General features: G+C 44.4%; 1 protein-coding gene across 1 annotated transcript; it reads right to left on the bottom strand.

The window, feature by feature from the left end:
- Positions 1-31,646: 31,646 nt before the first annotated feature.
- On the bottom strand, positions 31,647-55,304 carry LOC126076710 (odorant-binding protein 2b-like). The gene is made up of 7 exons (XM_049885282.1): positions 55,229-55,304; positions 54,633-54,763; positions 33,730-33,863; positions 33,388-33,458; positions 32,679-32,789; positions 31,879-31,980; positions 31,647-31,672 (listed from the first exon to the last, which is right to left on the bottom strand). The coding sequence occupies exons 1-7, from the start codon at positions 55,302-55,304 to the stop codon at positions 31,647-31,649; spliced, it is 651 nt and encodes a 216-aa protein (XP_049741239.1).
- Between the last annotated feature and the right edge of the window lie 16,785 nt (positions 55,305-72,089).

Genomic DNA, 72,089 nt, shown 5'->3' with positions numbered 1-72,089 from the left:
CACCTCTGACACTAAACGATGACTCCTGGCTGGTGAATTTGAACTGCTGACATTTTGGTTAACAGCCCAACTCTTAACCACTTCACCACCAGGACTGTACTTTAATAGTTATAGGGCTATTCAAATTATTTATTTCATATTGGGTGACTTTTGGTAGCTTTTGTTTTTCAAGGATTTCGTCCCTTTCCTCAAACTTGTCAAACTTCTGTGTTGTTTTTTGGCAGTATTCCTTAATTATCCTTTTGATGTCTACAGGTCTATACTGAGAGATCAAATTTCATTTCTGATATTAATAATTTATATCTTCTCTCTTTTTACTTTGTCAGCCTTGTTAAGGTTTTCTCAATTTTATTGATATTTTCAAATAACCAACACTTTGCTTATTAATTTTCTGTTCACTTTTCTGTTTTCAATTTTGCTGATTTCTGTTCTTTATGTTTTCCTTCCTTCTTGCTTCGAGTTTATTTTGCTCTTTTTTCATAGGTTTTCAGGGCGTTAGGGTGTTAATTTGTGACCTATTGTCTTTTCTAATTTATGCATTTATTGCTATAAAATTCTGTCTCAGCACTGCTTTGGTTGTGTCTCCCAAGTTTTGAAATGATCTGTTTTCATTTTCATTCAGTTCATTGTTTTCTCAGTGAGCTGTACGTATTGTTCTTCCATCTTTTTCGAGAATTGAATTAAATGCACCAGTGTCTTAAGGTCCTTAGGTTAGTGACTCATATAATAACTGAAATATAAGCTCTCTGGGGTATAGTCAAGAATAAGGAACAAGAACAATTTTGCCCTGTGTACTTATCTGGCCCTAAAAGGGCAGTGGCCCTTTCTTCCCCAAGCCAGGGAGGGCAGAGCTCTCTGTTCAGGAGCACCTTCCAAGCAGAGGGTTAGTTACTGGATCAAGCTGGCACCTTCAGTATGATCTGCCAGGAATTATTCAAGACTGCAGATTATTATAATTCATAGAGGGCTTGGGGGTGTCCAGTCTTGGGCCAGAGAGGAACAAAGATGCATTGTGAAGCCTCCAGCATCAGCTTTCAGACTGCTTCAGCCATGCGTCTTGGGGCAGATGATTGAAGCTCAGAAACTACAGGAATCAGGGAGGGAGACCTTGCTCAGGAGGCAGATGGGGTTGGGGCCATCATGTGGCCTCTTGATGCCTCACTTTGCCCATTTGTCAAAAGGGAATTGGATGCAAGGCCTGCTTTGCAGGGGGGGCTATGGAATTTATTAAGGCGTGAGAAAGGAGAGAGCACTTGACTCTTCTCTCTAGAGTCACAAGAAGTTAAGGGAGTTACATATGTGTTGGTGACAGGGCTGTGAATATTGGTCCCTAAATCCCATTGCAGGCAGGAAGTTGGGGAGGAAATCTATGATTATTGAGCCTCCTACATGCCAGGGAATCCTGCAGTCTTCAAAAGTTATCTCAACATATCCTCACAATTATTCTTCTCATGTAGTCTCAGTGTATCCTCACAATAGTCCTTCTCATATTATCTCAACATGTCCTCACAAAAATCCTTCACATGTTACCTCAACATATCCTCACAATAATCCAGGTGTAGACTTTATTAGCAAACCCTGGTGGTGTAGTGGTTAAGTGCTACGGCTGCTAACCAAGAGGTCGGCCGTTCAAACCCATCAGGCACTCCTTGGAAACTCTATGGGGCAGTTCTACTCTGTCCTACAGGGTTGCTATGAGTCGGAATTGACTCAACTGCAGTGGGTTTGGTTTGGTTTGGGGTTAGACATTATTAATCCCCTTGTTGAAGAGGAATCCTATGAAGTTTAAAGGGATTAAATAACTTCATTTACTCCTTTAGTCCACAAATACTTAATGATCACCTAACATATGGCTGGAATTCTTCCTAAGAGTGGTAATAAACTTGTGAACCCCAGGAATCAACTCACCCTTATGGGAAGCTTAGATTCTGACAGAGGGAGAAGGTCAATGAACACATGTAGAAAGACATGAACAAGATAAGCAAGATAATCATACAGATTGAAGTGGGGCGAAGGAGATGATATCGTTTGCAGCTGACGACTATGGAAGCCACTCTGAGGGGGAGATACTCAAACTGAGCCTGAGATATAAAATAGTGTCCAGGCTCCACAGGAAAATCTAATGTGGAGTCTCCCCGGCACAGGTAGAGCAGGTGCAAGGGGTCATCTGGGGCAGGTAAGAGTCTGAACTCTTTGGAGCCCTAACACTAATCTTAACAGGTTAAGTAAACAGGTGTTGGGTTCAGGATTCAGCTGGTTGCAACTCCCACCCTCTCTTCAGTTCTGAAGCCCAGTTCTTGGTAAGTAGAAATGTGAGACCTCTGGTTCAAGAACTTGCAGATATCCCAGGCCAAGGGCTCCAGTGGAGGCGCTGGGTTGGAAAAGAATGTGACGGAGTGGTTCACTCTCCCTCTGTGGCTCTGAGTGCAAGTGCCCACCCTCTCATGCTGATGACACACTTCCTCCAGACAGGCTTATTGGTGAGTACGCACCCTTGGTTGGTGCAAACACTGCCAGCATTCTGCATCTTTTGTTCTTGGGGTGGTATTTAGTTGCTATTCATCAGATTCCAACAATAACCATATTTCACCTTCCGCAATGGAAAATTGGACAGGACCGTGGGGGAAGGGGTGTGGTCTACCTTCTGTGCCAAGTGCTCAAAACTCAGGATCTGAGAGGAATATAAAGGGCAGTGATGTGGGGAGCTGCACAACCTCATCAAAGCACCTGGTGAGCTGCGACACTGTGAGCACAGATCCCAGAAGATGCAGACCCTGTTCTTGACCATCATGTTCAGCCTGATCACCACTCTGCAGGCCCAGGACCCCCTGTCCTTTGCCCAGGAGGAACAGAACGTGAGGCGCAGATGGGGTGGGGGACATGTGCATGGGAAAATCTGCTGCCCAAGTTCAGGGGTCTTGCTGTAGAAGAGCCTTTTTTTTTTTTTTTAACTTTCCATTCCCCTCTCTCCCCAGCCACTGGTAACCACTGATCAGCTTTCTGCCTCAGTGCATTTGCCTATTCTAGATATTTTCTGTAAGTGGGACCCTCCAATATGTGTCCTTTTGTATTTGGCTTCTTTCCCTCAGCATCATGTTTCAAGTTTTATCCATGCTGTAGCATATATCAGGACTTCATTTCTCTTTGTGGCTGAGTATTATTTCATTGTATGGACGGACCACATTTTGTTTATTCATTTACCCATAGATAGACATTTGGGTTGTTTCCACCTTTTGGCTGTTGAGAATAGTACTGCTATGAACGTTGGTGCACAAGTTTCTATTTGAGTCCCTGCTCTCAAGTCTTTTGTGTTCATAACAAGGAGTAGAATTGATGAGCCATAGTGGTAACTCTGTTTAACTTTTTGAGAAACCACCATAGTGTAGGAACTGTCATTTTAAGGTCAATGTGAGATCTAGTCTAGGGCCCTGGGCTCCCGGCAGGAGGTGGTGGAGAGAGCAGGATGATTCAGCTCTTTGGCCTTCAGACCTTCTCCTCCTTGTGCTGTGGACAGGGGTTGCAGGCTTGGCTCAGCGACCATGTTGAACTGACCCCCTTGCATCCCTCCCTAAGGTATTTCAGGGTCCTCTGGCATGAAGATTCATGGAACCTGGGCCTCATCCTGGGACAGAATAGATTTATAGGGCACAGACTCCTTCAGCCTCTGTCTAGGGCTAGGACTGTGAGCCTGGTTTGTGCTCTCTGAGCCCTGGGTGTGCCCATGCAAGCCCAGCCAGCCTTCAGGGACCGCAGCTGGCACTGGGGGTCTGGTTATGGCAGCTGGGCCATGTGCAGCAAGGGTGCTTGTTGGGTGGTATGATGGCACCTGCTCACATCCTTCCCCTCCCGCCTTCCCCATCACCAGATCACAGGGACCTGGTACGTGAAGGCCATGGTGGCAAGTAAGAACCTGCCTTTGGAAAAGAGGCCCAAGAAGGTGTCTCCTCTGACATTTACTGCCCTCAAGGGTGGGAGCCTGGAGGTCTCATTCACCTTCCTGTGAGTCTTCCTGCCCCTCTGCTTTCCTGGGCTCACCACCCTTCCTCTCTCCCTCCCTAAGCAGCCTCACCTGCTGCTCCTCTACCTATGGAATATTTGCATTTTTGCATGTTGGTAAAATAAAAAGCCACCTAACTTTGGGGGAAAGAGTCCCAGGAGGTGCCCTAAAGCTCAGGAAGGGGTGGCAGTGAAATTCGTGGGACACCTGGGGCAGGTGAGCTGAGCATAGGCTCAGGTGTGTTACTTTCTTTTTTCTAGAAAGAAGGATCAGTGCCATGAGAACAGAATCGTGATGGAGAGTGTGGGGGAGCCTGGTAAATACAGTGCCGGTGAGTCCCATCCCCTCCCCCCCCCCCACACACACACGGAGCCCCATCTACAGGCTGGGACAGGCTTCCTGTGCTGTCCAAACCACAGGAAATGCTAAACTCCACCTCCCCAGGGTCTTGCTGCCCCAGCATGCAATGACCCAACATCAGACACCAGGCACGGCAGGTTCCTCAGCAGCAGGGAATGGCTGAGCTCACCTTCCCCTTCTGGTGGCTCTGGCAATTCACCTGGCAGAGACACAGGGTAAAGATCAGGGAGGGACAGAAGCATAGCTGGGGGAGGGGAGGGAGTGTCCGGCTGTCCTGAGCTGAGATGGCCAAGTTCCAACCCCTGAGTTCTCTATCCTGATCCCCTTCCCTTGTTTCTACAAGTAGGTAGGGACTCTTCCCCTAGCTGGCAGTTCTCTCCCGCTGCTTGGGGTCCATGGTTTTGGAAACATCAAGACCCTGCGCTCAGGCCACACTGGGGGACCTGGGGGCTGGGCAATTTGTACAGCTAGGGAGGCCTAGAACATGGAACCTTCTGGGCTATTTATTCTGTAAGTGCTCAAAAGTTTTCTCTAGGAATGAGACACTAAAGACCCATTTCCTCTTCTTGCATAGAAGGGGGCAAGAAGCACATCTACCTCCAGGAGCTGCCAGTGAAGGACCACTACGTCATTTTAGGTGAATGCCAGCATGACGGGAGAACCTTACGCGTGGGAAAGCTGTTGGGTGAGTGGCTGCAGATCCCTAGAGCCCCTGTGCCCCTGGGGCCTCCATTTCCACCCCAGGAGCCAACGGCCCAGCTTCAGCCACGTGGGGGTTCTGGGCTATGTGGCCCCACACTGGCCTCTGCTTGAGGTGCAGTGGGGCCCAGAGCTCCTCGACTGAGCTCCCTGCTGAGGGACATGCATAGGGGGACCAGTGAGTGGGGCAGGACTATCAGAGGACAGGCTCATAAAGGGGACTCCCACCCCTGCAGCAGCAAAGTGTGTTGCTGGGAGAGGGGAGAGGGAGGCTCTGGGCCTGGGGCTGGGTCAGCTGGGGGCATGGGTGACCTCTGCTGCTAGACCCTTCTGGAGGAGGGACCCTCAGGGCAGGTTAGTGGGGGCGATGGTAGGACAACTCCTCCGGGAATGGGAATGAGGTCTTCCCAGGTCTGAACTGGGATCCGGAGAGTCAGCTTTGGGGACAGCTCCATCGTTCTGGGTCTTTGCCAGTAGCCCCATTCTCGGGGCCTGCTGGGCTGGCTGTGATCTGCTGTCTTGTCCCTGATCTAGTCCCATACTCTGGGCTCCCTTTCAGGCTGAGCTCTCCCCTGAGGAGTCTAATACCCCCAACCCCACCTCCGGGTGCTGGGAGGTGGCATCCCTGTTGAAGGCTTTGCAGCGACCCTCAAATCGGTATCTCCATCTCGTCTCACCTGTAGGCAGAAGCCTGGATGTGAACGCAGAAGCCCTGGAAGAATTTAGGAAATTCACTCAGCAAAAAGGGTTCCAGCAAGAAAACATCACCACCCCAGCCCAGATGGGTAAAGGGGGCCTCTGCCAATTGTGTCCCTTTGTCCCCGGGGAGGTAGTGCTATGGATCTGTTTGCTGTATCAGTTCCCACCTGCTACAGGGACATGGGTCCCAGGTGGATCTTGTCATGGGCATCTCTGACCTGGGGGCAGGGTTAAGGTCTGGCCCTGACTTGTTCAGGCATCTTCTTAAGTGCACTTTCTTTGTCCCCACAGAGAACTGCACTCCTGAAACTGAATAGGGTGAGTAGGCACTTCTGGAGGATGTTGGGAATAAACAGAGTCTTGGGATCCACAGGGTTGAGAAGCCCTGTGCTCTGGTGTCCTGCCCAACCCACAGGTGGGAGAGGCACCCCCCCACACACACACCTCTCCTGGATGCTTTCTCCTACCCTGCCTGCTCAGGCCCCTGGTCATTACCCTTGGAAGTCTGTCCTCTAGTGTAAGTCCCAGGATACACAGGATCCTTTCTTTTACCTAGTTAAATCAGCCACAACCCTGTGTCCTTGCCAGCAATATAAGGCTCTTTCTCAGAGCTCCTGCTCCTCCAGGCCTATGACCATACTGTGTCCCTTGCTGTTGGAGTTGGCAGCATCTCCACTCGGTATAACCCCTCTCACACCCCTCCCCCAATACAAACACAAGGAAAACATTTATGAAAGGTATTTAGTGACCTGCTGTCTTAGTGTCCTGGGTTGTCCTAAAAAAGCACCTTAAAGTGGGTAGCCTTAAAGAACAGTCATCTATTGTCTCACAGTTCTAGAGGCAGCAAGTCCAAATCGGGGTATCAGGCACTAATCTCTGCTCATGATGCAGTGGGGCCCAGGGCTCCCCAGCTGAGGTCCCTGTGTGGAGATGTGGGTCTGGGGACTGGCAGGTGAGACTGAGGGAGGCAGGCTCTGAGAGAGGAACTGCCCATGCCTCTCCCCTAGCTTCTGGTTTCTGCTGGCCATCCTTGGCCTTCCTTGACTCGTAGATGCATCTTCACATGGCATCTTCCCCCTGTGTGTGACTCTGTCTCTGTGTCTCTTCTCCTCTTCATAAGACACCAGTCAGAAGGGATTAAGATTAGGACCCACCTCATTAATTAACTGTCACATCTGCAAAGGAAGCCTTATTTCCCCAAAGGAGGTATAGGTGTTAGGACTTCAGCATATCTTATTGGGGGACACAATTCAGTCCATGACAGCTCCCCAGTCATTGGAGGGGTAGAATCAGAACAATGCAGATCAACTCTCCCTCTAGATACCCATATGCTCCCAGAGTCAGCCAGAGAGGGGACCTCTCTGAGTCTGGCATCTGTCCTGTTTGCTCTGTACCCCAAGTGGCCCCGCTGATGTCTCCCCTTCTCTCCTGACCCACACAGCAGCTCCAGCGGGCACCTCCAGAGATCCCTGCCTTGCTGACAGCCTCAGAACTGGAACCTATGCCTGGACTATCCCCCCTCCTGCCACAGCCCTGTAACCCCTCCCCATCTGGCTACTTTCTCCTGACTCCAAATAAAGAGCTTCAGCAGTCACTCTTGGCCTGGCCTGTCTGTAAAGGGGCCTCGTTGCTGGCTCCCTTGGTGATCTGCTGGGGGCAAACCAGGGAGAAGAAGGTGGCGGGACTCTGGGAAGACATTGGGCCTAGCAGGGAGCCAGATCCCAAGAGGCTGTCCTGATGGAAGAACTGAATCCTGAGTATTCCTGAGCCTGAATTGTAACTATTACTTCCCTAATAAACCCCATAATCATGAGTGTGGTCTTTGAGTTCTGTGTAGACATTGCAATGAATTATTGAAGCCAGCAGAGAAGTAAAGTGCTGTGCGGGGGGGGATGGTTGGCATCAAAATTGGTAAAAATGGAGAAAGGAGGCATGTCTGACTTCCACCTCACAGGAATCAGCCTTGGGCTGTTGATCTTGATTCTCCTTTCCCCTTGTCAAGTCAGAGGAGGTCAGACACCACCCTCACACCATTTTTACACCCAGAAAACATTGGTAGGATGGAGAAGTAAAATTAGAAGGGAAGGAAACCAAAAAATGATTTGTTTGTTGAGCCAGTTACAGCTGTGGGCACCTGGGACACAATCCCCTTAAGACATCTGGGGGTACATGGGCCTCAGAGTTATTCCTTCTGAGGGTGAGGTAGCTGGGGTGTTTAGAGACCAACTCTGCTCATTGGATGAGGGCTGCTTGCAGGAGGTCTCTGACCAGCCACCTGGTCATTCTCCACTGTCCAGACCACTTCTTCCACCATACCAAGACACTGATCAAGTGTACTGCTCAAAACAGTGCCCTCTGGAAAATTCCCCATTCACTCTCTTTCAGGACAACCCTGAGTGGTGAAGTAGTGCAACACTTCTAGTTTCTGGGTGTGCCAACATCCATGAATGGACCACTGGCTTTCCCTCAGCTATCACCTGGTTATAGGCAAGTCACTGTGAGGCTATAGGTGTGAACTGAGGAAGAGTCACTGGTGCAAAAGTGGAGGATAATGTGAGATCCAGGCCACCTATTGGGTTAACTTACTTGTGCCCTCTGGACCTGCTAGACCTGATGCTGGGGGTACCATTTCCATCAGACAGTGCATTACCACTGCATTACCTGCCTTACGGCAACACCCAGGTTGATTTGGGCAGTTCCAACTGCACAGACACATAGTGTCCTTAGATCAGGTGCTCGATATTTACTGAAGCACAGAAGGAAGACAGATGATGTTTTTAGAAAACATTGTTATAAATATTATTTTAAAAATCATTCTACAGCCCTGCACAAGTCTGGGAACAGTGTGCCAGGGAGAAGGCAAAGCTGTGCAGAGTCTCAGAGGCAGGCCTAAGTTTCTGCAGAGGGAAGTTTAGACAGCAGCTAGTGTGGATGAAGAGAGCTTGAGAGGAAAGGAGGATGAAGGGCGGAAGGAGGGCAGGCCAGATCTCAGGGCCTGGTGAACAGGATGAGTTATCTACTCCTCTGAGACAACATCACACTAAAACTTACTGGTTCACAACAACAAATGTTGATGATTTCATAGTCTCTGTGGAGTCAGATTCCAGGCATGGCTTAGCTGGGTGCCTCTGCCTCAAAATGTCTCAGGAGGCTGGGGCTGAGGTCTCAATTTAGGCTCAGATGGGGAGGATCTACTTCCTGCTCATTCCTGTCTTACAGGCAGGACTCAGTCTCTTGTAAGCTGTTGAACCGAGCCTCAGTACCACTCTATCTGTTGGTCAGGGCCCTCCCTTGGTTCTTTGTCATGAGGGCCTCCATAGAGTAGGTCATACATCAAAGCTGCTTCCCAGTTGGAGAGATATGTGTAAGAAAGAGAGAGAGGCAGAGACAAACACAGAGAAAGATGGGGAAGAGAGAGCAGGAGAGAGAGCCAGACGACATTGCCTTATTCTAGTGTTTAGAAGGGAGTCCCTAAATGCAGTCCATACTGAGGGGATATAGACCAGAAGGCAGGATGGTTGGGAGCCATTGTTCCAGCTGCCTACCTCCTAGTGGAAGATAAGGCACTTCGTTCTGATTCAAAATATGATGGAAGTTATTGGAGGGTTTTATGCCAGGGGATGTCGATACTTGATTTTCATTCAATTTCAACCCCCTCATGGTGCAGACTAAGAAACCAGGCCAAGAGAAGAAGTGGCTTTGCTGAGATCATACCACCAGAACCCAGCCCTGTTTTGAGGTGTACTCCATGCTGCTTCCCATCCTTTCTTGAAATTCTTCCATCTCCCAGTTTGAAAATTAGCTATATGTGAGAACAGACCACAGATTTTATAGGGAGCACTGGTGGCACAGTTTTAAGTGCTCATCTGCTAACCGAAAGGTTGGCACAGTTCAAACTCACCAGCCGCTCTTTAGGAGAAAGATGTGGCATTCTGTTTTCCTGAAGATTACAGCCTTGGAAGCCCTACGGGGCAGTTCTACTCTCTCCTATAGGGTCTCTATTAGTCAGAATAAGCTAGAGGGCAATGGGTTTGGTTTGTTTTTATCTCACAAACACCTGATGCTGTTCCTAGGCAGTAAATTCTAGGATGATTCCCATTGTGCAGACTGGGGAGACTGGGAGGCCCTGAGAGGCAGAACGACTTTTCCAGTGTCACAAACTAGTTAAGACAGATGATTTATGTCTCAGACCAGCTCTTTCTTCTCATAGCTGTGGCCCTGTGTGCGCATGCAGTCCTTCCCAAGGTTCTGTAGGGAAGGCTGTGTTGCTGTAACTGTGTACAGGTATTGAGATGGCATGGGGAAAAGTTAGCATTCAACAGCCCCGAGGGAACGTTGCGGAGGTCTTATTCAAGGTTTGGACACAGGTCAGGGCACCCAGGATATGACATCACTTCCTTGAAAACAAAGCCCAAAAGAACATGGAATCCTGGTAACCAGGCCCCCGTGTTCTAGAGACAGTGCCCAACCCAGCACGCTTGAGTGGAAATACTCCAACTGGAACAGGTTTTCTTGTTGTCTTCCCTTCTCCCAAAGACATGGCCTTAGGAAATCCAAGAATTCTTTCAGCCATTCTTTCAGCCTCCAACCACAAAGGCTCAGGCCATTTTCCAGAAAGAACATGAAGGTAACACAGGGTGGCCCTGGGCTGCTAATCCAGGCCAGGCCACCTCTTCGATCCTACCTGGGCAGCCCCACACTCCCTCCCTCAGGTCATACCAGCCCCCAGGCCATGCTAACCATTAACCTCAAGGTGTCCTCAGTAAGGGGAAGGGAGGGGCAGGGAGGAAATGAGGGCAGAAACGATGAGGCAGAAAGTTGTTGTATTGAGGCAGTTTCCATTTGGTGAGAGAGATGGGTGTTGGCAGGGAAAGAGAGGGGGTTATGTGCTCTGGGAAGATTTGGGAGAAGAGAGGGGATGATGAAGATGATGGAAATGGTACTGCTGCTGCTTCATGACCATCACTTATGGAGGACTCACCCAGACTGCATCCCCACTACCCTCATCATCACTGGGGCCATGGGCCTGGGTCTGATTCAGCATGGGATGATGTTGGGCCTACCAGTCAGGTTAGGTACCTTGGAGACTTGTGGCTGGGTTGACACAGGTGGAGACCTGCTTCAAGTCCCTGCCTGTGATGGTTAAGGTTGTGTGTCAACATGGCTGGGCTACGATTCTCAGTAGTTTGGCAGTCTTATGATGTTGTAATCACTTCCATGATGAGATTTGATATAATGTGATCCCTCCAAGATGGAATCTGCTTGGAGTAGCCAATCAGTTGAAAGGAAGTTTCCTTGGATGTGTGGCCTACATCAAATATAAGTGGACATTCTGGCAAGGTTCGTAGGCTTTTGCTCACTCTGGATCCTCCAGCTGGCTCCTGCTCTTCTGACCTCTGGTTCTTGGGACTTGAGCTAGCAGCTTACCTGTAGTCTTCCCTGCTGATCTTGGGATTCGTGGATCTTCACAGCCTATGAACAAGAGCCCTGCTCTCTGACCTGCCACTCTTGGGCTCACTAGCACCTTTGGCTCGGCTTTATGAATCAGGAAAAGCCTCTATTCTGACCCACAGATTTGGGATGTTCCAGCCTCTACAACTGCGTGAGCCATTTCCTTGATATATATATATAAAACCAAAACCAAACCCAGTGCCATCAAGTTAATTCTGGCCCGTAGTGACCCTATGGGACAGAGAAGAACTGCCCCATAGAGTTTCCAGGAGAGCCTGGCGGATTCGAACTTCCGACACTTTTGTTAGCAGTTATAGCACTTAACCACTACGCCACCAGGGTTTCCTACATATATATATGTATATATACATGTATACATATGTATGTGTGTATATATATATGTATGTGTACATCTATATATCTGTGTACATATATATATCTATAGGAAACCCTGGTGGTGTAGTGGTTAAGAGCTACAGCAGCAAACCAAAAGGTCGGTTGTTCGTTGGAAAACCTATGGGGCAGTTCTACTCTGTCCTATAGGGTCACTATGAGTCCGAATCGACTCGACAGCAAAGGGTTTGTATATACATATATTTATTTATTTACAGGCTTTACTGGTTTTGCTTCTCTATAGAACCCAGCCTAAGACACCTTCCCTAGCCACATAATACCCTCTCCCTCCCCTTTCTCCAAATAGCCACATTCAAAGAACGGGCCTTCCCAGAGCAGGAAAAGCCAGAACCCCAGATGAAGGGCTGTGTGTTAAGGATCTTGTTCCTGTCATCTACACTGTCATGTCATGGTTAGGTTGCCTGGTTCCAAGACAGTCAATTGACAATCTCTTGAGGTGCCCACTAAGGTCCACTTAGTTTCTCAGGCCCCACAGTGACTTGGAATAGCTTTGTCCCTTTAATATGGGAGAGAAGAATGGACTTTGAGGAAGGAGACCAAGTAAATTAAACTTGGACCTCATTTAGGCACATATGCCTGGTAGCAACACTCTTCTATTTCTACCTATGAACCCTATAAGCACAACTTCCAGAACCAGCTCCTCACCCCATCAGTTGGATGACAGCGGCATCTCAGCCTCAGGTCTCCTCATCCTTGAAATAGGGATGATTACACAGGCCCTTTCAGAAGTACCTTGTAAAAGGCCCCTTGTAAAACTGAAGAGGGTCCTACCTATTTATTCACAGGCCTGTTAAGGTCAAATGAGAGAATAGACTTAAAGTAATGGAAAATTAAAAGAGCAAAGTATCCTTGAGCAGCTTGAGGCTTCCCTAAAGTGAGACGTGCCAACTCAACCCTAGGTCTGCACCCACTCATTCTGGACGAGGCTGTATGCAAACTTCAATGTACCTGGTGATAATCCCAGTGTCTGACTCTGACTAGTCAGCACAGACAGGACCCTAGAGTTAAAGCCAGGTCCAGAGGCCCCTGCCCTGTGGCATTAACCCCTTAGGTGCCTGGTCATCAGTGTTCCAGGATGGGAGATGGTCCACCTGGCACTCAGGTCACTCAAGGCGGGTGCCATTACCAACCTGTTGTACAGGGGTGCACAACATTCTCACAACACTGCTGCTTAGAAGTTCCTGCAAAGCCATTTTTCTTGCCTATAAAAGCTTTATCAAACAGCTTTTTCCAGGGTAATGAGGAGAATCTGTATGAGCCCCAAGAAAATACACCAGCTGCCAATTCTGTGAGCCCAGGCTGCCATGGACATGGTCAAGTGGGAAAGATGCACTCCAGGACAGGGACAGAATGACTAACCTGGTCCCCCCTAATCAGCTGTGCTCTGAAATCACCTGAGACTCTTTCTAGGCTGTTAGCACATGCACCTGGGTTTCTCTCATTCACAAGCTCTCCAAACCCCATTTAAAAGCAAACCATTCCTATAGGCTTCCAGGATCAAATTTTTCTTCTTGAGATGTAGTTAACGTATCATATAACTCAGCCATTTAAAGTGCACAACTCAGTGGATTTTAGTATATTCATGAGTTTGCTCAACCACTTATTGTTAGGTGCCCTCCAATCGGTTCTGACTCATAGTGACACTATGTACAACAGAACAAAACATTGCCCAGTCCTGCGCCATTCTCACAACCATTGCTATGCTTGAGCCAATCATTGCAGCCACTGTGTCAATCCATCTCACTGAAGGTCTACCTCTTTTTTGCCTACCATTTTTTTTCTTTTTACTTTACCAAGCATGATGTCCTTCTCCAGGGACTGGTCCCTCCTGATATGTCCAAAGTATGTGAGACAAAGTCTCGCCATCCTCACTTCCAAGGAGCATTCCAGCTGTACTTCTTCCAAGACAGATTTGTTTGTTCTTCTGGCAGTCCATGGTATATTCAATATTTTTCATCAACACCATAATTCAAAGCCATCAATTCTTCTTCGGTCTTTCTTATTCACTGTCCAGCTTTCACATGCATGTGAAGCAATTGATAATACCATGGCTTAGGTCAGGCACACCTTAGTCCTCAGACCTTCCCCGAAGCCCCAAGCTGCCACAAATCTTCTGTCTCTGGGTTTGCTTATTCTGCACATTTCGTATAAATAGAATCATAGAGCATGTGCTCATTCGTATCCGACTTCTTTCACTGAGTATGTTTTCAAGGTTCGTCTATGGCATGGCTTGTATCAGGATTTTATTCCTTTTTATGGCTGATAATATTCCATTGTATGGATAGATCACATTTTGTTTATCTGTTCATCAGTTGATGATGTTTGGGATGTTTGAACTTTTTGGCTATCATGAATAATACTACTATAAGCATTCAAGCACAAGTTTTGGCATGAAAGACTTATTTGATCATATTACTCAAATGGCAAAATACTAAAATTCAGTATAAACTCTTCTTTTATGAATGTTACACACCCTTAAAAATAAAATAAGTTTAAAATTAAATTTATTATTACACTCAACACTTACTTGTTGATATGTACACTGTATTCTGTGTCCTGCACAATGGGGGTCCTTCTAGGATCTAGTGCCTGGGGACATCAGCTGTTTTTCAGATAAAGCCAGACCAAACTCATTGCCCTCTAGCCTATTCCAACTTATCCTCTTGGCCTGGTTTCTTAGTCTGCACCATGAGAGGCTTGGAATTAAATGAAAATCAAATATCAACATCCTCTGGCATAAAACCCTCCAATACCTTAGGTTTTACATCCTGCGTAACCCCCTCCTCTGAGTATGTACTGCATTTAAGGGACGTCCTTCTAAACATTAGGATAGGGCAATGTCGTCTTGGCTCTCTCTTCAGCTATTTCTCTCTCTCTCTCTGTCTTTGTCTCTGTCTCTCTCTCTCTTACACATATCCCTCTAGCTGGGAAGCAGCTATGATGTAAGACCTGCTCTATGGAGGCCCTCATGACAAAGAACCAAGGGAGGGTCCTGACCAACAGACAGAGTGGCATTGAGTCTCCCAGTCTTAATAGTTGACAAGACACTGAGTCCTGCCTATAAAGCAAGAATGAGAAGCAGATCCTCCCCAGTTCAGCCTAAATTGAGATCACAGTCCCAGCCTCCTGAGACACTTTGAGGCAGAGGCACCCAGCTAAGCCATGCCTGGAATCTGACTCCACAGAGACTATGAAATCATCAACATATGTTGTTGTGAGCCAGTAAGTTTTAGTGTGATGTTGTCTCAGAGGAGTAGATAACTCATCCTGTTCACCAGGCCCTGAGATCTGGCCTGCCCTCCCTCCTCTCTTCATCTTCCTTTCCTCTCAAGCTCTCTCCAGCCACACTAGCTGCTATCTAAACTTCCCTCTGCCTGAGTCTGCCTGAGTCTTTGCGCAGCTGGCCTTCTCCCTGGCATACTATCCCCAGACTCAGGCTACAGAATAACTTTTTTTTTAATAATTTTTATTGTTCTTTAAGTGAAAGTTTACAAATTAAGTCAGTCTTTCACATAAAAACTTATGTACACCTTGCTACATACTCCCAATTACTCTCCCCCTAATAAGACACCCCCTCTCTCCCTCCACTCTCTCTTTTCATGTCCATTTCGCCAGCTTCTAACTCCCTCTACCCTCTCATCTCCTCTCCAGGCAGGAGATGCCAACATAGTCTCAAGTGTCCACCTGATCCATGAAGCTCACTCCTCACCAGCATCCTTCTTCAACCTGTTGTCCAGTCCAAAGCATGTCTGAAGAGTTGGCTTCGGGAATGGTTCCTGTCCTGGGGCAAAAGAAGGTCTGGGGGCAATGACCACCAGGGTCCTTCCAATTTCAGTCAGACCATTAAGCACAGTCTGTTTATGAGAATTTGAGATCTGCATCCTGCTGCTCTCCTGCTACATCAGAGATTCTCTGTTGTGGTCCCTGTCAGGGCAATCGTTGGTTGTAGCCGGGCACCATCTAGTTCTTCTGGTCTCAGGATGATGTAGTCTCTGGTTTATGTGGCCCTTTCTGTCTCTTGGGCTCATAATTACTTTGTGTCCTTGGTGTTCTTCATTCTCCTTTGATCCAGGTGGGTTAAGATCAATTGATGCATCTTAGATGGCTGCTTGCTAGCGTTTGAGACCCCATATGCCACTCTTCAAAGTGGGATGCAGAATGTTTTCTTAATAGATTTTATGATGCCAATTGACTTAGATGTCCCCTGAAATCATGGTCCCCAAACCCCTGCCCTGCTACACTGGCCTTCAAAGCATTCAGTTTATTCAGGAAACTTGTTTACTTTTGGTTTAGTCCAGTTGTGCTGGCCTCCCCTGTATTGTGTGCTGTCTTTCCCTTCACCTAAAGTAGTTCTTATCTACCAAATAATTAGTGAGTACCCCTCTCCCACCCTCCCACCGTCTCCCCTCTTGTAACCACAAAAGAATGTTTTCTTCTCAGTTTAAACTATTTCTCAAGCTCTTATAATAGTGGTCTTATACAATATTTGTCCTTTTGCAACTGACTAATTTCACTCAGCATGATGCCTTCCAGGTTCCTCCATGTTATGAAATGTTTCACAGATTCTTCACTGTTCTTTATCGATGCGTAGTATTCCATTGTGTGAATATACCACAATTTATTTGTCCATTCACCCATTATGGGCACTTTGGTTGCTTCCATCTTTTTGCTATTGTAAACAGTGCTGCACTAAACATGGGTGTGCATATATCTGTTCATGTAAAGGCTCTTATTTCTCTAGCATATATTCCAAGGAGTGGTATTGCTGGATCATATGATTGTTCTATTTCTAGCTTTTTAAGGGAGCTCCAAATCAATTTCCAAAGTGGTTGTACCATTTGACATTCCCACCAGCAATGTATAAGTGTCCCAATCTCTCCACAGCCTCTCCAACATTTATTATTTTGTGTTTTTTGGATTAATGTCAGCCTCATTGTACTAAGATGAAATCTCATTGTAGTTTTGACCTGCATTTCTCTAATGGCTAATGATCATGAACATTTCCTCATGTATCTGTTAGCTACCTGAATGCCTTCTTTAGTGAAGTGTCTATTCATACCTTTGGCCCATTTTTCAGTAGGGTTATTTGTCTTTTTGTACTTGAGTTTTTGCAGTATCATGTAGATTTTAGAGATCAGGCGCTGATTGGAAATGTCATAGCTGAAAACTTTTTCCCAGTCTGTAGGTAGTCTTTTTACTCTTTTGGTGAAGTCTTTGGATGAGCATAAGTGTTTGATTTTTAGGAGCTCCCAGTTATCTAGTTTTTCTTCTGCATTCTTAGTAATGTTTTGTATACTGTTTATGCCATGTATTAGGGCTCCTAACATCCCTATTTTTTCTTCCATGATCTTTATCATTTCAGATTTTATATTTAGGTCTTCAATCCATTTTGAGTTAGTTTTTGTGCATGGAGTGAGGTATGGGTCTTGTTTCATTTTTTTGCAGGTGGATATCCAGTTATTAAAAAGACTGTCTTTTTCCCATTTAACGGTTTTGGGGCCTTTGTCAAATATCATCTGCTCATATATGGATGGATTTATGTCTGGATTCCCAATTCTGTTCCATTGGTCTATGTATCTGTTGTTATACCAGAACCAGATTGTTTTGACTACTGTGGCTGTATAATAGCTTCTAAAATCAGGTAAAGTGAGGCCTCCCACTTTGTTCTTTTTCAGTAAAGCCTTAATTATCCGGGGCCTCTTTCCCTTCCATATGAAGTTGGTGATTTGTTTCTCCATCTCATTAAAGATCGTCGTTGGGATTTGGATCGGAATTGCATTAAATGTATAGATCACTTTTGGTAGAATAGGCATTTTTATAATGTCAAGTCTTCCTATCCATGAGCAAGGTTCGTTTTTCCACTTATGTAAGTCTCTTTTGGTTTCTTGCAGAAGTGTACTGTACTTATCTTTGTATAAGTCTTTTACATCTCTGTTAAGATTTATTCCTAAGTATTTTATCGTCTTGGGGGCTACTGTAAGTGGCATTGATTTGGTGATTTCCTCTTCGATGTTCTTTTTGTTGGTGTAGAGGAATCCAACTGATTTTTGTATGTTTATCTTGTATCCTGATACTCTGCTGAACTCTTCTATTAGTTGCAGTAGTTTTCTGGAGGATTCCTTAGGGTTTTCTGTGTATAAGATCATGTCATCTGCAAATAGAGATACTTTTACCTCTTCCTTGCCAATCTGGATGCCCTTTATTTCTTTATCTAGCCTAATTGCTCTGGCTAGGACTTCCAGCACAAAGTTGAATAAGAGTGGTGATAAAGGACATCCTTGTCTGGTTCCCAATCTCAATGGGAAGGTTTTCAGGCTCTCTCCATTTAGGGTGATGTTGGCTGTTGGCTTTGTATAAATGCCCTTTATTATGTTGAAGAATTTTCCCTCTATTCCTATTTGCTGAGGGTTTTTATCATGAATGGGTGTTGAACTTCGTCAAATGCCTTTTCTGCATCAATTGATAAAATCATGTGGTTCTTATCTTTTGTTTTATGTATGTGGTGGATTACGTTAATTGTTTTTCTAATGTTGAACCATCCCTGCATACCTGGTATGAATCCCACTTGGTCATGGTGAATTATTTTTTTGATATGTTGTTGAATTCTATTGGCTAGAATTTTGTTGAGGATTTTTGCATCTACGTTCATGAGGGATATAGGTCTATAATTTTCTTTTCTTGTTGTGTCTTTACCTAGTTTTGGTATCAGGGATATGGTGGCTTCATAGAATGAGTTTGGGACTATTCCATCCTCTTCTATGCTCTGAAATACCTTTAGTAGTAGTGGTGTTAACTCTTCTCTGAAAGTTTGGTAGAACTCCGCAGTGAAGCCGTCCAGACCAGGGCTTTGTTCTGTTGGAAATTTTTGATTACCTTTTCAATCTCTTCTTTTGTTATGGGTCTATTTAGTTGTTCTACCTCTGTTTATGTTAGTTTAGGTAGGTTCACTGTGAGTCGGGATCGACTCGACGGCACTGGGAGGTAGGTAGTGTGTTTCTAGGAATTCATCCATTTCTTCAGGTTTTCAAATTTGTTAGAGTGCAATTTTTCATAGTAATCTCATATGATTCTTTTAATTTCAGTTGGGTCTGTTTAATATTGCCCATCTCATTTCTTATTTACGTTATTTGCTTCCTCTCCTGTTTTTCTTTTGTCAGTTTGGCCAGTGGTTTATCAATTTTGTTGAGTTTTTCAAAAAACCAGCTTTTGGTCTTGTTAATTCTTTCAATTGTTTTTCTGTTTTCTATTTCATTTAGTTCAGCTCTAATTTTTATTATTTGTTTTCTTTTGGTGCCCATGGGTTTCTTTTGTTGCTCTCTTTCTATTTGTTCAAGTTGTAGGGACAGTTCTCTGATTTTGGCTCTTTCTTCTCTTTGTATGCGTGCATTTATTGATATAAATTGACTTCTGAGCACTGCTTTTGCTGTGTCCCAGAGGTTCTGATAGGAAGTGTTTTCATTCTCATTGGATTATATGAATTTCTTTATTCCATCCTTAATGTCTTCTATAATCCAGTCTTTTTTGAGCAGGGTATTGGTCAGTTTCCAAGTGTTTCATTTCTTTTGCCTGCTTTTCCTGTTATTCATTTCCATTTTTATGGCCTTATGATCAGAGAAGATGCTTTGTAATATTTCAGTGTTTTGGATTCTGCTAAGGCTTGCTTTATGACATAATGTGTGGTCTATTCTAGAGAATGATCCATGTGCACTAGAAAAGAAAGTATACTTGGTTGCTGTTGGGTGGAGTGTTCTGTATATGTCTGTGAGGTCAAGTTGGTCGATAGTGGCATTTAGATCTTCCGTGTCTTTATTGAGCTTCTTTCTGGAAGTCCTGTCCTTCAAATAAAGTGGTGTGTTGAAGTCTCCTACTATTATTGTGGAGCTGTCTATCTCACTTTTCAATGCTGACAGAGTTTGTTTTATGTATCTTGCAGCCCTGTCATTGGGTGCATAAATATTTAATACAGTTATATCTTCTTGGTGTATTGTCTCTTTAATCATTATATAATGTCCTTCCTTATCCTTTCTGATGGATTTAACATTAAAGTCTAGTTCGTCAGAAATTAATATCGCCACTCCTGCTCTTTTCTGATTGTTGTTTGCTTGATATATTTATTTCCATCCTTTGAGTTTTAGTTTGTTTGTGTCTTTAAGTCTAAGGTGTGTCTCTTGTAGGCAGCATATAGACAGATCTTGTTTTTTAATCCATTCTACCACTTTCTCCCTTTTTATTGGTCCATTTAATCCATTTACATTCAGGGTAAATTATGGATAGGTATGAATTTAGTGCTATCATTTTGATGTTTTTTTTGTGTGTTGTTGATAGTTTCCTTTTCCCACTTAACATTATGTGCTGAGTAGATTATCTTTATATATTGTCCTTTCCTCATATTTGTTGTTGTTGGTTTTGTTTCTGCTGAGTCTCTATTTTTTTCTTATATTTTATTTTGATGAGTAGGATAGTTTGTCTCCTTTGTGGTTACCTTATTATTTACCCCTATTTTTCTAAATTTAAAACTAACATTTATTTCTTTGTATCACCATATCTTTTTCTCCATATGGAAGATGTATGATTACATTTCTTAGTCCGTCTTTATTATTCTAATGTTATCTTCTTTTATATAATAACATCGTTGTTACCCTGTTTTGAGCTTTTTTTTATATATATACGTATAATCTTGCTTTGTTTTTTTGGGTTTCCATGTCTGGGTTGATTTCTGGTTGCTCTGCCCAGTGTTCTAGTCTTGGGTTGATACCTGATATTATTGATTTTCTAACCAAAGAACTCCCTTTATTATTTCTTGTAGTTTTGTTTTGGTTTTTATGAATTCCCTCAACTTGTGTTTATCTGGAAATGTCTTAATTTCACCTTCATATTTAAGAGACAGTTTTGCTGGATACATGATTCTTGGCAGGCAACTTTTTTCCTTCAATTTTTTAAATATGTCATCCCATTGCCTTCTTGCCTTCATGGTTTCTGCCGAGTGATCTGAGCTTATTCTTATCAGCTCTTCTTTGTAGGTGACTTTTCGTTTATCTCTTATAATTCTCTCTTTATGTTTGGTTTTGGCAAGTTTGGTTATAATATGTCTTGGTGACTTTCTTTTAAAATCTACCTTCTGTGGAGTTCGATGAGCATCTTGGATAAATATCTTCTCATCTTTCACGATATCAGGGAAGTTTTCTGCCAACAAACCTTCAACAATTCTCTCTGTATTTTCTGTTATCCCTCACTGTTCTGGTACTCCAATCACTTGTAGGTTACTTCTCTTGATAGAGTCCCACATGATTCTTAAGATTTCTTCATTTTTTTAATTCTTTTATCTGATTTTTCTTCAAATATATTGATGCCAAGTGATTTATCTTCGAGTTCCAAAATTCTAGCTTCTACTTGCTCAATTCTGCTCCTCTGACTTTCTATTGAGTTATCTAATTCTGTAATTTTATTGTTAATCTTCTGATTTTCTGATTGCTGTCTGTCTATGGATTTTTCCAGTTTATTAAACTTTTCATTATGTTCCTGAATAGTCTTTCTAATTTCTTCAGTTGCTTTATCTGTGTGCTCCTTGGCTTGTTCTGCGTATTGTCTCATTTCCTTCCTGATATCTCGAAGGGCTCTGTATATTAACCTTTTGTATTCTGCTTCTGGTAATTCCAGGAATGCACTTTCATCTAGAAGATCCCTGGATTCTTTGTTTTGAGAGCCTGTTGAGGTGATCATGGTCTGTTTCTTTATGTGACTTGATATTAACTGTCATCTCCGAGCCATCTTTAAGTTATTGTATTAGTTTATGCTTGCTTACTGTGTCATAGCTTCTTGCTTTGTTTTGTTTTGGTATACCCCTATGGGTTGCTTGAGTGAGCTAGCTTGATTATTTTCACCTTTGGAGCTCTGACGTCCTGTCCCCAGATGGTTAGAGCTGTTATCAAGTATATCAGTCTAGGAGTCCATTCGGTTTTCTTGTATGAATTCAGCTCAGGTTTCCAGGTAGCTGATCATCAAGTGTGTGGTACAGGCTCTGCCCTACAGTCTTATAGGGAAAGAGGTGATTGTCGTATATACCAGTATCTGATTGCAGCAGGGGGTCATACCCTGAACAAGGCAGGGGGCTGAGAACCAACTCCCCAATTCTCTGAGTAAAAAGCGTCCCTGTTCTCTGCAGGTTTCTGCAGATGGAACATGGGCACCCAAAGTTTTTGGTTGTAAGGACTGGGAGGTACCAGTTATCTATGAATCCCTGGTTCGGGTGTCTTGGCTGACGTGAGTGGAGCTACCGGTCCTTAGGTCCCTGATGTGGGTAGATGGGGACCTTGTTTAATAGGCAAAGCGATGTCAAACATCAAACACCTACATCTCCACCACACAGCTGAAATGGTTGGAGTCTGCCAACAAGCGCCTATTCTCCTGAAATAGGCCCACACAGCTCCATGCAGAAGGGAAACATCCTCAAAGTCCATGGATGGTTTATGCCTGGACAGGAGCTGCTTCTGTCCTGAGCTCCCCCGGTTAGTGGAGCTAGCAAATTATCTTATCCCCCAGATGCAAATTTTTTCCTTCCCCAGGGCCAGGAGGATGGGTGTAGGTGCTCAACAGGGGCTATCTCAGGCCCAGGGAATTCAGCCGCTGAAGCCGGTATGCGGGTGGGGGGGGGGGCGCATTAAAATATATGCGAGTACTTAGCTTTTGCTGAGAGCGCTGTTCTCCTCAGGTTCCAGAGGTGTGAGTGGGCTGTGTGGCTGGCTGCTTCTCCCTGAGGAAACTGTGGCCAAATACTAGTAACAGCCCGCCACCACCTCTGCCGCTCCGGGAATGGTGCCTGAGGGCTCCCTGCAATTCAGGTCCAGTAATTCCTCTCCACTTCTGAACGGTCTCTTCCTCCCCCTGCCCCTCAGTTTGTTTTCTAAGCTTGCCTTTGAAACTCAGGGCTCCCAGCTTGTCACAAATGTACTCATTTCACTTGTTTTTTGGGGTCTTTGTTGTAAAGAGGGCTCGCCAGAAAAGCCTGTCTATTCTGCCATCTTGGCTTCACCTCCCAGAATGACTTTTAAAATAATATTTTATAACAATTTTTTTAAAAGCATCATCTGTCTTCCTCCTGTGCTCCAGTAAATACTGAGCACCTGATCTAAGGACACTATGTGTCTATGAGGTTGGCGCTGCCTAGATCAACTGGGTGTTGCCATAAGGTAGGTAACACAGTAGTAACCCACTGTCTGATGGAAATTGTACACCCAGCATCAGGCCTAGCAGGTCCAGAGGGTACAAGTAAATTAATCCAATAGGTAGTCTGGATCTCACATTATCCTCCTCTTTTGCACCAGTAACTCTTCCTCAGTTCACACCTATGGCCTCACAAAGACTTGTTTATAACCAGATGAGAGCAGAGGAAAAGCCATTGGCCTATTCATGCATGTTGGCACACCCAGAAACTGGAAATGTTGCACTACTTCACCACTCAGCGTTGTCCTGAAGGACAGTGGATGGGGAATTTTCCAGAGGGCAGTGTTTTGAGCAGTACACGTGACCAGCATTTTGGTGTGGTGCAAGAAGTGGTCTGGACAGTGGAGAATGACCAGCTGGCTGGTCAGAGACCTTCTGCAAACAGCCCGCATCAAATGAGTGGAGTTGATCTATAAACACACCAGCTACCTCACCCTTGGAAGGAGTAACTCTGAGGCCCATGTGCCCCCAGATGTCTCAGAGGTATTGGGTCCCAGGTGCTCATAATGGTAACTGTTTCAATGTTGTTGTGTGCTGTTGAGTCAGTTCCGACTCATAGCCACCCTATGTACAACGGAATGAAACACTGCCCCGTCCTTTGCTATCCTCACAATTGTTGCTATGTTTGAGCCCATTATTGCAGCCATTGTGTCAATCCATCTCCTCAATTGAGAGTCTTTCTCTTTTTTCCTGACCCTTTACTTTACCAAATATGATGCCTTTCTCTAGGGACTGGTTCCTCCTGAGAACATGTCCAAAGTACATGAGATGAAGTCTCGCCATACATGCTTCCAAGGAGCACTCTGGCTGTTTTTCCTCCAAGACAGACCTTTTCATTCTTCTTGCAGTCCATGGTATAGTCAATATTATTTGCCAACACAACAATTCAAAGGCACCGATTCTTCTTTGGTCTTTGTCTTAGTCATCTAATGCTGCGATAACAGGAATACCACAAACAGATGGATTTAACAAAGAGAAATTTATTTTCTCATGGTCTAGTAGGCTAGAAGTCCAAATTTAGGGAGCCATCTCCAGGGGAAGGCTTTCTGTCTTGGCTCTGGAGGAAGATCCTTGTCATCAATCTTCCCCCAGACTAGGAGCTTCTCTGCATAGGAACCCTGGGTCCAAAGGATGAGCTCTGCTCCTGGCACTGCTTTCTTGGTGGTATGAGGTCCCCCAACTCTCTGCTTCCTTCCCTTCCTTTTTATCTCTTGTAAGATAAAAGGTGGTGTAGGCCACACCCTGGAGAAACTCCCCTTTACATTGGATCAGGGATGTTACATTAGTAAGGGTGTTAAGATCCCACCCTAATCCTTTTTAACATAAAATTACAATCACAAAATAGAGGACAAATGTACAACACTGGGAATCATGGCCCAACCAAGCTGACACACATTTTGGGGGGGACACAATTCAATCCATGACAGTCTTCCTTATTCATTGTTCAACTTTCACATACATGTGAAGTGACTGAAAATATCATAGCATGGGTCAAGCATACCTTAGTCGTCAAAGTGACATCTTTGCTTTTTCAGACTTTAAAGAAGTCTTTCAGAGCAGGAAATGCAATATGTCATTTGGTTTCCTGACTGCCACTTCCGTGGGTATTGATTATGGATCCAACTAAAATGAAATCCTTAACAATGTCAATCTTTTTTCCATTTATCATGATGTTGCTTATTGGTCCAGTTGTGAGAATTTCTGTTTTCTTTATGTTGAGGTGTAATCCATACTGAAAGCTGCAGTCTTTGATCTTTATCAGTAAGTCATTCAAATCCTCTTCACATTCTGAAAGCTTGGTTGTGTCATCCACATATCCATTGTTAATAAGCCTTCCTCCAATCCTGAAGTCACATTCTTCTATATATAGTCCAGCTTCTTGGATTTTTTGCTCAGCATACAGATTGAATAAGCGTGGTGAAAAGATGCAACCTGACGCACACCTTTCTTGATTTTAAACCTTACGGCATCCCCTTGCTCTGTTTGAAAGACTGTCTCTTGTTCTATGTACAGATTCAATAGCCATCACCCCGTTCCAGGTCAGACCCAGGCCCACGGACCCAGTGATGATGAGGGGTCATGGGTATGGAGTCTATACATAGACTGACTCAATAACAAATCATTTATTGGCTGCCTTCCCTTCTAATTTCACCTCCCCACCCCAACAATGTTTCCTGGGTCACCTTCCAAACAAACTACTGCACTTGAATGTGTCTCACCTGCTTCTGGGGGACCCAAACTCTATAGTTTTATTTGTGTTATTATGTAGATTGCTGTGACTTGAAATCTTTTACATGAATATTGGTTAGGATCATTGTTTCTCTAATATTGAGTCCAAAAAAGAAGTTAGAAAATCATGCTGTTGTTGTCATTGTTGTCAGCTGCTGCAGAGTTGGTCCCTGATTCATGTGCTACAAAGTAGAACTGAGCTCCATACAGTGTTCTTGGCTGTAATCTTTATAGAAGCAGATCACCAGGCCTTTACTTCCTTAGAGCAACAGGGTGTGTTCGAACCACCAACCTTTGAGTTAGCAGCCTACTACAAATTTCTTGCACCACACAGGCTCCTAGAAAATCATAGGGCATCATATCAAGGCTTATGCAAATCACACTCCACCAGTATGAAGGGTGGAGCTTCGGTGGTTCAGTGGTTAAGGGCTCAGGCTGTTAACCAAGAGGTGGCCAGCTTGAATCCACCAGCCACTCCTTGGAAAGGCTATGAGGCAGTTCTTCTCTGTGCTATAGGGTCACTATGAGTTGGAATCAACTCAATGGCAATGGGTTTAGTTGTTTTGGTTTAGTGTGAAGGGTAGTAGTTGACATTTACATAGACTCAGGCTGTACCAGACATATATAAACCAGTGGTGGGTGTGCATGTACATGTGTATTCGTCATAGAAATCCTAAAGGGTGGGTACTCTTGTTATCCACGTTTTATGAAAAAGGAAACCAAGAGAGGTTAAATAACTTCCCCCAAGGGTGGGTGATCATTAAACACAGTTGCGACTGATACCAAAGTGTCTAATGGCAGAGTCCTTGCTCTCAACCCACAGGTTGTTGGTCTCCCAGTGAACAAATGACTTCAAAGGGAACCTGTCTCAGTTCACCATCTCCAGCACTTACGTTTTCTTTCATATTAAAAAAAAAAAAAAAATTCCAGTTTCATAGAAACCAAAAAAATATACAGTGGTACCATAAAAAGAAATGAAGCCTTGACACATGATACAAACTGGATAAACTTTAAAAATGTTATGCTGAGTGAAATAAGTCAGTAGCAAAAAAACAAATGTTGTATGATCTTTTTTATATGAAATAACAAGAATAGGCAAATATATAGAGACCAAAGTTTGTTACTGGTTACCAAGGGTAGGAGGGAAAGAGGCAGTCATTATTTAGAAAGCAGTGAGTTTTTGTTAATAGCTATGGGAAATTTGGCAATAATTATGGGCGATGGTTGCAAAACACCAATAATGTAACTGATATCACTAAATTGTACACCTGAAAGTTGATAAATGTGTGATTTATACTTTTACAACAATTAAAGTAAAATGTTAATAGAAACATACATATATATACACCGCGGTTCTCATTTACATCTCTATGATTTCTTGGTTTTCCAAACATTGGGCTAATTTGCTCCTGTGGAATTTCTGTTCTTTGCCTCTGCACATATTTTGATTGGGGATTAAAAGCTTTCCTAACTTATTGTAACAGCTCTTCTCAAACATTTTGATATTTGGATGTAGATGAGGGTCCTGTGGTTAAAAGTAATGGAAATCAGCTCTGTATGACTCAAGCAAAAGGAGAATTTATGGGTCAGGGACTGGGTGGTGAAAGAAGGGAAGGAGAAGATAGACAAGGGGCACCCAGCGAGTCCCCATCTGGGCAGCTCCAGGGAGCGAGGGAGCAGGAACTACCTAAAGGATAGGCAAGAGAAAAAAGCACCTGCCTGTGCAGAGTCTTCTGTCTCTCAGCTCAAGGTTTAAATTCCAGGGGCTAGAGGACAATTAGCCTGGGTTCCATCCTCAGACCACCCATTGCCAGAAAGGGCCATGGCAGCTGGACTGACCAGCCCACCAGTATGAAATGCAGCCAGGGAGGTAGCACCATCCAAAGAGAAAATTAATGCACACCAAAAAGACAGAGGCAGGGGTGCTGGAAAATCTGCAGTTATCCATGGCTGGCTCTCCCTCATTGGGCATAAATATATCCCCCAGTTTGTCATTTGCCTTCAGTATCCACCATGTTGATTCTGTACATCTACATCTATGTCTAAAATTTTTCTGTAGTCAAATCACTCTCACTTCAACTGAGATTGATTTCTATTGCTTATTTGGTGCCCAGGTGGTGGAAATTATTTGCTCTTGGATGCTAACCCAAAGGTTGGCAGTTTCAACCCACCCAAAGATGCCACGGAAGAAAGTTCTTAGAGATCTGCTTTCATAAAGACTGTTGTTGTTATTGTTGTTGTTGTTGTTGTTGTTGTTGTTGTTAGGGGCCGTCAAGTGGGTTCCGACTCATAGCGGCCCTATGCACAACAGAACGAAACACTGCCCGGTCCTGCGCCATCCTTACAATCATTGTTCTGCTTGAGCTCATTGTTGCAGCCACTGTGTCAATCCACCTCGTTGAGGGTCTTCCTCTTTTCCGCTGACCCTGTACTCTGCCAAGCATGATGTCCTTCTCCAGGGACTGATCCCTCCTGACAACATCTCCAAAGTATGTAAGACATAGTCTCGCCATCCTTGCTTCTAAGGAGAATTCTGGTTGTACTTCTTCTGAGACAGATTTGCTCACTCTTTTGGCAGTCCATGGTATATTCAATATTCTTCACAAACACTAAAATTCAAAGGCATCAACTCGTCTTCGGTCTTCCTTATTCATTGTCCAGCTTTCACATGCATATGATGCGATTGAAAATACCATGGCTTGGGTAAGGCACATCTTAGTCTTCAGGGTGACATCTTTGCTCTTCGACACTTTGAAGAGGTCCTTTGCAGCAGATTTACCCAATGCAATGCGTCTTTTGATTTCTTGACTTCTGCTCCATGGCTGTTGATTGCAGATACAAGTGAAATGAAATCCTTGACAACTTCAATCTTTTCTCCATTTATCATAATGTTGCTCATTGGTCCAGTGGTGAGGATTTTTGTTTTCTTTATGTTGAGGTGCAATCTATACTGAAGGCTGTGGTCTTTGATCTTCATTAGTAAGTGCTTCAAGTCCTCTTCACTTCCAGCAAGCAAGGTTGTGTCATCTGCATAATGCAGGTTGTTAATGAGTCTTCCTCCAATCCTGATGCCCCGTTCTTCTTCATGTAGTCCAGCTTCTTGCATTATCTGTTCAGCATACAGATTAAATAGGTATGGTGAAAGAATACAACCCTGACGCACACCTTTCCTGACTTTAAACCAATCGATATCCCCTTGTTCTGTCAGAACAACTGTCTATTGATCTATGTAAAGGTTCCTCATGAGCACAATTAAGTGTTCCGGAATTCCCATTCTTCGCAGTGTTATCCATAGTTTGTTATGATCCACACAGTCGAATGCCTTTGCATAGTCAATAAAACACAGGTAAACATCCTTCTGGTATTCTCTGCTTTCAGCTAGGATCCATCTGACATCAGCAATGATATCCCTGGTTCCACGTCCTCTTCTGAAGCCAGCCTGAATTTCTGGCAGTTCCCTGTTGATATACTGCTGTAGCCACTTTTGAATGATCTTCAGCAAAATTTTGCTTGCGTGTGATATTAATGATATTGTTCTATAATGTCCACATTTGGTTGGATCACCTTTCTTGGGAATAGGCATAAATATGGATCTCTTCCAGTCAGTTGGCCAGGAAGCTGTCTTCCATATTTCTTGGCATAGACGAGTGAGCACCTCCAGCGCTGCATCTGTTTGTTTAAAACATCTCAATTGATACTCCATCAATTCCTGGAGCCTTGTTTTTTGCCAATGCCTTCAGAGCAGCTTGGACTTCTTCCTTCAGTACCATCAGTTCCTGATCATATGCCACCTCCTGAAATGTTTGAGCAATTGATGGTCTGTTCCACAGTTGGCCCCTGGCCTTGTTCTGACTGATGATATTGAGCTTTTCCATCATCTTTTTCCACAGATGTAGTCAATTTGATGTCTGTGTGCTCCATCTGGAGAGGTCCATGTGTATAGTCACCGTTTATGTTGGTGAAAGAAGGTATTTGCAATGAAGAAGCCATTGGTCTTGCAAAATTCTATCCTTTGAACTTCCGGCATTGCTTCTATCACGAAGGCCATATTTTCCAACCAAAAAGGCTATAGTAAAAAAAAATACTATGAAGCTCAGTTCTACTCTGTAACACAAGGGGTCATCATGGGTCTGAACTGACTTGACAGCAATGGGTTAAATGCTTCAAACATTCTTTTCTACTCCAAAATCATTTAAATATTTGAACCCATTTTTTGTGTTTTTACATGGAAGTCTCCAAACTTTCTGGAATGTTCTTGGTGTGCAGAGTGGGTGGGACACATCAGTCCTTGTTCCACCTTTCTATAGGATCAGGGCCTGCTCCTTACTTCTCTCATGGACTCCAAGACTTATGCCTGCGTAGACTGTACCTGCTACCTGTCTGATTGGCTTTACCTCATAACCACACCTTGGCCTCTGCCCAAAGACTAGGTCCAGGTGGAGAGAGGCGTATGAGTTGGGGCAGAGAGTCATTTAGCTGGACAATAAATGGCCACTCTTAGAAAAACTAATTATCTTGCTCAGAGAGCATCCTCCGAGAAACCCAGGGCTGTTTGGACTTGGGGTTCCTGGGACTCCACTCATTGGCCCACGGTGACCTCTCCCATCTCTACCGCGGCTGCCTTTCATGACACTGGGCCCCTCCAGGGTTGGACTGAGTCAGCTCTGCCCATGTAGCCCCAGGTCCAGCATGAATCTGGTACTTGGGCAGGTCTGGAGGAGGCTGTGGTTGGTGATAAGGACAGCAGGTGCTACAGCTGACTCTCTCTCTTGCTGTGGGTGGTGATGAAGGGGGAAGCTGACAACCCTCCTTCTACCCCTGCCACAAAGCCTGCTGAAAATGCAGCTATTTGGGGGTGCCAGGGGATTTCACCAGATCCTCAGCTGGGGCAGGAGCCTTGAACCTAACACCTGTCTGCAGCCCTGATGCCATCTCCTCCTTCTTGTCTCTCATCTGTGGCCTCCCAAACTCTCATGTCTTATCCTCAGCCCAGGCCTTGCTCTGTCCCAAGGTGAGCTGAGCTACCTGAGGCATTAGCTCTGCAGGTGAGTACTGAGGCTGAGCCACCTGGGTGGGGCTTCCAGGCATCTACATTGCCCTGGAGTCTCCAGGTGTCTGCACGGTCCTGCGTCGCTTTGGCTGCAGCACCTCCTGGGGATCTGGCTCACCACTAGGCCCAATGTCTTTCCAGACTCCCCCTTCAACCATTGCCTCCCTCTCCCTGGTGTGCCCCCAACAGATTGTCAGGGGAGCCGGCAATGAGGTCATCTCACAGACAGACCAGGCCAAGAGTGACTGCTGAAGCTCTTTATTTGGAGTCAAGAGAAAGTAGCCAGATGGGGAGGGTTACAGGGCTGTGGCAGGAGGGGGGATAGTCCAGGCACAGATTCCAGTTCTGAGGCTGTCAGCAAGGCAGGGATCTCTGGAGGTGCCCACTGGAGCTGCTGTGTGGGTCAGGAAAGAAGGGGAGACATCAGCAGGGCCACTCAGGGTACAGAGCAAACAGGACAGATGCCAGACTCAGAGAGGTCCCCTCTCTGGCTGACTCTGGGAGCATATGGGTATCTAGAGGGAGAGTTGATCTGCATTGTTCTGATTCTACCCCTCCAATGACTGGGGAGCTGTCATGGACTGAATTGTGTCCCCCAATAAGATATGCTGAAGTCCTAACACCTGTACCTCCTTTGGGGAAATAGGGCTTCTTTTGCAGATACGACAGGTAATTAATGAGGTGGGTCCTAATCTTAATCCCTTCTGACTGGTGTCTTATGAAGAGGAGAAGAGACACAGAGACAGAGTCACACACAGGGGGAAGATGCCATATGAAGACACATCTACAAGTCAAGGAAGACCAAGGATGGCCAGCAGAAACCAGAAGCTAGGGGAGAGGCATGGGCAGTTCCTCTCTCAGAGCCTGCCTCCCTCAGTCTCACTCGCCAGTCCCCAGATCCACATGCCCGCACAGGGACCTCAGCTGGGGAGCCCTGGGCCCCACTGCATCATGAGCAGAGATTAGTGCCTGATACCCCAATTTGGACTTGCTGCCTCTAGAACTGTGAGACAATAAATGACTGTTCTTTAAGGCTGCCCACTTTAAGGTGTTTTTTTAGGACAACCCAGGACACTAAGACAGCGGGTCAATGAATATCTTTCATAAATGTGTTCCTTGTGTTTGTGTTGAGGGGAGGCATGTGAGAGGGGTTATACCGAGTGGAGACCCTGCCAGCTCCAACAGCAAGAGGCACTCGTTGACAAGAACAGTATGGTCACAGGCCTGGAGGAGCAGAAGCCCCGAGAAGGAACCTTACATCACTGGCCAGGACACTGTGGTGTGACAGGTTTAATTAGGTAAAAGAAAGGATCCTGAGTGTCCTGGGACTTACACTAGAGGACAGATTTCCAAGGGTAATGACCAGGGGCCTGAGCTGACAGGAGGCCAGAGCAGAGCAAGGGGAGGTGGGAAGGGGACATCTCTCTCCCCCATTGAGTAGGTCTGATGCCAGAGCACACAGCTTCTCAGCCCAGTGGACCCCAAACTCAGGTTATTTCCAACGTCCTCCAGAAGTACCTACTCACCCTATTCACTTTCGGGAATGCAGTTCTCTGTGGGGACAAAAAAAGCACGCTTGAGAAGATGCCTAACAAGGCACAGCCTGAACTTAACCCCTGCCTTCAGGTCAAAGACACCCATGACCAGACCCAGCCTGAGCCCCATGTCCCTATAGCAGGTGAGAACTGATAAAGCAAACAGATCCATAGCGCTTCCTCCCCGGGGACACAGGGACACAATGGGCAGAGCCCTCCTATACCCATCTGGGCTGGGGTAATGATGTTTTCTTGCTGGAACCCTTTTCGCTGAGTGAATTTCCTAAATTCTTCCAGGGCTTCCACATTCATATCCAGGCTTCTGCCTACAGGTGAGATGAGAGGGAGACATGGATTTGGGGTTGCTAAAAGCCTCCAACAGAGAGGCCGCCTCCCAGCACTTGTGGGGCTGGGGGAGTGTTAGACTCCTCAGGGGGACAACTCAGCCCAAAAGTGAACCTGAAGTGTGAGACTGAATCAGGGACAAGACAGCCCAGCAGGCCCTGAAGATAGGGCTAAGGCAAAGACCCCAAACAACGGAGCGGTCCCCAAAGCTGACTCTCAGGATCCCAGTCCTGACCTGGGAGGACCTTGTCCCTGTTCCCAGAGGACTTGTACTACCATCACCCCCACTCCACATGACTATCAGAACTAACCTGCCCTGAGGGTCCCTCCTCTTGAAGGGTCTAGGAGCAGAGCTCATCCCTGCCCCCAGCTGACCCAGCCCCAGGCCCAGAGACTCCCTCTTCCCCCCACCCAGAAACATGCTTTGCAGCCGCAGAGGTGCTAATCCCCTTCATGAGCCCGTCCTCCAACAGTCCCACCCTGCTCACAGGTTCCCTACCTACCTCCCCCAGCAGGGAACTCAGTTGAGGAGCCCTGGGCCCCACTGCACCTCTAGCAGAGGCCAGTGCAGGGTCACGTTGCCCAGAACCCCCACAAGGCTGAAGCTGGGCGGTTGGCTCCTGGGGCAGAGATGGAGGCACCAGGGGCACGGGGGCTCTGGGGGTCTGCAGCCACTCACCCAACAGCTTTCCCATGTGGAAGGTTCTTTCGTCATGCTGGCATTCAAATAAAATGATGTAGTGGTCCTTCACTGGCAGCTCCTGGAGGTAGATGTGCTTCTTGCCCCCTTCTATGCAAGAAGAGGAAATGGGCCTTTAGTGTCTCATTCCTAGAGAAAACATTTGAGCACTTACAGAATAAATAGCCTAGAAGGCTCCAGATTCTAGGCCATCCTAGCTGTACAAATTGCCCGGCTCCCAGGCCTCCCAGCCTGGCCTGAGCCCAGGGTCCTGATGTTCCCCAAAACCATGGACCCCAAGCACTGGGAGAAAACTGCCGCCTGGGGGAAGGGTCCCCACCTACTCATGGAAACAAGAGAAGGGGATCAGGGCAGAGGACCTCAGAGGCTGGAGTTTGGCCATCTCAGCCCAGGGCAGCTGGACTCTAGCCTCCCCCCACCCCCAGCTATGCTTCTGTCCCTCCCTGATCTTTACCCCATGTCTCTACCAATTGAACCGCTAGAACCACCAGAAGGGGAAGGTGAGCTCAGCCATTCCCTGCTGCTGAGGAATCTGCCACACCGGGCGTCTGATGTCAGGTCATTGTATGTGGGGCAGCAAGACTCTGGGGAGGTGGAGTTTAGTATTTCCTGTCGTTTGGACAGGACAGGAAGTCTGTCCCAGCCTGTGAATGGGGTTCTGTGGGGGGTAGGGGGGAATGGGACTCACTTGCAATGTATTTACCAGGATCCCCCACTCTCTCCATCACAATTCTCTTCTCATGGCACTGATCCTTCTTTCTAGAAAACAGAAGGTAGCACACCTGAGCCTGTTCTCAGCTCACCCGCCCCAGATGTCCCTCTTCCCAGGTGTCCCAACACTTTCATTGCCACCCCTTCCTGAGCTTTAGGGCACCTCCTGGTATCCTTTCCCCCAAAGTTAGGTGGCTATTTATTTTACCAACATGCAAAAATGCAAATATTCGGCAGGTAGAGGAGCAATGGGTAAGGCTGCTTAGGGAGGGAGAGAGGAAGGGTGGCGAGCCCAGGAACGCAGAGGGGCAAGGCTCACAGGAAGGTGAATGAGGCCTCCAGGTCCCCACCCTCCAGGGCAGTCACTGTCAGAGGAGACACCTTCTTGGGCCTCTTTTCCAAGGGCAGGTTCTTGTTCGCCACCATGGCCTTCACGTACCAGGTCCCTGTGATCTGGAGACAGGGAAGAGGTGGGAGTTGGGGGTGCTGGGGGGAATGAATGTGAGCCAGCATCACCACATGAGCCAGCTGACACCCTGAATGCACACCGCCCAGCTGCCATAACCGGGCCCCCAATGCCATCTCCAGTGCCATTGGATGCAACCCCCAAAGCCCAGCTGGGCTTGCATGGTCACACCCAGGGCTCAGTCAGCACAAACCCAGCATACAGACTCAACCCCAAACAGAGGCTGAGGGACTCTGTGCCCTACAAATCAGTTCTCTGCCAGGACAAGGCCGAGCTTCCATGAGTCCTTGCACCAAAGGACCCTGAAATGCCTTGGGGAGGGAGCACAAGGGCATTTAACCAGGTCACTGCACTGAGCCCATTACCCCCACCCCAAGGAGGACCAGATCTGGGGCCCAAAGTGCTGAATCCTCCTGCTCCCTCCAACCATCCCCTGTCAGGAGCCCAGGGCCCATAGACCGGATCTAACATCGACCTTAAATGGCAGCCCCAACACCGTGGCAGTTCCTCAAAAAGTTAAACAGCATTACCACTATGGCCCAGCAATCCCATTCCTGGGTATGAACCCAAAAGACTTGAGAGCTAGGACTCAAATAGAAACTTGTACAATAACGCTCCTAACAGCACTATTCTCAACAGCACTATTCTCAAGAAACGGTGGAAACAACCCAAGTGCCTATTAATGGATGACTGAATAAACAAAATGTGGTCCATCCATACAATGGAATAATAAGCCGTAAAGAGAAATGAAGTCCTGATACGTGCTACAACAAGGATAAACCTTGAAAACATGATGCTGAGTGAAAGAAGCCAAATACAAAAGGACACATCACTGCCCTTTATATTCCTCTCAGATCCTGAGTTTTGAGCACTTGGCATAGAAGGCAGACCACAGCCCTTCCCCCACGGACCTGGCCAATTCTCCACTGGGGAAGGTGGAATGTGGTTATTGTTGGAATCTGATGAATAGGAACTAAATACCACCCCAAGAACAAAAGATGCAGAATGCTGGCAGTGTTTGTACCACTCAAGGGTGCCCACTCACCAATAAGCCTGTCTGGAGGAAGTGTGTCATCAGCATGAGAGGGTGGGCACTTGCACTCAGAGCCACAGAGGGAGAGTGAACCGCTCCGTCACATTCTTTTCCGACCCAGTGCCTTTGCTGGAGCCCTTGGCCTGGGATATCTGCAAGTTCTTGAACCAGAGGTCTCACATTTCTACTCACCAAGAACTGGGCTTCAGAACTGGAGAGAAGGTGGGGGTTGCAATCGGCTGCGTTCCAAATTCAACACCTATTTACCTAACCTGTTAAGATTAGTGTTAGGGCTCCAAAGAGCTCAGGCTTTTACCTGCCCTAGATGACCCCTTGCACCTGCTCTACCCATGCCTGGGAGACTCCATCTTAGATCTTCCTGTGGAGCCTGGGGCTTCCCTAGTCGTCACCTGGAAACAATATCATCTTCTTCGCCCCACTTCAATCTGTATGATTATCTTGTTTATCTTAGTTATCTCGTTCATGCCTTTGTACACATGTTCATTGACCATCTCCTCCTGTCATAACCTAAGCTCCCCATGAATGGGGGGTTGATGTCTGGGGTTCACAAGTTTATTACCACTGTAAGGAAAAATTCCAGCCACATGTTAGGTAGTCATTAAGTATTTGTGGATTAAAGGAGTAAACGAAGTTATTTAGTCCCTTTAAATCTCAGATGATTCCTCTCCAACAAGGGAACTAATAAATTCTCCTGTTTGGATTATTGTAGGGTTACATTGAGATAGCATGAGAAGGATTATTTTGAGGATATGTTCAGATACTATGCGAAGGATTATTGTGAGGATATGTGGAAATAACCTGAGAAGGATTATTGTGAGGATACGTTGAGGTAATTGGGAAGTCTGTAGGATTCCCTGGCATGTAGGAAGCTCAATAACTGTGAGTTTTCTCCCCATTTCCTGCCCAGAATGGGATTCGGGGACCAGGCTTCTTCACAGCCCTATCACCAACACATAAGAAACTCACTTAACCTCTCTTGCCTCTACAACCCCAGCTTCCCAAAGTGTTCTCACTTCCCTCACCCCTTAATAACTCCTATAGCCCCCCAAAAGCAGGCCTCACATCCCATTCACTTTTGATGAACGATCAAAGGCATCAAGAGGCCATGTGCTGGCCTGTAAGCTCTGCTGCCCCCAACCCCACCTGCCTCCTGAGCAAGGTCTCCTTCCCTGACCCCTGTAGCTTCTGAGCTTGAATCACCTGCCCCAAGACACAGGGCTGAACCAGTCTGAAGGCTGATGCTGGAGGCTTCACAATAAATCTTTGTGCCTCTCTGGCCCAAGACTGGACACCCCCAAGCCCGCTCTAAATTGTAATTATTAGCACTCTCTAATAATCCCTGGGAGACCATACTGAAGGTGCCAGCTTGATCCAGTAACTAATCCTCTGCTTGGAAGGTGCTCCTGAGTAGAGAGCTCTGCCCTCCCTGGGTTGGGGAAGGAAGGGCCAGTGCCCTTTTAGGGCCAGATAAGTACACAGGGCAAAGTTGTTCCTGTTCCCTATTCTTGTTGACTGTACCCCAGAGAGCTTATACTTCACTTCTTATATGAGTCACTAATCTAAGGACCTTAAGACATTAACAATGAACTGAATGAAAATGAAAATATATCATTTCAAAATTTGGGGGCTACAACTAAAGTAGTGCTGAGAGGGAATTTTATAGCACTAAATGCATAAATTAGAAAAGAGGATAGGTCCAAATTAATACTCTAATGCCTTGAGAACCTATGAAAGAAGACCAAAATAAACTCAAAGAAAGAAGGAAATCGTAAAGAACAGAAATCAGCAAAATTGAAAACAGAAAAGCAGACAGAAAATTAATAAGCTAAGAGCTGGTTATTTGAAAATATCAATAAAATTGAGATACGCTTAACAAGACTGACAAAGAAAAAAGAGAGAAAATATAAATTATCAACCTCAGGAATGAAATAGGATCTATCACTACAGACATCCAGACATCAAAAGAATAATCAGGGAATACTACCAAAAAACCAACACAGAAATTTGACAAGTTTGAGGAAATGGACGAAATCCAACTCTTCAGAGAGGGATTGGACTGGATTCTAAGACAGAAATTGATACTGGTGAGGAGTGAGCCTCTTGGCTTAAGTAGGCACATGAGACTATGTGGGCAGCTCCTGTCTGGAGGCAAGAGAAGAAGGCAGAGGGAGACAGAAGCTGGTTGAATGGACATAGGGAATACAAGGCGGAGGGGAGGAATGTGCTGTCTCATTAGAGGGAGAGCAACTAGGGGTGCATAGCAAGGTGTGTTAAGTTTTTGTATGAGAGACTGACTTGATTTGTAAACTTTCACCTAAAGCACAATAAATAAATATTTGAGGAAAAAAAAAAAAAAACAGTGACAATTCCAGATGCTGGCGTCGATACTTATTTTAAAAGGTGGTCAAGTGCTATGAGGAAACCCTGGTGGCGTAGTGGTTAAGTGCTACGGCTGCGAACCAAAAGTTCGACACTTCAAATCCACCAGGCACTCCTTGGAAACTCTATGGGGCAGTTCTACTCTGTCCTACGGGGTCGCTATGAGTCATAATCAACTCGATGGCAATGGATAAGTACTATGAGGAAAAAACCAGTGTGGAACAAGACAGGGAGACAGTACTGGAGCAAAGGGTGGTTTGTGTTTTAAGTGGAACGCTCTGCTCCTCATCAAGGAAATGACATTTGAACACAGAATTGAAGGTAGTGAAGGAAGTGAGCCATGCAATAATCACAATTCCAGGTGGAAGGAATACCCAAGCCTTGAGGTGGGAGAGAGCCGGCATGTTCCGGGAACGGAAGGGAGAAGAGCACGGCTAGAGCAGAGTGGCACAGGGGCAGAACAGTCACCGGTGAGACCACTGATGCATTGCTAGTAGGAAGGAAGAACAGTGCACCCACTCTGGAAAATAGTTTCGCAGTCTCTTTAAAAACAAAACAGGTAACAACCATAGGACCAGGAATTTCATTCCTGGACATTTATTCACAAAAGGGATCCTTGTAGTGATGGAAATGTTCTGCATCTTCACTGTATTGATATTCCGATTGTGGTATTATACTATAGTTTTGCAAGATGTTATCATTGAGGGAAATTGGGGAAAGGGTGTATATGATCGCTCTATTATTTCTTACAACTGCACGTGAATCTACAATTATCTCAAAATAAAAAGCTTGTTTTTTTAAAAATCGCGAAGAGCCAAATTTTTTTTAAATGCATATAGCCTATGACTCAATGCCACACACAATCATCACTCCAAAAATGTTGTTATGTTGCTGGGTGCCGTGGAGTTGATTCTTAATCATAGCAATGCCATATGACAGAGTGAAACTACCCCATAGGCTTTTCTGGGCCGTAAACGTTACAGAAGCCAATTGACAGGTCTGTATCCTGTGATAACTTTGTTTTGCTTACGAATCTTAGAAATACCTCAAATATCCTTCAGAATAACAACAGCTACACAAAAGTTCATATTTTCATGAGACAGAATAATAGTGAGGCTTTAAAGGAATAAACTGAATCTATTCATTTATTCAACATATTTTTACACAACTTCAATATTCTAAGCATTCTTCTAGGCACAAGGAATACGTCAAAGAATAAAACAGATGAAATGCCCTGCTCTCATAGATCTTACCTCTGGGGATGCCAGTACCGGTTGCCATTGAGTCAACTCTGACTCATGGTGACCCATGTGTGTCACAGTAGAACTGTGCTTCAGAAGTATCTTAGTTAACCAGTGCTTCTATAACAGAAATACCAAAGGTGGATGGCTTTAACCAACAGAAATTTATTCTCTCAAAGTTTAGGAGGCTAGAAGTCCAAATTCAGGGTGCCAGCTCCAGGGGAAGTCTTTCTCTGTCTATTGGCTGTGGATGAAGGTCCTTGTCATCAATCTTCCCCTGGTCTATGAGCTTCTCGGTGCAGGGATCCCAGGTCCAAAGGATGTGCATGTTTCTAGCTCTTCTAGCTTGGTGATAATGAGGTCTCTCTCCTCTCTGCTTGCTTCTTTTATGTCTCAAAAGAGATTGACTCAAGATACAACCCAATCCTGTAGATTTAGTCCTGCCTCATTGGTTAGGAATTACAACACAAAGGATAATCACCTCAGAACACAAAATGGAGGACAAACACACAATACTGGGAATCATGGCATAGCCAGTTAATACACATTTTGGGGGGACACAGTTCAATCCATAACAACAGAGTTTTCAATAGCTGTGATTTTTTCGAAATAGATCGCCAGGCCTTCTTTTGAGGTATCTCTGTATGGATTCAAACTGCCAACCTTTAGGTCAGTAGCCAAGCACGTAACCATTTCTACCACCCAGAGACAACATAGGAAACAGAAAATAAATGAAATGAATAAGTGCATTGATGCCAGTTACCAATGCGTTGCTCCAAATATTTTCTTCATTGCCTGCTCTGTGATAATGGGACTGGACCCAGTAGGCACTCCTCTTTGCACTTGGCATGATGTTAAGCTTTGTTCAAAGAAGGCTTAGGAGGTACAACACAGCAAGAAGGGGTTGTCTTCCTAGTTCCAGGGTGCTTCCTTTTCTCTTTTTCTTGCTCCTACCATATGGACTGGCAGTGGCACACTTAAGGGGCCCCCAAAGGCACTCACCCATGCCATGTTCGGTGGGCTCCCTGAGGCAGCTTCCAAGTGAGACTCAGTGGCACCCCCACAAGAGGATTCCCAGTATATCCAATGGCACACCAGCCATGAGCCCCAGCCCACTCACACCAGGGAGGGACTGGACTTCCTACTAGCCTGTCCCCACCTGCATTTCCCTACCTAATAGCCTCTGTCCTGACCACAGACCAGCTCTAGCCCTGGGCAACCTAACCAACTTCTCCGCCACCCCATGGGCTGAACATAGCCTCGGGGAGGAAGCCCCTTTTCAAGTTTGTTCCTTCCTCAGCTACTCTCCTGCAGCCCTGGGCTACTGTTTAGAATTCTCTTTACACCTTTAGAGGTCCCTAGGTGGTACAAATACTTTGCACTTGGTTGTTAACCAAAAAGTTGGTGGTTCAAACCCACCCAGTGGCACAATGGAAGAAAGACCTGGCAATCTGCTTCCATAAAGATTTCACCCAAGAAAACCCTATGGGGGTTAGTTCTACTCTGTAACACATTGGGTCACTATAAGTCAAAGTCTACTCAATGGCAACTGGTTTGCTTTTGTTTCGTTTTGTTGTTGTTAGGCCTTTAGAGTTAATTATTCCTTATATGAATTATCCCTGTTCCACTTACCATGTGGTTTCTGTATCCTGATCAAACACCAATTCATATAATGATATATTATTTTAAAAGGTGATAAGTGCTATGAGGAAAAAACCAATGTAGAACAAGACAGAGAGGGAGTACTGGAACAAGGAGTGGTTTGTGTTTCAAGTGGAACACTCTGCTCCTTATCAAAAAAATGACATTTGAACACAGAATTGAAGGTAGTGAGGAAGTGAGCCACGATTCCAGGTGGAAGAACACCCAAACCTTGAGGTGGGAGAGAGCCGGCATGTTCCAGGAACAGAGGGAGAAGAGCACGACTGGAGCAGAGTGACACAGGGGCAGAACAGTCACCCATGAGGCCACAGAAGGTGTGCAGCTGCTGTGCCACCCTCGAAGGCCACTATAAGGACATTAATTTTCCTTTGGGTGGAACAGAGAAGCACTAGAGAGCTCTCACAAAGTCACAAGGTGACTTGTATTTGTAAAGGGTCATTCTAGTTGCTGCGTTGAGAATTAAAAAAAAAAAAAACATCACCACTGAATTCATTCTAACTCATAGAAACCCCATAGGACAGAGTAGAACTGCTCCATAGGGTTTCTAAGTAGCTGCTGGTGAATTCTAACTGCTGACCTTTTGGTTAGCAGCCAAATGCTTAACCTCTGGGCCACAAGGACCCCATTGAGAATTGAGAGTAGATTTGTTTAAGTAGGCTTTATTTTTTTTAGAACAGTTTTGAATTTACAGAAAAATTACTCAGAAAGTACAGCGAGTCTTCTTATACCCTCTCTCCCCCCTGCACACAGTTTCCCCTCCAATTTCTGTGGTACATTTGGTACAACTGATGAATCCATATATTGATACATTATTAGTAACTAAAGTCCACAGTTTACAGTAGGGTTCACTCTTCTGTGTTGTACAGTTCTATGGGTTTTGACTAGTGCATGTCATAGAGAATTGTTTTACTGCCCTGAAAATACTCTGTGCACCACGTGTTCATCCCTCCCCCCTCCCCTCGAAACCTTGACAACCACTGATCTTTTCACTGTCTCTATACTTTTACCTTTTCCAGGATGTCATAAAGTTGGAATCATATAATATATAGCTTTTTCAGACTGGCTTCTTTCACTTACCAAAGCGCATCTAAGGTTCCTCCATGTCTTTTCATGACTTGATAGCTCATTTCTCTTTATCACTGAATAATATCCCATTATATGGATATACCAATTTTTATCCATTCACCTAATGAAGGACAGCTTCTCTGTTCCAATTTTTGGTTATTATGAATAAAACTGCTATAAACATTCATGTGCATGCTGTGTGGACATAGGTTTTCATCTCATTTGAGCAAATACCCAGGAGCACGATTGCTGGATCGTATGGTAAGCCTCTGTTTAGCTTTGTAAGAAGCTGCCAGACTCTCTTCCAAGATAGTTTCACCAAGAATAGATTTTAGGGGGCAAATAAAGAAGCAGAGAAACAGTTAATAAGATACTGAAATGATCAGGCCAGAAATGATGGGGCAGAAACTCCTACCCAGCCTTCAGGAGGGAACAGGGTGTGGGCTTACATACCCACCCTCTTCACAAAGAGAAAACTGGTCAAATATGTAAAAGGATTGTTTCAGACATTGGACAATGGGCAGTGCGAGGCTGTGGTCTCTGATAGAGACACACATGACAGCAGCTGTTGTCACTGCAGCTTTAAGTCTGGAGGGGATTTCAACACTGTCACAGAGGGGGATCATGTACAGAGCAAGGTAGCCATGCTGAGTCAAAGTGACAAAGGTTGGTCTTGGTGGAGTCTGAGATGACTAGAATGTATAGAACAAAGAACCAGAGAGGAGCTCTGCAGAGGAAGAGGTCCAGAAATCTGCAGAGGGTCCCCTTGAGAATCTAGCTAACTAGGAGTCTGCACATACTTAGTGTGAAACTTCACACAGCCAGAAAAAAAAAATAGTCCCAAGGAACTACAATTCAAACTAACCCCAGAAACACAAGTGCCAAGGCTATTTAATGGGGAAATAATAGTCTTTTCAACAAATGTTGTTGGAACAACAGAATCTCCACATGCAGAAGAGTGAAGTTGGACCCCTACCTCACACCTTATACAACAATTAATTAAAAATGGACCAAAGACCTAAATGTAAGAGCTAAAACTATAAAACTCTTAGAAGAAAACGTGTAAATCTTCATGACCTTGAATTAAGCAGTGGTTACTTAGAGAAAACATCAAAATCACAAGCAACCAAAGGAAAAATAGATAAATTGAATGTCATCAGAACAAAAACTTTTGTGCTTCAAAGGGCACTATAAGGAAAATGAAAAGACAGCCAAAAAATGGGAGAAAACATCTGAAAATCACATATCTGATAAGGGTCTAGTATCCAATACTCTTAAGGAACCTTGGTGGCAACAGTTAAGTGCTCGGCTGCTAACTGAAAGATTGTTGGTTTGGACCCACCCAGTGGCTCTGAAAGAGAACTACCCGGTGATACGCTCCTGTAGAGGTTACCTATGGGGCAGTTCTACTCTGTCACACGGGGTGGCTATGAGTCGGGACCAACCTGACAGCACCACCAACAACAACATCCAATAATCTTACAACTGAACAATAAAAAGACAAATAACTGAATAACTAAAAATGGGCAAGGAACTGTTATTTATATAACTGCTTGACTTATGAGTCAATCTCAAGCACAGGGTAAAAGTTCAAATCTTCTCCGGTCTGAATAACCTAACACCTATAGCATCTAGAGGCATCTATTTCTTTAAAGCAAAACAAAACAACTGAAAACCATCCACGTGGACCTCATTTCAGGCCCTCAGGCTGAACTGTGTGTCCTGGGAACCAGCTTCTACAAGAAGAACTCTTACCCATATAATTTTTACAACTAGTTCTCTACATGGATGGCAGTCTGGGAAACAAGGGCACTAAACCCTCAGACTGAAAATCTGTTTCGTGGCCAAGTTATCAGTGGCTTCTGAAGAAGACTTTGTTTCATGCAAAATCTTCCAGGTGCCCCCTAAATTCTAACTTACTGCAAGCAACTGTTGGCAAAGACCCACCCTGACTTTCCCAAGAAGCTACTCCTTAATAGACCGTGTTGGAAGGAAGGATGGATGCATATAGTACATACACCCCATGGAAATTCAACTTTAGAGAAGAAAGAATAAATATATCCAATGTCTTGAAAAAAAAAATGGGCAAAGCACTTGAATAGATGTTTTTCCAAAGAAGATATACAAATGGCCAATAAGTATGTGAAAAGATGCTTAACATCAGTAGTCACTAACAATGAGATATCACTTCACCCCCACCAGGATGGCTATTACTAAAAAGATGGATGTTATGGTTGGATTGGATCAAAAAAAAAAAAAAACATGTTGAGGTCCTAACCCCTGGTACCTGTGTGTGTGACCTTGTTTGGAAACAGGGTCTTTGATAATGTTATCAGTTAACATGAGGTCATACTGGAGAATGATGGAACCTAATCCTATCTGAGTGGTGTTTTTGTAAAAGAGAAGAGTCACAGAAAGACATACAGGAAGGACAGCCACGTGAAGATGTAGCTATGAGCCAAGGAATCTGGGAGAGACAGGATCTTCCCCTAGAGCCTTCAGAGTGAACATGGTCCTGCTGACATCCTGAATTCAGACTTCCAGCCGCTAGAACCATAAGGCAATAAATATCTTTTGTTTTAAGCCACCCACTTTGTGGTACTTTGTCATGGCAGTCCCAGGACACTAATACACTGTGGGAATGCACAGACATGGTATATGAGACCCCTAGGAGTCCTTGGCTCGTGAGGCTCAACGACCTTTAGTTTCATGTCCTCCCTCTTGCCAGAATCCTTTCAGGGACTGAGGTCCCACCCCAGTTCTGTCTCTAACACTCAGCTCTGCAACTCCCTTTGTCTCTCATTCCTCTGCCCTCCCCTCCCAGCTTTCCCAACTGCTCTACTTCCTGACAGCTTGGACCCCCACAGCCCTCCTGAGAGTCCTCGTTATTCTCATTTTAAGCATGGGCATAAGTGGGACAAGATGCCGAATGTTGTTGATGTTCAGACAGAGCCTTTGGCTGAGTCCCCTGGGCACCAGCTCTGCAGGCCTTGGCCCAGCTGCCTCCTGAGCAAGAATTTGTCTCTCCCCTTCCCTGGCCTGGATAGCTTCTGTGTGTGAACATCTGTCCTGAGACCCAGGGCTGACTCCAGCAGGAGGCCAGGTGCCCTGGTGCATGCTGGGGCCTGACAACAGCATCTTTGTGCCTCTCTGACCCATGGTGCACCTCGCACACACACTCTCAGCAATGCCTGGTAACAACACAGCAGGTGTCAGCTTGACCTAGAAATTACCCACTAGGAAGGTGCTGCTGAGCAGATCCTTGCCCTCCTGGGTTGGGCAGGGCAAGAAACAGTTGGGCAGACAGACCCAAGCCCCCATGTCCATGGGGAACATTCATGCTGGCCCCAGACACCTCACCAGGCACTCACTGTAGACCAGACTGGAAGGTTCCTGGGCATGTCCCAAGTGTAACTCCCTTAACTCAATTCTTGTGATCAAAATCAACAACAGCAGTCATAAGTCACATTGATTGTACATCCCCTCAATATGAGGTTATGAGAATGGCACTTTACCTCTTAGTCTTCCTCCCAAAAACCCATCACCCCAGTCTGATCATGAGGAAAACATCAGACAAATTGCAATTTACAGGCATTCTGAAAAATCCCTGACCAGTGCTTCTCAAGGCTGTCAAGGTCATCAAAAACAAGGAAAGTCTGAGAAACTGTCCCAGCCAAGAGGAATCTAAGAAGAAAAATGACTAAATGTAATGTGGTGTCCTGGATGGAATCCTGCGACAGAAAAAGGAGATTAGGTTAAAAAAAAAAAAAGGGAAATCTGAATACAGGATGGATTTTCATTAATAATAATGTATCGATATTGGTTCATTACTTATGGCAACTGTAGCATGCTAATTTAATATGGTAATAATAGGGGAAACTGTGCAGGAGTCAGATGAAGGTGTATATATGACAATCTTTATACTATTGGCTTAATTTTTCTGTAAATCTGAAACTGTTCTAAGGTCCCTGGGAGATGCGAATTGTTTGCACTCGACTTACAAACCAAAAGGTTGGCATTCAAACCCACCCAGCAGCACCACAGAAAAAAAGGCCTAGTGACCTGCTTCTGTAAAAATTTCAGTCAAGAAAACTCTATGGGTCAGTTCTACCCTGTAGCACAAGGGGTCACTATGAGTTGGAATCAACTGGATAGTAACTCATTTTAATGTCCCTGGGAGGAGCCCTCTACCAATTGCGGGCAAAACAATTCTGAACGTGCCCTGTGCAGGGTCTGGTTCTAGGGCAGCCCCACCTAACATTTTGTTTTCTCTTTATAGTGACTCTGTATAAATGATAGTACCTTTTCATGTCCATGATAAACTGTGTCAACTTTTCCTGGACCAGCAGTAACAACTCTGTGAGGAGAGTGGAAGTGTTTGTCTACTTGCTCCATCTCTTAGTTCAACAGTGCCCTCTTCTGTTGGCATTGTGAACCAGAGGACAGAGTCCAGGGAAATTATAGCTGCTTAAAAAGTGAAGAGAGATATCCTGAAAGAAGAGAGCCACAGAGGAAGACCCCCAAATCTAGGCATAAACTCAGTCCAAATCTCAGAATGATCCCTAAAATATGAATGCACAGGCAGACTTCAAGCAGCCCAGCTAGAGCTAAAAGAGCTAAGTCAAACTGTGGGCCACCCACTGCAGGGGAAGTAGACTTTGCTGTTTGAGTTCAGAAGTTAACAGCTTAAAAAAAAAAAAGATCAATACTCTTCAGAGGAGCATAACAAAATCCAGAGTTTATACATCATTCACAATGCCCAGGATAAAATCTAGAATTACTCAGCATTTGAAAAAACAGAAAAATATGACCCAACCTCAAGAGAAAGGATTTATTAGAATTAACAGACAGGATTCTAAAGAAGTTATTACTACAACACTCACGGACATAAAGGAAAATACCCTCTTGGTAAATGAAAGAATAGAAAATCCAAACAGAGAAATAGGAACTGTAAAGAACAACCAAGTGGAAATTCTAAAACTAAAAATTACAATATATGAAAGAAAAAATTCGCTGGATGGGGCCAAGACAAAAATTGGGAAGAGTCAGTGAGCTTAAAGATTTATCAGTAGAAATAATCGAATCCTAAGAATAATAATGGAAAATAGGGTTGAAAAAATAAAAAAAGAGCCTCAGAAATCTTTGTAATCAAAGATCAAAATGTCTAACTTATGTGTAATTGAGTTCCAGAAGGAGCAAAAACAATAATGGGGCAGAAGAAATATGTGATAAAACAGTGGATAAAAATTTCCCAAATTTGATTTTAAAAAATCTCAGATTACAAAAATCTATAGAATACTTCAACACCTCAATAACAAAAAGACAATCCAATTTAAAAATGGGCAAAGGATAAGAACAGACACTTCACCAAAGAAGACACTCAGGCAGCTAAAAGACACATGAGGAAATGCTCACAACCATTAGCTGTTAGAGAAATGCAAATCAAAATTATAATGAGAGGAGGTGGGGCCAGAATGGTAGAACAGTCAGATACTTCCTGTGGTCCCTCTTATAACAAAGACCCCAAAAAAACAAGTGAATCTATTATACATGACAATCTAGGAGCCCTGATCACCAAAGATAGAATCGAGGACTAGGACTGAGCAGCAGTGGGAGGAAGAGACAGTTTAGAAGCAGCAAAGAAGTGTCAGTCCTGAGCAAGCCAGCACCCCGCAGTCTGGGTCAGCTGGTGCACACTGACCGAGGTGAGCAGTAGTGCTTGGGATGCGTCTCACCACGTCAGGTGGATCTGAGAAAGTGAAGTGCAAGCATCTAACCTGTGCTCAGGATCAAAATAACCCCACCCTCTCTGGGACATTCCTAATGGAGAAGTGCCACTTTCCCCTCACCCACCCCCCTCCACTCCACCCTGATAATAGTCGAGCAGCATTCAACAATTACCACACCCTGTAGGCTATAAATATGAGCTATCTCACCCAAAAGAGTGTCCAGGCTTTAGGAAAAAAGAAAAACTACCAACTCCCCAAAGCTGAGTACTCGGGACTAACCACATCCAAACGAAGCTCATGGCTTTAAAAAATCGCCACATCCCCTAAGCCTGGAACTCAGGGCGGGCACTACCCCTTTGTCTAAGCACAGGTATAAGGGGGCCACAGACTTAAAATGCCCTTCACCCCAGTCTAGACCTGTGTAGGCCAATTCAGCAGCATAGGCCCTTATCAGCATAGAACAACAGGGTGCATATCAAGCAAACAACAATCAAAAAAGAGCAGAAGTAGCAATATTAACCTCTGACAAAATGGACTTTAAAGCAAAATCCACCACAAGGGATAAGAAAGGACACTGGTCAATCAATACACCAGGAGGGCATAGCCATAATAAATATTTACACACCCAGTGACGGGGCTCCAAAATACATAAAACAAACCGTAACAGCATTGAAAAGAGAAATAGACGGCTCCACAATAATAGTAGGAGAATTTAACATACCACTTTCAGTGAAGGACAGAACACCGAGAAAGAAACTCAATAAAGACGCTATCTTAGTAATCTAGTGCTGTGGTAACAGAAATACCACAAGTGGATGGCTTCAACAAAGAGAAGTTTATTCTCTCACAGTTCAATAGGCTAGAAGTCTGAATTCAGGGCACCGGCTCCAGGGGAAGGCTTTCCTTTCTCTGTCAGCTCTGGAGGAAGGTCCTTGTCATCAGTCTTCCCTTGGCCTGGGAGCATCTCAGCGCAGGAACCTCAGGTCCAAAGGACAGGATCTGTTTCCAGCACTGCTTTCTTGGTGGTATAAGGTCCCCACTCTCTGCTTGCTTCTCCTTCCTTTCATCTCTTGTAAGATAAAAGGTGGTGCAGCAGCCACTTTCCAGGGAAAATCCCTTTGCACTGCATCAGGGATATGACTTTAGTAAGGGTGTTACAATCCCACCCTAATTCTCTTTAGCATAAAATTACAATCACAAAATGGAGGACAACCACACAATACTGGGAATCATGGCCTAACCAAGTTGACACATATTTTGGGGGGACACAATCCAATCCATGGCAGACACGGAAGATCTAAATGCCACAATCAACCAAATTGACCTCATAGACATATACGGAACAGTCCACCCAACGGTAGCCAAGTATACTTTCTTTTCTAAAACACATGAAACATTCTCCAGAATAGACCACATATTAGGCCACAAAGCAAGCCTTAACAGAATCCAAAACATCAAAATATTACAAAGCATCTTTTCTGGCCATAAGGCCATAAAAGTAGAAATCAATAACAGAAAAAGCAAGGGAAAAAATCAAATACATGGAAACTGAAAAACGCCTTGCTCAAACACTACTGGGTTATAGAAGAAATCAAGGTCAGAATATAGAAATTCATAGAACCGAATGAGAATGAAAACACATCTTACCAGACCCTTTGGGACACAGCGAAAGCGGTGCTCAGAGGGCAATTTATAGCAATAAATGCACACATCCAAAAAGAAGAAAGGGTCAAAATCAAAACGTTAACCCTACAACTTGAAAAAATAGAAAGAGAGATGCAAAAGGAGCCCTTGGGTACAAGAAGAAAGGAAATAAAAAAGATTAGAGCAGAAATAAGTGAAATAGAAAAAAATTGAAAGAGTCTAAAGCAAAATGAAAGCATATTCGGGTAAAAGAAAGCTGAGAAAATTTGTGGGCCACAGGCCTGCATACAAGAAATGGTGAAAGAAGTTCTTCAGACTGAAGGGAAACGATACGTGATGGAAACTTGGACCTTTGGGAAGAAACCAAGGGTATCAGAAGTGTAAGAAGCAGGTGAATATAAAAACTACCTTTTTTTTTTCTTTTTAATTTCTTTATAATGCCTATGACTGTTTAAAGCAAACACTATAACATTGATTGTGATATTTATAATATATCAAGCTATAATACATAAGACAGAGTCTCTGGGTGGCGAAAATGGTTAAGAGCTCGACTATTAGCTGATAGGCCTGACATCTGCTTCTAAAAGGTCACAGCCTTGAAAACCCTACAAAGCTACTCTGCATATGGAGTCATCATGCTTCAGAATTGACTCAAAGACAGCTAAGAATAATACATAAGACATCTGTAACATAAAGAATCAGGGTAGAAAATGAACCTATACGGTTGCAAGGTTTCTACAATTTATGTAAAGTGGCACAATACTGACTAGGCTTTAAAAGCTAAATTGTTGTCAGGTGCCGTCAAGTCAGTTCCAAATCATAGCGACCCTATGTGCAACAGAACAAAACCCTGCCCAGTCCTGCACCATCCTCACAACCTTTGCTATATTTGAGCCCATTGTTGCAGCCACTGTGTCAATCCATCTCGTTGAGGGTCTTCCTCTTTTCTGCTAACTCTCAACCAAGCATGCTGTCCTTCTCCAGGGACTAGTCCCTCCTGATAACATGTCCAAAGTATGTGAGACAAGTCTCGCCATCCTTACTTCTAAGGAGCATTCTGGTTGTACTTCTTCCAAGGCAGATTTGTTCGTTCTTCTGGCAGTCCATGTATATTCAATATTCTTTGCCAACACCATAATTCAAAGGCTTCAATGCTTCTTCGGTCTTCCTTATTCATTGTCCAGCTTTCACATGCATATGAGACAGTTGAAAACACCATGGCTTGGGTCAGACACACGTGCATCTTTAAAGTGACATTTTCGCTTTTTAACACATTAAAGTGGTCTTTTGCAGCAGATTTGCCCAATGCAATGTGTCTATTGATTTCTTGAGTGCTGCTTCCATGGGCGTTGATTGTGTATCCAAGTAAAATGAAATCCTTTATAACTTCAGTCTTTCCTCCAATTATCATGATGTTGCCTTTTGGTCCAGTTGTGAGGATTTCTGTTTTCTTTATGTTGAGGTATAATCATTACTGAAGGCTGTGGCTTTTGGTCTTCATCAGTAAGTGCTTCAAGTTCTCTTCACTTTCAGCAAGCAAAGTGTGTCATCTGCATAATGCAGGTTGTTAATGAGTCTTCCTTCAAGTCTGATGCCACGTTCTTTTTTATATAGTCTGGCTTCTTGGATTATTTCCTCAGCACACAGACTGAATAAGTATGGTGAAAGGATCCAACCCTGACACACACCTTTCTTAACTTTAAACCATGCAGTATCCCCTTATTCTGCTAGAACAACTGCTTCTTGGTCTAAGTACAGGTTCCTCATAAACACAATTAAGTGTCTAGAATTTCCATTCTTCACAATGTTATCCATAATTTGGTATGATCCACACAGTCAAATGCTTTTGCATAGTCAATAAAACACAGGTAAACATCTTTCTGGCATTCTTTGCCTTCAGTCATGATCCATCTGACGTCAGCAATGATATCCCTTGTTGAACTGTTCTTTTTGACAATGAATGCAACGCCATTCCTCTTCAATTTGTCATTCCTGGCGTAGTAGACCATATGATTGTCTTATTCAAAATGGCCAGTAACAGTCCATTTTAGTTCACTAATGCCTAGGATATCAATCTCTGTGCATTCCATTTCATTTTTGACGATTTCCAATTTTCCTAGATTCATACTTTGTACATTACACATTCTGAATATTAATGGATGTTTGCAGCTGTTTCTTCTCGTTTTGAGTCATGCCACAACAGCAGATGGAGGTGTCGAAAGTTTGACTCCATCCACGTCATTAAGATCAACTCTACTTTGAGGAGGCAGCTCTTCCTCAGTTGCATTTTGAGTGCCTTCCAACCTGAGACGCTCATCTTCTGGCAGGATATCAGACAAATGTTCCCCTGCTATTCATAAGGTTTTCACTGGCCAGTTTTTTCAGAAGTAGACTGCCAGGTCCTTCTTCCTAGTCTTTCTTAGTCTGGAAGCTTCGCTGAAACCTGTCCACCAAGGGTGACCCTACTGGTATTTGAAATACCAATGGCAAACCTTCCAGTATCACAGCAACACACAAGCCACCAGAGTAGGACAAAATGGCAGACTCATGGTGGGTTATCCCTAGAGCAACCACTTAAAAATAATGCAAAGAAGTAGGCTAAAGAGCCAAAAAAATGAATTGAAATGGACTCCTAACAAATAGTAGCTTTGGGGGTCTATGAACTATCCTCTGATTTTTTGGTAAGATCTTTAACCTAAGCCACTTGCTGTCTTCTCTTTCTTCACCCCCATTCCTCCAAGGGACTTCTCTGTCAAAGTACCCTCCACCTCCAGCAGAAGCAGTGCCTTAATAAGACTGCTGCTTCTGGTCCAGCACCTTCCAAACTCCCTTTTTCCAGCTCCTCAGTAGCCAGTCCCCTGATCCACATGAGCTTTCCCAGTATTTCCCCATTGAGGGTGGGGTGCTCTCCCGGTGGGGAGCCCCAGTTGGTGCTGTCTGTGTTCCACCATCCCTGGGACCCCATCATCCTTTTCTGTCTCTGAACAATGGCCCAGACTCCCACCCTGACACAGGGTCTGCACTGGCCCTGGAGGCTTGGATAAGAGATTCCCCACTTGTGGGTCATGTGGGGTATGCCACACTTCCTAGACCACAGTGTTTTTATGAGTTACTGGTACTGTTCTACCTGGTTTCTGACAGAGGTGTGGAAATTTTGGATTTAAGCAGACACCATTATCCTACAGAACCAGGAAATCTTGTCACTTGATTTTCAAACTTGTTTATAACAATTTCCCCCACATATTTGATGTTTTTATAGAGCCAGATCTCTTTATGTTTTTATATTTTTTATTTTATTGTGCTAAAATATATAAAACTAAAAAGTTTTCCATTTTAAACCTTTTTAAGTGTACGATTCAGTGGCATTAATTACATCCACTATGTTGTGCTACCATCACTACTAGCCGTTTCCAAAACCTTACCATCTCCTCAAACAGAAATTTACTCCCTCTTCTTCTTCCCCTCCCCCCAGCCCCTGGTAACCACTAATATACTATTGTCTGTATGGATTTGCCTACTCTAGATATTTCATATAAATCAGATCATATAATAAATTGTACTTTGGGTCTGACTTATTTTACTTAGCATAATGCTTTCAAGGTCATCGCATGAATCAGAACTTCATTTTTCTTTACGACTGAGTAATATTCCATTGTATCGATATGCCACATTTTGTTTATTTATTCATCTATTGTTGGACAATTAGGTTGTTTCTACCTTTTGGCTACTGTGAATAGTGCTGCAGTGGTATACAAATATCTGAGTCATTGCTTTCAATGCTTTTGGGTATACACCTAGGAGTGGAATTGATGGGTCATATGGTAATTTTATGTTTAACTTTTGAGGAACCACCAACATGTGTTCCAAAGTGGCTGCACCATTTTACATCCCTACTAGCAATGGATGAGGGTTCCAATGTCTCCACAGTCTCACCTGCGCTTGTTAGTTTTCATTTTTCTGATAATAGCCAGTCTAGTGGGTATGAGGTGGTCTCTCACTGTGGGTTTGATTTGCATTTCCCTGATGGCTGAAGATGCGGAATATCTTTTCATGTGCTTATTGGCCATGTGTAGATCTTCTTTGCTGAAATGTCTATTCGAGTCCTTAATCTATTTTTAATTAGGTTTTTTGTCTTTTTGTTGTTGAGTTGTAGAATATATTATTTATATATTCTGAATTTTGAACTATTATCACATATATGATTGCCAAATACATATGTTCTCACATTCTGTAGGTTCCGTCTTTACTTTCTTGATAAGATCTCTTCATCTTTTTATGGAAGATTTCTTATGATGCCTTTATGCTTAGAGACTCTCTCTAGCCCTGGCATCAGTTAAGTATTTTTACCCACATATGTAGAGGGTCTCTATGAGTTGGAATCAACTCGATGGCACACAACAACAACAAAAACAATTTATGTACTTACTGGCAAACTCTTGAATCTTTCTATCATCTCTCTAGGTGCATGGTGTGAGGGAAAGATTCACGTGTCTGTTTTTCCTGCCACTTTCTTTCATTGTTCAGGACCACCCAGTACGCACTATCTTCTTCTCATGGGCTTCACAGCCTGGCTCTGCTCCTGCCTTCCTGTTCCCTGTCTGGATGCCATCTGTCAGGACCACCCACCTCACATTAGGGCCAGCGGGGAGGACAAGAGAAGAAGAGGTGGGGGTCTGGACAGCAAGGGTATAACAGTAACAGATGCCTCTTGAGAAAAACCTTCACAAGGGACCCCCAGGGGTCCAGCACTTTGGGATGGCAGGTTCTGAGATTTATTGAAATATCAGCCAGCACTCTCATTTCTCCATCTATGGCTTTGCTCCCCCACTACCCTGCAGTCCCTGGGCTGAGTCCAGCCCCTGTGGCATTCTCCTCGCAGCACCTGGTCAGGAAGTCACACAGGTATGTGCTGCACAAGGGCCTCAAAGGGGCCTTCCATTGTCCCCCATGCATTCTTCCTGGCATCTTTTGTCCCTTCTTGGTCATTCTGCAAACCCAGTCCCTATGGGTCTCCAATTTACTACTAATTTACTACTAAAAAAAAAAAAAAAAACAAGGGTGTAATTTAGGGTCTGACTTAGGTCTGGGTAAAAAAAAAGTCTTTTCCCAAAGGGAACTGTGGGCAGAGAGAATGCCCTCCCCCTACAAAGTCAGCAGAGCAGGCGCCCCCTCCCCCATGATGCCCCCTCCCCAGCTTCCTCATCAAAGCTGGTAGGGGTAAGAGTCATAGGAGGGGGTGAGAGGGGATACCTGTGGTCTGTCCACCCCACCACCTGGGCTCATCCTGGTCTGTGGAAAGCAAAGGCCCTGAGGCTCTGGCCACCTTGTGGCAACACTCACAGCATGGAGGCCTTTGCTTCCAGGTTGCCCCCCTCCAGGGTCGCAAGCGTCAGGGGGTCACTGCCTCCGGCTTCTTCCCTGAGGCCTCCTGGTCTGCTACCATGGCCTTTAGATATTATTTCCCTGAGACTGGGAGAGTGTTCCTGTCCATCAGGGTTGGCTCTGCTGTGCTCAGCCCCCCACTCTACCCATCCCAAGGGCTCAAAACATGGGGTGTTCTCCACCCACCCAACCCCTCTCCACCTGGCATATGGCCCAGACCGTGTGCCAGGCCTACCTGGAATGGTGGCTCCTGGCCTCTGCACTCTACCCTGGACCATGGGCTCTAGGAGGACAGGTGGGTCGACCAGACCACCATCCATGCCCTCAGCCCTTTGGCACCCACTGGGAGATGTGTCTGACCACCCCTCAGATGCTGATGCCTGACCCTAAAATGAAAACCTCCTCAGATGGGATGGGGGAACCCTGGGTCTCAGTTGCTCCCTGACCCCCACTGGCTGGTCCCCACCCTGACTGCACTTCACATCTTCATTGGAGGCTGGGCATCCTGGGTCTGCAGGGCAGTGATCAGGCCAAGCACAATGGTCAGGAACAGGGTCTGCCTCGTTGGGGTTTCTGTGCTGGTGGCCACAGGTCACTCACTGGGGCTGGAATGGCTGAGCCGGCTCCTGCACAGCTGGCCTTTATACCCAGGCTCGGGTCCTCCAGGGAAGTTGGGACAGATGACGGGCTGGTGGGCCATCTCCCTTCCCAGCCACCAGCCATGGCCAATTCTGTGCCAGAGCAGAAAAAATGTCGCTGTTGTTGAAAGTTGCTGAATAACTGCTCCTTCACTCCCCAGAGAATCGTGAAGACAAGGTTCTTTCCAGTCTCTTTGTCCAGAGGCAGGGTTTGCAGAATGTTTGGCCTAGAGGGAAGTGTTGTCGAGTGAGGGGTGTACGGTGCACAGACACCAGCTCAGCAATTTGGCAATGGCTGGAGGCTCGATGTTGGTGTCAGAGAGTATAGGCTTGGACCTCAGAGGTCCTTTCTGTGCCCCTGGGCAGGTCACTAAACCGCTGTCAGCCTCAGATTCATCATAGAAAGAGAAGGGACCTACTGGCAGGAAGGAGAGTTGAGAGGACACAGAAGGCCTCAAGTCCCTTTCCTCCCCATTGACTTTGGGCATTAACCCCTCATTCCTATGTCTCCTCAAGCTTTCCATGATGCTTTCCCTTCCCAAGGGACCTTTGACCTACCTTCTCCCTCCCCCGCTGCCCCCCAGCTGACACTCCTGGCTTCCTCATCATCATTGTACTCAGAGTCAGTGTCCATCTGGATACAAAAATGTAAACTGCCTATAATCTTACCAAAAAAAAAAAAAAAGTCCCTAGTGAGTTCAACTGGATGGTCATTAAAAATATCATTCATTTGGAATCATTCAGATCATTGCCAGTTACCACTACCACATTTGCTCTCCATTTCATCTGGGGCCCCAGGGCCTCTGTCTTAGTTATCCGGTGCTGGTATACCAGAAATATCACAAGTGGATGGCTTTAATAAAGAGAAATTTATTCTCTCTCAGCCTAGGAGGCTATAAGTCCGAATTCAGGGTGCCAGCGCCAGGGGAAAGTTTTTTCTCTGTGTCGGCTCTGGGGGAAGGTCCTTGTCATCAATCTTCCCCTGGTCTAGGAGCTATCTCGAAAGAGACTGACTTGAGACACAACATAATCTTGTAGAATTGAGTCCTGCCTCATTAACATAACTATCTTTAATCCTGCCTCATTAACATCGTGTCATTGTTCAGTGCTCTCGAGTGGATTCCGACTCATAGTGACCCTATAGGACAGAGTAGAGCTGCCCATAGGGTTTCCAAGGAGTGTCTGGTGAATTTGAACTGCTGACCTTTTTGGTTAACAGCTGTAGCTCTTAACCACTGTACCACCAGAAAAAAAAAAAAGGCCCCCATTAATATCACGGAGGTAGAATTTACAACACAGAATACTCACATCAGATTACGAAATGGTGGACAACCACACAATACTGGGAATCATGGCCTAGCCAAGTTGAGACACATTTGGGGGGACACAATTCAATTCATCACCGCCTCCTTCAGTGCAGTTGATCTTTTCCTTGTACACATCTTAGATGTTTGGGGTTTTTTTGGATTTTTCCTGAGCATCTTACAGACCCATAAGTGAGACTGACCAGCAGTAGCCCTTGCTTGGACTGTTATGCCTGTCCAGGGCAATGTTAATGCAGGAAGCCAGGGCCTATGGGGGCTGCTGGGGCTGACCCAGCATCTACTCCCTCCCTCCAACCTCAGAGCCCCAGCTTTGTTTGGTGTTATGGATTAAATTGTGTACCCTAAAGAGATACATTCAAGTCTGAACCTTGGTACCTCTGAATGTGGCCTTGTTTGAAATAGGGTCTTTGAAGATGTTTTCAGTTAACATGAGATCATACTGGAGTAGGGTGGGTCCAGATCCAACATAAGTAGTGTCCTTGTGAAAAGAGAAGAGACAAAGAGACAGGGAGACATAGGGGAGATGGCTATGTGATGGCAGAGGCAGAAATTGGAGTGATATGGCCACAAGCCAAAGAACACCAAGGATTGCCAGCCATCACCAGGAGCTGGAGAGAGGCGTGGAACAGATTCCCCCTCAGAACCCTCAGAAGGAACCAACTGGAAGACAATACATTTCTGCCTTATAAGCCGCCCAGTTAGTGGTATGTTATTGTGGCAACCCCAGGACACTCAGACACCCTGCATCTGCTCCTCCCACAGCCCATGTCCTCAGGGACTGCAGCCTGCCCTTCCACCTCAGGGTAAGCCTGGTTAGTCTGGCGGTGACCCCATCCCTTTGGTCCACGATACTTAACGAGCAGAGCAGGGAAACATGAGAAGAAGCACTGGAGGGCACCTGAGAACCACAGCAGGAACCCTGTCAAGGTGAAGCAATACTGTGGGCCCTTGAGCAGACAGACAGCAAGACCCCAGTCCTCAGGGACATCACGGAAGATTGCCCAACCCTTAGACTACAGCCGTATGAGCCGATGCATGGCCAGGCTGGTTCAGCAGCATGAGACAGAGCACAATGCCTGGTGTGCTATGGACAGTGGTGTGAGTGGCGGGGGCGGTGTGGGTGACAGGTGCTGTGAGCATCCAGAGAGGGGTAGATGCAGTGAGATGTGGGAACTCTGAAGGGCCCCCACCAGAAGCAGCCCCACATCAGCTCTCCAGCTACAAGGAATGAGGACTTCAACAAATCAACCGGGTGTACCTTGAAAACTGTAGCAACTGACCTTTTCAGCATCAGAGGCAAACCTGCCTCAAAATGTCTGTCTTTACTCACAAACCATTATATGTTTCACTGTGCCCATGCAAAGCCAACATAAATATCTGTGTACACACTGGCTTTAGCTGGCTTGGCCATGCTGTGGGGGAAATGAAGCTGAGAGTTGGCTTGGACATTCTGGCTTCAAGCCCTCAGCAGTGACTGCCAAATACGGGGCCAGGCAAAGCCAGCAACATCCAAGGATCAACTCAGCAACCACCAGCCTTCTGCAGGCTAAAGAGAGCAAGAGCTTTCTCTTTGTCGCAACTCTCGGGGCTTTGTTTTCTCTTTTTATGTTTTGCTTTGGAAGAGGAAGATGTTATAGGTTATGGAGAAACTGTCCCAGAGCTAGACGGGTAACTAAGCTATAATTCCTCAGTAAAACACTTTGACTTGACCTGGTTCCAGCCCCAAACAGTAGGAACATAATTTACAAAAACTGCTGTTTTGTGGTGAGAATATTTTTAAGTTCTCTCTTCTTCCTTTGCCTCATTTAAATCATAGAATCATTCTGCATTACCTTTGATCACTTTCTTTCAAGACTTTATTGTATAATTTACGTACTGTCTTAGTCATCTAGTGCTGCTACAACAGAAATACCACAAGTAGATGGCTTTAACAAAGAGAAGTTTATTCTCTCACAGTTGAGTAGGCTACAAGTCCAAATTCAGGGCATCAGCTCTAGGGGAAGGCTTTCTCTCTCTGTCAGCTCTGGAGGAAGGTACTTGTGATACATCACTCTTCCCTTGGTCTGGGAGCATCTCAGCACATGAACCTCAGGTCCAAAGGACACGCTCTGCTCCCGGCACTGCTTTCTTGGTTGTATGAGGTCCCCAACTCTCTGCTTGCTTCCCTTTCCTTTTATTTCTTGTACAATAAAAGGTGGTGGAGGCCACACCCCAGGGAATGGACCAGGGATGTGAGCTGAGCGAGGGTGTTACATCCCACCCTAATCGTTTTTAATTACAGGCAGATATAATGATTTATAACACATAGGAAAATCACAAAATGGAGGACAACCGCACATGGCTTAACCGAGTTGACACATATTTTGGGGGGACACGATTCAATGTATTACACATACCATAATATTCATCATTTTAAGTGTACAATTCAGTGATTTTTAGTAAATTTATAAGATTGTTCACCCATCATCACAATCTAGTTTTAGAACATTCCCATCACCCCAAAAAGGTCCCTCATGTCTTTAGCAATCAGTCCCCAACCCCACACCCAGCCCCAGGTTACCACTAATCTGCTTTCTGTCTCTGTGGATTTGCCTATTTTAAATGTTGGTGTTGTTGTTGTTAGGTGCCGTCGAGTCAATTCCAACTCACAGCAACCCTATATACCACAGAATGAAACACTGCACGGTCCAGCACCGTGCTCACAATCATTGTTATGCTTGAGCCCATCGTTGCAGCCACTGTGTCAATCCATCTCTTTGAGGGTCTTCCTCTTTTCCGCTGACCCTGTACTTTACCAAGCATGATCCCCCCTGACAACAAGTCCAAAGTATGTAAGATGCAGTCTCACCATCCTTACTTCTAAGGAGCATCCTGGTTGTACTTCTTCCAAGACAGATTTTTCATTCTTTTGGCATCCATGGTATATTCAATATTCTTTGCCAACACCACAATTCAAAGGCGTCAATTCTTCTTCGGTCTTCCTTATTCATTGTCCAGCTTTCACATACATATGATGAGATTGTAAATACCATGGCCTAGGTCAGATGCACCTTAGTCTTCAAGGTGACAGCTTTGCTTTTCAACACTTTGAAGAGGTCCTTTGCAGCAGATTTGCCCAATGCAACGTGTCGCTTGATTTCTTGACTGTTACTTCCATTTGTGAATCCAAGTACAATGAAACCCTTGACCACCTCAATCTTTTCTCCATTTATCGTGATGTTGCCTTTTGGTCTAGTTGTGAGGATTTTTGTTTTCTTTATGTTGAGGTGCAATCCATACTGAAGGATGTGGTCTTTGATCTTCATCAGTAAGTGCTTCAAGTCCTCTTCACTTTCAGAAAGTAAGGTTGTGTCATCTGCATAATGCAGGTTGTTAATGAGTCTTCCTCCAATCCTGATGCCCTGTTCTTCTTCATATAGTCCAGCTTCTCAGATTATTTTCTCAGTGTACAGACTGCATAGGTATGGTGAAAGGATACAACCCTGAAGCACACCTTTCCTGGCTTTAAACCAATCAGTATCCCCTTGTTCTGTCCAAACAACTGCCTCTTGATGTATGTAAAGGTTCCTCACGACCACGATCAAGTGTTCTGGAATCCCCACTCTCTGCAATGTTATCCATAATTTGTTATGACTGACATAGTCAAATGCCTTAGCACAGTCGATAAAACACAGGCAAACATTCTTCTGGTATTCTCTGCTTTCAGCCAGGATCCATCTGACATCAGCAATGATATCCCTGGTTCCACCTCATCTTCTGAATCCAGCCTGAATTTCTGGCAGTTCCCTGTCAATACACTGCTGTACCTGCTTTTAAATGATCTTCAGCAGAATTTTGCTTGTGTGTGATATTTACGAAATTGTTCGATAATTTCCACATTCGGTTGGATCACCTTTCTCGGGAATAGGCATAAATATGGATCTCTTAGTCGGTTGGCCAGGTAGCTGTCTCCCATATTTCTTGGTATGGATGAGTGAGCACTTTCAGTGCTGCATCGTTTGTTGAAACATCTTAATTGATATTCCATCAATTCCTGGAGCCTTGTTTTTCGCCAATGCCTTCAGTGCAGCTTGGACTTCTTCCTTTGGTACCATCGGTTCCTGATCACATGCCACCTCTTGAAATGGTTGAACATCGACTAATTCTTTTTGGTATAATGACTCTGTGTATTCCTTCCATCTTCTTTTGATGCTTCCTGTATCGTATAATATTTTCCCCATAGAATCCTTCACTATTGCAACTCGAGGCTTGAATTTTTTCTTCAGTTCTTTCACCTTGAGAAATGCCGAGTGTGTTCACCCCCTTTGGTTTTCTATCGCCAACTCTTCACACGTCATTATAATACTTTACTTTGTCTTCTCAAGCCACCCTTTGAAATCTTCTGCTCAGTTCTTTTACTTCAATATTTCTTCCTTTTGCTTTAGCCACTCGATGTTCAAGAACAAGTTTCAGAATCTCTTCTGACATCCATTTTGGTCTTTTCTTTCTTTCCTGTCTTTTTAATGACCTCTTGCTTTCTTCATGTATGATGTCATTAATGTCAGTCCACAACTCGTCTGATCTTCGATCATTAGTGTTCAGTGTGTCAAAGCTATTCTTGAAATGGTCTCTAAATTCAAGTGGGATATACTCAAGGTCCTACTTTGGGTCTTGTTGACATGTTCTAATTTTCTTCAGCTTCAATTTGAACTTGCATATGAACAATTGATGATCTGTTCCACAGTCGGCCCCTGGCCTTGTTCTGACTGATGATATTGAGCTTTTCCATCATTCCTTTCCACAGATGTAGTTGATTTGATTCCTGTGCGTTCCATTTGGTGAGGTCCATGCATATAGTCCCTGCTGATGTTGGCGAAAAAGGTATTGCAATGAAGAAGTTGTTGGCCCTGCAAAATTCAATCGTGTGATCTCCGGCATCATTTCTATCACCAAAGTCATATTTTCCAATTACAGATCCTTCTTTGTTTCCAACTTTCTCATTCCTAAAAAAAAAAAAAAATTTTTTTTTTTATTTTTTATCATTCCAATCACCAGTAATTATCAATACAACCTGATTGCATGTTTGATCAATTTGAGACTGCAGAAGCTGGTAAAAATCTTCAATTTCTTCATCTTTGGCCTTGGTGGTTGGTGTGTAAATTTGAATAATAGTACTTTTTTTTTTTTTTTACTAACTGGTCTTCCTTGTAGGCGTATGGATATATACTATCACTAACAGCATTGTACTTCAGGATAGATCTTGAAATGTTCTTTTTGATGATGAATGCAATGCCATTCCTCTTTAACTTGTCATTCCCAGCATAGCAGACCATATGATTGTCCAATTAAAATGACCAATACCAGGCCATGTCAGCTCACTAATGCATAGGATGTCAATGTTTATGCATTCCATTTCATTTTTTACTTTTTCCAATTTTCCTAGATTCATACTTCATACATTCCAGGTTCCAATTTTTAACAGATGTTTGCAGCTGTTTCTTCTCATTTTGAGTTATGCCATGTCAGCAAATGAAGGTCCCAAAAGCTTGACCCCATCCACATCATTAAGGTCAACTCTGCTTTGAGGAGGCAGCTCTTCCCCAGTTGTCTTTTGAGTGTCTTTCAACCTGGGGGGCTCATCTTCTGGCACTATATCAGACAATGTTCCGCTGCTATTCGTAAGGTTTTCACTGGATAATTCTTTTCAGAAGTACACTGCCAGGTCCTTCTTTCTAGTCTGTCTTAGTCTGGAAGCTCAGCTGAAATCTGTCCACCCTGGATGGCCCTGCTGGTATCTGAATACCAGTGGCATAGCTTCCAGCATCACAACACGCAAGCCCCCACAGTAGGACAAACTGACAGACACATGTGGGCCTGTTCTAAATACTTCATTTAAATAGTCATACAACACATGGTCTTTTGTGACTGGCTTCTTTCACTTAGAACCATGTTTTCGAGGCTCATCTATCCTGTAGCAACGTATCAGTATATCATTCCTTTTTATGGCTGAGTAGTATTCCATTGTGTGGAGAGACCCCATTGCATTTATCCATTCACAAGCTAATGGGCATTTGGGTTGTTTCCACTTTTTGGCTATTATGCATAATGCTGCTATGAACGTTCATGTACAAGTTTTTGTGTAGCCATATATCTTCATTTCTCTTGATTTGTACCTAAGTGGAACTGCTAGGTCAGGTGGTAACTCTATCCATCTGAGAAACTGCTAGACTGTTTTCCTAGTGACTGCACCATTTTACATTCCCACCAGCAGTTTATGAGGGTCTCAATTTCTCCACATCTTTACCAACACTTATTATTGTCCATCTTATTGACTAATGCCATTTTAATGGGTGTGAAGTGGTATTCATTATGGTTTTAATTTGCATTTCCCTAACGAATCATAGTGTTGAATATCTTTTTATGTGCTTTTTGACCATTCATATATCTTTGTATATCTTCTTGGATGTAACATATATTCAGATATTTTGCCCACTTTTTAGTTGAGTTGTTTGTCTTCCTATTTTTGATCTGTAAGAGTTCTTTATATATTTTGGATACAAGTTCTTTATCACACATATGATTTTCAAATATTTTCTCCCAATCTGTAAGTTCTCTTTCTATTTTAACAATGGTGCCTTTTGAATCGCAAACGCTTTTAATTTTGATGAAGTCCATTTTTTTTTAATGGATTATCCTTTTGATGATGTATCTAAGATATGCCTAGGGGTTGGAGTTTTCCATGCTATGTTCCAAATCAAATCCGATCCTCCCTACTATGAAGCCATCGGTCCTCAAAGCTTGCCCCATCCTAGTAGAACCACCACGCCAAGGGAGGGAAGGGGAAGGAAGCAGCCCTGACAAAAACACCACAGGCTGTCACTATTCTTACACATGGTTCAGATGCCCCTCAATTTGTTTTATGACTTTGGTCAATTTCCAGGGTCCTGAAGTGTTTGTTTTATCATTGCAGCACATTTGGTAGCCCTGTGCCAAAAAAAAACCTGTTGCCTTCCAGGTGATTCTGACTCATGGTGACTCCTTGTGTTAGAGTAGAACTGCTCCATAAGGTTTTCTGGACTAGAATCTTTACAGAGGAGCCCTGGTGGTGCAGTGGCTAAGCGCAAAGTGGTTCCAACCCATCAGCCAATCCGGGAGAAAGACATTGCACTCTGCTTCCATAAAGATTACAGCCTTGGAAACCCTATGGGGCAGTTCTACTCTGTCCTAGAGAGTCTCTATGAGTCCGAATAGACTAGACAGCAACGGGTTTATGGGAATCTTTACAGAAACAGATAGCCAGGCCTTTCTTCTACGGTACCACTCGGTGGGTTTTTTATTACATTACTTTCCTCAATTTGTTATTTGAAATAAAGTAAACAAGTAAGATTATTTCCCCCAGTGCTACTATATTAAAGGCATCAGCGCCACCCAATGCCCTGGCATGAAAATATCTTTGTCCAGCCTTCAATCAGGGTCCGGAGCCTCCATCTGTGCACACAAAGTAACCTAAGGCACTTAGCACACAGTAGGAGTGCAACAAATGGGCCTTGAATTAATGACGAATTTTATTTTAAATCAGGATCTGTACTTTTTATGTCCTAGGTTGTGAATGAAGCACAGATAGGTAAGCACTGTGAAGCAAACTCTGCTCTTACCCAGTAATTTTATGACGCCCACGAAAGGGTTCCCTCACCCAGAACAGACTTCTCTAGAGCCCCCGCCCCCGCCTCGGCAGGGCAGGGCAGGGCAAGCCAGGAAGGAGGGGGCCCCGCCTCTCCCCTGCCAATCAATCACTCCTCACGCCAGCGCAGGCACCGCCCCCTCCCGGAGCCCCGCCCCAGTTACCACCCCGAGGCTGTCGCGGGCGGTTAGGTCCGGCGGGAGTCTTTCCTTCTAGCCTGCCCGCTATGACAATCACCTACAGCTGCATTGCTAATGGCCGAACAGTTCTCGCAGAGCTGGCCCTGACCGGCGGCTCCTATCAGGTATCCCCGGAGCGGTGCCTCTGCCTTCGTGGGTTCCGCTCCTCGAAGGTGGCCCCGCTGGACCCGCCCCTCAGGCCGCGGCGCTGCGGACGACCGGGATCTGTACGTGGGAGCTCGAGGTCCCGCCCCGCACGCGCGGCGCTTTTTACTACGGGCCAAAGCTGCGCGAGTTCTAGGACTACAGAGCTCATGTGCGCCGCCGAGGGGTGAGGGGTGGTACTGCACGAGACTGGTTTGGCAGTGATTTGCACCCACCTCCAGTTCCTGACGCCCTTAAACATTTTTTCTCCCCTTTTTTTTTTTTAAGATGAAAGGACCTGCGGCTCAGCGTACACTTGCTGAGCGTGTGTTAGTTACAAAATCCTGAGTAAAGACTGTGAGGGATACAGCAATGAAAACCAGGGGGCGCCCGGCATCCGGTGATGAGCTCATTGTCACTAGATACCCAAGGGCTGTATCCAATTGTCCAACAGTGTAAAAAGTATTTAAACGGAGTAGGTGGGGAGTTGCTACCGCAGCACTCAGGTTGGGTGGCTGCCTTGCTGACCACGAAGCAGGTGATGTTAGGTGTTTGGCTTATAAGCCTTATAAGAAAAATTAGTCCTAGCCTTCACAGGAAAAGGAAATGGGAATTCCATGCAGAGGGTGCGTTTGGGGAATCCCAAGAACCTCAGTGTGACTAGACCACAGGGTTGCAGTGTGTAAAGGCTGAAAAGTGAGCAAAATATAATTAATGAAAAATAAATAAATAAAGGGCCCCTATGGTTGTTTTCTTTCCCTAGAAGAAACTGGGAGGGGGTAGCAAGGTCTGATTCACTTTCTGGAAAACAGTATGGAAAATGGATTGGAGGAGACAGAACCAGTTAAGATGGTATTGTTTGTTTGTGTAAGAGATTTGAGGCCTTCAGCTGAGCAACGAAGGTGCAGGTAGAAAGGAGAGGACAGACCCTAGACAGACTTTGTAGAACTAATCCTCAGGATAAGGGACAGAGTAATGCCTAAAATGATTCTCAATTTTTTTTCCTCAGGTCACAGTAAGCAAGATAGAGGATATAGACAGAGAAGCAGGACTTGGGGAAGGAAGTCAGAAGAAATGGGGAGAGGAGGAGAGTTCAGTTTGGGACATGTTGAATTTTGCTGCCTGTTGGAAATGTTTTTTTTATTTCTCTGCCTTATACTCAAAAAGTTTAAGTCAGGAAAATTTCCAATAGATGATGAATATTTTGATCTAGCATTTGGAAGGTCAGGGCTGACAGTCGAAGACAGTAGAAGTGGGTAAGATTGCCTGCCCAGGAAAAGTAGAGTGAGAAAAGAAGAGGACTAAAAGCAGAACACTGAGAGTAGAGAGGTGGGTCACCAAATGAGAAGAGTGGTGTCCTGAAAACCAAGAGAAGAAAGTTACAAGAATGTCTCATGCCCCAAACAAGTTGAACAAGAAGTAAAGGGTGTTTGTTAGACTCTACAATTAGGAGATGATTGTGATCTTGTTTTGAGCAGTTTGGGGAAAATGGTAGAAGCAAAAGCCAGATTGCTTTAGGCCAAGAGATTAGGAGATGAGGAAGTAAGAAAGTAAACTGTTCTTTCAAGAATTTAGAAAAAGAATGAGATCAGGTGGAAGCTAGAAGCAGCATGGTCAAGGGAGGGTCCTCATTTTTAAAAAATAAGAGAACATTTTCACATGTTTGTAGGCCAGGAGGAGGGAGAAGAGATTGAAGATAGAAGAAAACAAACAAAAAAAAAAACCCATTGCTCTCAAGTTGATTCCAATGCAAAGGAGGGGACGATTAGTGGAATAAGACCTAAAGAGACACAAGGAGATGGAGTCCAATATGGTAGTAGAGATGTAAGCCTTAAATTAGAAGAGTACCCATTTTCTCTTGGGGAAAGGAGGGGTATGGATGTAGAGACATAATGTGGTGTCCTACTGGGGCTCTCCTCTCTGCCAATACCTTAAATGCTATGCTCCACAGGGTTCTAACTTCAGTCCTCCTTTAACTTCCCATACTCTGTGTGCCCATGGACACCTTTACTCTGATCGCTTCCATAACGCTAGTAATCTCTCTCCAGAGTTAGATTGCCTAATAGATGAAGTTCGAACACAGAATGTCTAGAACTGAATTAACTATCTTTCCTTATAGGTTTCTCTTCCAATATTTCTAACCTTGCTGAGTAGTTCTACTCAGTTATTCAAGCTGGAATTTTTTCCCTCTTCTTCACCTCCACATTTGTTCATTCATCACCAAGTCCTCTCCGTTCTATTTTCTGAGTATGTCCTGAATCTGTCTCCTTGTTTCCAACCATGTCTTTGTCCAGGCCTTCATTACTTCTTGCCAGGGTTTCTGAAAATGCCTCTTAACTGATCTACCAGACTTAGGGCTTGTCCTACGCAAAACCAACCTCCACACTGCTGCTCAAGTGATACTTGCAACAAGCAAATATGATCATGTCACTCCACTGCTTAAAATAATTTGGTGACTTCTTAATACATTCAGGATAAAGTCCATACTCCCTCAACTGGCATTCAAGCCCTTCCTGGTGGGGCTTTTTCATGGTGGCTCCAGCCATCATGAATTTCATGCTGTTCTTCAGTTTCACCAAGGTCTCCCTTTGTACTTCCTGTTCCCTAATCTAGAACCCACTTTTCTCCACTTTTTGGTAGTATAAACTCTTCTGTGCTTTGAGATTTTTTTTCAATTCCTTCTTGAAGCCTCCTCAAAGCCCAGGCTGGGTGGCACAACTGTTAAGCGTTCAACTACTATCTGAAAGGTTGGCAATTTGACCCCAACCAGAGGCACCTTGGAAGACAGACCTAGCGATCTACTTCTGAAAGGTCACAGCCTTGAAAACCCTGTGGAACAGTTCTACTCTGCGCACATAAGGTCACCATGAGTCGGAATCAACTCAAAGACAACAACAAACCAAACTCTTACCATTAATGATATTTTATTAGGTTTTGGTGAAAGTTTACACAGCAAATTAGGTCCCCATTTAATATGTATTGTTCAGTGACATTGGTTACATTTGTTAGGCACCTATTAACATGCCTGACACTGTACTGGAGACAAAAGATGTAAAAGCTGAGTTTTCAAACCTTAGGGTACACGTAACTGATCATTATATGCCTTTGCAAGGTTGGCTCAAATAATGCAGTGGTAATCATAGTTAGGGAATATCCTGAGGGAAGGGTCAGAAAAGCTTCAAAGAGGAAGTTATCTGGAACCAGTCTTGAAATGTAGGTACACGCCTGCCCAGTGTACAGGATGCGGGAGAGCTGATTGAGGGGTCTGCCAGTTGGATGGAGTAGCAAGGTCCTTGGCTGCTTTGTGAGCTAATGTTCTTAGAATCAACCTTCCTGCTCTACAAAAAAGTGTAATTCTTTTTAGAAAGTAAGAGTCTAGGAGAGAGGTCTTAAAAGTCACCTTCTGTGTTCTCCCTTTCTAGATAATCTCTTCAGCAAACAATAATGATAACCATTCCTATAAGCACGTGGACATGCTTTGGTATATCTCCCTTTAAAACAAAACAAAATCAACAAAAGAACCCCCCCCTCCCCGCCAACAAAACCTTCCTTGATTTTACATCTCCCTCCAGCTATTGTCCCATTTCTGGGCTTTGCTTCTCAACAAAATATCTTGGAAGAGTTGTCTGTAGTTCTCTTTTCTACTTTTGTGTGTGTGTGTGTTTTAGGTGAAAGTTTACAGCGCAAATTAGTTTTTCATTTAAAAATTTATACACAAATTGTTTTCTAACATTGGTTGCAATCCCTGCAATGTGCAACCACTCTCCCCCTTCCCACCTCGAGTTCCCCATGTCCATTCATCCAGGTTTCCTGTCCCTTCCTGCCTTCTCGTCTTTGCTTTTGGGCAGCTGTTGTCCATTTGGTGTCATATACTTCATGGAAAAAAAAAAATTTTTTTTTTTTTTTAAGAAGCAATTTCTTCATGTGTGTTATTATTTGTTGTCTTAATTATCTAGTACTGCTATAACAGAAGTATCACAAGTGGATGGCTTTAACAAAGAGAAATTTATTTCCTTACAGTAAAGTAGGCTATAAGTCCAAATTCAAGGTGTCAGCTCCAGGGGAAGCCTTTCTCTCTCTGTCAGCTTTCTTATCAATGTTCCCCCGGTCTAGGAGCTTCTCCATGCAGGGACCCAGAGTCCAAAGAATGCACTCTGCTCCTGGCACTGCTTTCTTGGTGGTATAAGGTCCCCAAATCTCTGCTTGATTCCCTTTCCTTTTACCTCTTGTAAGATAAAAGGTGGTACAGGCCACACCCCAGGGAAACTCCCTTTACATTGGATCAGGGATGTGACCTTACTAAGGGTGTTACAATCCCACCCTAATCCTCTTTAACATAAAATTACAGCACAGAATGGGGGACAACCACACCATACTGGGAATCATGGCCCAGCCAAATTGATACACCCATTTGGGGGGGGGGGGAAATAATTTAATCCATGACAAAAATTATGATAAACAGAAAAGATTGAAATTGTCATGGATTTCATTTTGCTTGCATCTACAATCAATGTCCATGGAAGCAGCAGTCAAGAAAGTAGATGACGCATTGCATTGGGCCAATCTGCTGCAAAAGATCTCTTTAAAATGTAAAAAGGCAAAGATGTCACCCTGAAGACTAATGTGTGCCTTACCCAAGTGTTTTCAGTTGCCTCATATGCAGTGAATAAGGAAGACCGAAGAAGAATCAATGCCTTTCAGTTATGGTGTTGGCAAAGAATATTGAATATACCATGGACTGCCAGAAGAACAAACAAATCTGTCTTGGAAGAAGTACAACCAGGATGCTCCTTAGAAGCAAGGATGGTGACATTTAGTCTCACCTAGTTTGGACATGTTATCAGGAGGGACCAGTCCCTGGAGAAGGACCTCATGCTTGGTAAAGTAGAGGGTCAGCAAAAAAGAGGAGGACCCTTAACGAGGTGGATTGACACAGGGGCTGCAACGATGGGCTCAAACATATCGACTTTGAGGATGGTGCAGGACAGGGCACTGTTTCATTCTGCTGTATATAGGGTTGCTATGAGTCGGAATGACTCAACAGCACCTAACAACAACACAGACCATCTTTGGTTGAAAGGTGGACTTCAGGAGAGGCTTCAGTTCTGAGTTAGCAGGGTGCTTGGGGGCCATAGTCTCAGAGTGTTTCTTCAATCTCTGTCAGACCAATAAGTCTGATCTTTTTTGTGAATTTGAATTTTTTTCTACATTTTTCTCCCATTATGTCTGGAACTCTCTATTGTGATCCCTGTCAGCAAAGTTGGTGGGGGTAGCCAGGTTCCATCTACTTCTTCTGGACTCAGGCTGGTAACCGCTGTGGTTCATGTGGTCCATTAGTCCTTTGAACTGATATTTTTCTTGCATCTTTGGTTTTCTTCATTCTCCTTTGCTCCAAAAGTGATAGTGTATTTTTGATGGCCACTTACAAGCTTTTAAGACCCCAGACACTATTCACCAAAGCAGGATGTAGAACATTTTCTTTATGAACTATCTTATGCCAGTTGACCTAGATGTTCCCTGAAACTATGGTTCCCAGCCCTCAAAGCCAGTAACTCATTCCCTCAAGGTGTTTGGATGTGTCTAGGAAGCTGCTATGGCTTTGCCTTGGTCAAGTTGTGCTGATTTCCCCTATATTGTGTGTTGTCTTTCCTTTCACCAAAGTTAACACTTGTCTACTCTCTAGTCAGTGATTTTCTCTCCCCTCCCCTCTCCTCCTTCATAACTGTCAAAGATTTTTTTCTGTGTGTACACCTTTTCTTGGATATTTTTAATAGTGGTCTCATACAATATTTGTCCTTTTGTGATTAACGTATTTCACTCAGTATGATGCCCTTCAGATTCATCCATGCTGTGAGATGTTTCACAAATTCATCATTGTGCTTTATCGTTGTGTAGTATTCCATTGTATGTATGTACCATAATTTGTTTATCCATTCATCTCTTGATGGGCACTTAGGCTGTTCCCATGTTTCTGCTATTGTGAATAGTGCTACAATGAACATGGGTGTGCATATGTCTATTCATGTGACGACTCTTATTTCTCTAAGATATATTCCTAGGAGTGGGGTTGCTGGATCGTACGGTATTTCTATTTCTAGCTTTATTTTTAGCCATATCATTTTCCCTAGTGGTTGTACCATTTTACATTCCCACCAACAGTGCATAAGAGTTCCAATCTCCCCTTAACCTTTCCAACATTAGTTATTTTCTGTTTTTTATTGGTGCCAATAATGTCAGGGTGAGTTGCTATCTCATTATACTTTTGATTTGCATATCTCCAGTGGTTAACGATTGCTGGCATTTCCTCATGTGTCTGTTAGCTGCCTGAATGTCTTCTTTAGTGAAGTGTCTGTTCATATACTTTGTCCACTTTTTAATTGGATTGTCTTTTTGTTATTGAGGTATTGAAGTATTCTATAGATTTTAGAGATTAGGCATTTGTCAGATATGTAGTAGCCAAAATTTTTTTTTAATTCTCTTTGTGCTTTAAGTGAAAGTTTATGAATCAAGTCAGTCTCTCATACAAAAATTTATATACACCTTGCTATATACTCCTAGTTGCTCTCCCCGTAATGAGACAGCACACTCCTTCTCTCCACCCCTATTTTTGTGTCTACTCAGCCAGCTTCTCACCCCCTCTGCCTTCTCATCTCCCCTCCAGACAGGAGCTGCCCACATAGACTCATGTGTCTACTTGATCCAAGAAGCTCACTCCTCACCAGTATCAGTTTCTATCCTACAGCCCAGTCCAATCCCTGTCTGAAGAGTTGGCTTTGGGAATGGTTCCAGTCTTGGGCTAACACACGGTCTGGGGACCATGACCCCTGGGGTCTTTCTAGTCTCAGTCAGACCATTAAGTCTGGTCTTTTTGCAAGAATTTGAGTTCTGCATCCCACTGCTCTCCTGTTCCCTCAGGGGTTCTCTGTTGTGTTCCCTGTCAGGGCAATCATCGGTTGTAGCCAGGCACCATCTAGTTCTTCTGGTCTTAAGCTGATGTAGTCCCTGGTTTATGTGGCCCTTTCTGTCTCTTGGACTCATAATTACCTTGTGTCTTTTGGTGTTCTTCATTCTCCTTTGATCCAGGTGGGTTGAGACCAATTGATGCATCTTAGATGGCTGCTTGCTTGTGTTTAAGACCCCAGATGCTACTCTCCAAAGTGGGATGCAGAGTGTTTTCTTAATAGATTTTATTCTGCCAATTAACCTAGATATCCCCTGAAACCACGGTCGCCAAACCCACGCCCCTGCTACGCTGGCCTTCGAAGCATTCATTTTATTCAGGAAACTTCTTTGCTTTTGGTTTAGTCCAGTTGTGCAGACCTCTCCTGTACTGTGTGTTGTCTTTCCCTTCACCTAAAATAGTTCTTGTCTACCATCTAATTAATGAATGCCCCTCTCCCTCCCTCTCTCCCCACTCTCATAACCATCAAAGAATATTTTCTTCTCTGTTTAAACTATTTCTTGAGTTCTTATAATAGTGGTCTCATACAATATTTGTCCTTTTGCAGCTGACTAATATCACTCAGCATAATGTCTTCCAGATTCCTCCATGTTATGAAATGTTCCACGGATTCATCATTGTTCTTTATCGATGTGTAGTATTCCATTGTGTGAATATACCATAATTTATCCATTCATCCACTGATGGGCACCCTGGTTGCTTCCATCTTTTTGCTATTGTAAACAATGCTGCACTGAACATGGGTGTACATATATCTGTTCATGAAAAGGCTGTTATTTCTCTAGGATATATTCCAAGGAGTGGGATTGCTGGATCGTATGGTAGTTCTATTTCTAGCTTTTTAAGTAAGCACCAATTCGATTTCCAAAGTGGTTGTACCATTTGACATTCCCACCAGCAGTGTATCAGTGTTACAGTCTCTCCACAACCTCTCCAACATTTATTATTTTGTGTTTTTTGGATTAATGCCAGCCTTGTTGGAGTGAGATGAAATCTCATTGTAGTTTTGATTTGCATTTCTCTAATGGCTAATGATCGTGAGCATTTCCTCATGTATCTGTTAGCTACCCGAATGTCTTCTGTAGTGAAGTGTCTGTTCACATCCTTTGCCCATTTTTAAATTGGGCTGTTTGTCTTTTTGTAGTTGAGT

This window comes from Elephas maximus, chromosome 5, assembly GCF_024166365.1.
Source record: "Elephas maximus indicus isolate mEleMax1 chromosome 5, mEleMax1 primary haplotype, whole genome shotgun sequence".
In the NCBI taxonomy this organism is placed as follows: domain Eukaryota; kingdom Metazoa; phylum Chordata; class Mammalia; order Proboscidea; family Elephantidae; genus Elephas; species Elephas maximus.
Note: the sequence above shows the minus strand (reverse complement) of the source record. Positions and strands in the feature narration are given on the sequence as shown.

Bases quoted from the DNA above. Each gene is read 5' to 3' on its own strand.
- LOC126076710 (XM_049885282.1), bottom strand. From the start codon at position 55,304: ATGGACACTGACTCTGAGTACAATGATGATGAGGAAGCCAGGAGTGTC. The intron at 33,459-33,729 runs GTGAGCCTTGCC...TCTGTTTTCTAG, and splicing joins GAGGCCTCATTCACCTTCCT to AAAGAAGGATCAGTGCCATG. The intron at 31,981-32,678 runs GTGAGTGGCTGC...TCTCACCTGTAG, and splicing joins CCACATGGGAAAGCTGTTGG to GCAGAAGCCTGGATATGAAT.